The 72,089-nt window shown below is 44.6% G+C and overlaps 1 protein-coding gene and 1 long non-coding RNA gene across 2 annotated transcripts; one reads left to right on the top strand and one right to left on the bottom strand.

Moving 5' to 3' along the window:
* Positions 1 to 21,738: 21,738 nt before the first annotated feature.
* LOC121569729 (trichohyalin) lies at positions 21,739 to 35,173 on the bottom strand. Its single transcript, XM_041880884.2, has 7 exons — positions 34,262 to 35,173; positions 28,778 to 28,874; positions 27,892 to 27,969; positions 26,552 to 26,745; positions 25,237 to 26,272; positions 24,918 to 25,083; positions 21,739 to 24,653 (listed from the first exon to the last, which is right to left on the bottom strand). Exons 1-6 carry the CDS (start codon positions 34,328 to 34,330, stop codon positions 24,938 to 24,940), a joined length of 1,620 nt encoding a protein of 539 aa, XP_041736818.2. The 5' UTR covers positions 34,331 to 35,173; the 3' UTR covers positions 21,739 to 24,653; positions 24,918 to 24,937.
* Positions 35,174 to 41,437: 6,264 nt separating this feature from the next.
* Positions 41,438 to 47,542, top strand: LOC121570590. Its single transcript, XR_006001485.2, has 3 exons — positions 41,438 to 41,465; positions 44,868 to 44,895; positions 47,407 to 47,542. It is a non-coding gene; the product is annotated as an uncharacterized LOC121570590 (long non-coding RNA).
* The last annotated feature ends 24,547 nt before the right edge of the window (positions 47,543 to 72,089 follow it).

Raw genomic sequence — 72,089 nt, 5'->3', positions numbered from 1 at the left:
AAAATCATACAATGTGATTTTCTGGATTTTAGATTAGATTTCAGATTCCGTCTCTCATAGTTGAAGTGTACCTATGAAAAAAATTACAGACCTCAACATGCTTTGTAAGTAGGAAAACCTGCAAAATCGGCAGTGTATCAAATACTTGATCTCCCCACTGTAGGCCTACATATACGTTACAGAGCAGTGGAGGCTGCTGAGGGGAGGATGGCTCATAATATTTGCCGGAATGCAGTGAATGGAATGGTATCAAACACATGGCTATCATCTATCTGATGCCATTCCATTCACTCCATTCCAGCCATTTTTATGACCGTCCTCCCCTCAGTAGCCTCCACTGCTACAGACACATATTATAGAAAATATACATAACGTACAGTATATGCTTGGATAATTCAAGCCTCTTTCTTGCGCCCATACATGTTGTCTCTGTGGCCCCTATCTCTGACAGACATCTGGAGTGGGAGAGAAACAGCTGTTCATACACCCCATCTGAGATTTCGAATCCCTCTAGTCAGGGCACTCAGCACCCCTTGGACCCCTCAACCCCCAACTACCTCTTTCCTCTCTTCCCTCTTTTTCCTTTATTTTTCAACCATTACTTATATTTTATGATGTGCTTGACCCACCTTCACGCTGGAGTAAGAGTATATCGCTTTCGCTCCCTCTCTCAGATTAATGCAGTCTCTCTAGAACCTTGCTCTTTGGGAACTTTGTGACCTATGGATCTTGATCCTACCCATTAAACCTTATATCATGGCTGTATTCGAGCCTAACCAATACAGTTAGCACTTTACTTGACTTATTTCTTTTAGCTCCTATTGGAGCAGAGGGCCTCAACAGTGCTATACTCCATCGGACCCGTTTTTTGGTTTCTTGGCATTATTCCAGAAAACCTGAAAAAGTGGAGTAGAGATGAGGGCTATATCAGGTAGTTTCTAGAACATCAAAAAATTGAGCACTATGGGGAATAGGGTGCCATTTCCTCCGCACAAGTAAGCTAGGTTTCCGTCCAATTTTCGACAGATTTTCATGCAAATATTCTAAAATCTGGATAAAAAATGATCCATCAAACTGACTTATTGCAGATAAAAGTAGTGCACATAAAAATAACATTTGTGGTTACATTTCCATGTACCGAATGAAAAATACAAGTTAAATGGTTCCCATCACATTTTCAACTCTGTTGATGGTTTCGTCACAAAAATTGTTGAGCAATATAATTTGTATTTGTCAAAAGGCAGCCACATCAATCAGCACATCACCAGAATAAGACCCTTGATATTTATTGGAAAGGATCATCAAGCTCATCATGTGCACTTTCACCAATTTATTTAATCTGTAGCCTAATAAACTGCATGGTTTCCCGAGTCATGGTGGGAGGACCACACAACATATCATCCTATGACTCCAAGTTTAGCCTACTTCGATTTGGTTATTATATCAATATTTGCGCATAAAGGCGTTTCCACCACTACTTCCCACATAATACATTTTACCAACACAAAGATAACTCAATGTCCAAATAACAAATTGTCTGTCGTCATTTATAACAGTCACTTTTTTCATGCGTCAGGCAGTGGCTTGTATTCATGGATGTCAAGGGAAGCCAGGCTTCCCCAGAAATTGGACCAATAAAAAAAAAAGACAACAAATGTTTTTTTTTTGTCTTTCTGTGTTTCATAACATTCCTTCAATTCGCAGGAGAACGCATCCGAGCGAGCGAAACCGCGCCCCTCTGTCTCTCTACGCGTAGGCCATCTATCTGATGCTGTCTGGTCCAAACAAGTATGACATTGTTGCCATGGTAGCATTGAAGGCAAGGGAAGCCAGCGAGCATCTGGCCTCCCTTGACAAAAAAAGTATATAAAATGAGCCAATCAGCGTTGAGCTAAACGGAGCGAGCTCAACTGTGAATGATCCAGGCAAACCAAAAAAAAGCCAGCTTGGATTTGGTATCACTCCTATGAAATCCCATTGAGAGCATACATCATTGACAGAAAAATTTGAATTGTTGCATCTCGTTGTGTTGTTGTCCTCCAGTGGCTAGCTAGCCAGCTAGCTAAAATTGTCCCTTTCCTAAATTAACCATGGTTGGAGATAGGGATTTGAACTTGTGGTTTTACTTAATTCTCCAGTTATTTGAACGGTGTAATTTGTCTGGCTGTCTATTGGCAGCTAAAGCCTGGCTCGTGGGGAATATTCCTGTGTCTGCACTTATGAATTACTTATCATCATATTTATGACTGTGTGTACGTATCTGCTCATCCAACTAACCACTTTCTGACCTGGTGTCAGTGTGTGAGAATTACTGTAGCATGTATTCATGGTTAATATCTCAGTGGCCCTTAGTGTGGGTGTCATTCGTCATTTGTGTTGTATGTCTGTGTGTGTGTCACGCCCTGGCTCTGGGGACACTGTTATGTTGAGCCAGGGTGTGTAGATCATGTGTTTTGTTTCTATGGGTGCTATTTCTATGTTGGCCAGAGTGGCTCCCAATCAGAGGCAACGAGTGTTAGGTGTTGCTGGTTGTCTCTGATTGGGAGCCATATTTAAACAGTCTGTTTTTCATTCGTGTTTGTGGGATTATGTTTCTAGTCTGTTTATGGTAGACCGTGAACTGTCACGTATCGTTTGTTGTTTTGATCGTGTCTCTTAATAAAGAGTATGTTTGCCTGCAACGCTGCGCCTTGGTTCTCATCTGTTCCTGACGATCGTGACAGAAAATCCCACCACAACTGGACCAAGCAGCGAGTCGAGGAGCCATCGCCAGGGAAATCCCTAGCAGATCTCCGTGGCAGCCTCGACTGGGTCAAGCCGAGTGAAGAGCAGAGAGAGTGGACTTGGGAACAATGGAGGAGGAGCCTCGACTGGGTCAAGCCAATTGAAGAGCTGAATAGCGGGAGTTGGAGGCAGAAGAGCGAGAGTTGGGCGAGAACTATAGAGGCCTGGCCCACGGGGAGGAGAGACCCCCAGAAAATTTTTAGGGGGGGCTCACGACGTCGGGGCAGCAGGAGGCCGCGATAGAGCGGTCCAGCGGGTTGGCAGAGGAGGCCGCCAGGTTACGGGGGCCACTGGTCGAAGAGGGGATAGAAGGTGTAGAGGCACGGCGAGAGGTACTGGGGTGTGTTACCAGTCCGGTCCGGCCCGTTCCAGATCCCGGTGTAGGGCCAGTGGTGTGTGTCCCCAGTACGGTCCGGTCTGTTCCTGCTCCCGCACCAAGTCAGTGGTCCGCTCGTCAGCCCGGCTCGGCCCGTTCCTGCTCCCCCCACCAAGTCAGTGGTGCGCTTCGTCAGCCCGGCTCGGCCCGTTCCTGCTCCCCGCACCAAGTCAGTGGTGCGCTCGTCAGCCAGGCTCGGCCCGTTCATGCTCCCCGCACCAAGTCAGTGGTGCGCCGTCAGCCCGGCTCGGCCCGTTCCTGCTCCCCGCACCAAGTCAGTGGTGCGCCCGTCAGCCCAGCTCGGCCCGTTCCTGCTCCCCGCACCAAGTCAGTGGTGCGCTTCGTCAGCCCGGCTCGGCCCGTTCCTGCTCCCCGCACCAAGTCAGTGGTGCGCTTCGTCAGCCCGGCTCGGCCCGTTCCTGCTCCCCGCACCAAGTCAGTGGTGCGTTTCGTCAGCCCGGTTCGGCTCACTCCTGCTCCTCACACCAAGCCAGTGGTGTGCGTTGTCAGTCCAGCACGGCCCGTGCCTGTTCTCCACACCAGGCCAGTGGTGGGCGTCGTCAGTCCGGCACGGCCCGTGCCTGTTCCACTGGTGCCTGGTTCGGCACTGGTCAGATGTTTTACGCCGGAGCTAGAGCAATCCGCTCCATCAGTGTGCAGTCCAGCTCCGGCCAGCGGGGCCAGACCGGACCACGGGTACTTTGGGGGGTTGGAGAGGGAGCGGGGATCAGGCCCGGAGCCGGATCCGCCGCCTAGGCGGAGTGCCCACCCGGTCCCTCCCCTGTGGTATTTGGTTGACGCGGTCGGAGTCCGCGCCTTTAGGGGGGGGTACTGTCACGCCCTGGCTCTGGGGACACTGTTATGTTGAGCCAGGGTGTGTAGATCATGTGTTTTGTTTCTATGGGTGCTATTTCTATGTTGGCCAGAGTGGCTCCCAATCAGAGGCAACGAGTGTTAGGTGTTGCTGGTTGTCTCTGATTGGGAGCCATATTTAAACAGTCTGTTTTTCATTCGTGTTTGTGGGATTATGTTTCTAGTCTGTTTATGGTAGACCGTGAACTGTCACGTATCGTTTGTTGTTTTGATCGTGTCTCTTAATAAAGAGTATGTTTGCCTGCAACGCTGCGCCTTGGTTCTCCTCTGTTCCTGACGATCGTGACAGTGTGTGTACTTGTGCGTGTCTCTGTCTGCACAGAAAACACAATGCAAGAATTTCAGGCACGATGATATGAACTTCCTGTGTTTTCAACCCATCACAAGGTACTACTTCCTGTTCGCAAGGTACAGTTTCCTGTCTTCTGGGGTTCCGTTCAGAGATGTGTGTGTGTGTGTGTGCGTGTGCATGCGTGTCGGTCAAACTGCCCCCAAACGTGCTCATGTAGCTAAAAAATTTTTTACTATTGAGATCACGGCCTTGACCGTGGCGTGGAGGTAAAGAGGTTATTCATTTTTTCCATGCATTCCAGACTGGTTCAGATGCTGAAACTGCCCCAAAACACTCACATTCCTCTGTCCCACATTCCTCTGTCACCACCATAGTTCTATTGTTCACAGAGAGAGAGGAGGGGAGAGATAAAGGGAAATAGACAGAGACAGACAGAGAGAGAGAGAGAGAGAGAGAGAGAGAGGGCGGCTTGGGTTGAGGTAGAGTCGGTGATGTCTGGGGTGGGGGCTTGTGGGCTTTTCTGTGTACAGTCTGTCCCTTCCTTTGTCGTAAATAAGAACAGGGAAATAAAAAGTGAAGAAGGTGTAGAGGGTGCGTGGCGCCACACCGATGCTTATGCATGAGCTTGTTCAAAGTCTTTTGTTCTATTTTCGACAGGATCAATTCATCTAGGTCACCCTCACCCCTGACAGGCGGGAGCCAGCAGGTAGTGCCACAGAGGACGCCATTCTACCCCTCCCCCCCAATACTTTAAATTAAAAAAGGATCACGATCGAGGAGCATTAGGCCTGTATATTCCAAACAACACTTCCAAAGTTCCAAAGCCAACCGAAAACATAAAACGAGAAGAGCCAAGACCAGACATGTTTTCAACACATAATTTACCAACCAAGGCAACTACAGGAAAACCAAAGCACAGTATGTTACCTCTGTCTTTAGATCTGTTCTGAAGGGTAGGCCTATACATACCTACACTGCATTGGCGGTCAGTGCTGTTTAAGATTAGGGAGGATGTTTTTTGTTTGTTTTTATGAGCATGGCCTTATTTCTATTACAGCATATTGGATGATTGTTGTTCATATTCCATTCACCCAGCTCAAAGGAACATCGAGAGGTTTAGGCTACTACATGATACTCACATTTTCCCTATACCCATCATGAGGTTGCTACCAACAAGCCTACGAATGAACATTTACAACATAGGGGCACAGGTCGAGATAAAAATTAGAGTAGTCAAGGTGACATACCGTGACACATTAAATACTGCCTTGCATGCTCTTGCCTGCATCTAGCTGATCTAGGATGTAATCATTAGTCCAAACAGTTGCAAACAAGAGTTTCTATTGGACAAATTCAGGTATGTTTATCCCCATATCGTTCCAAGATGGCGTAGCAGTGCGGTCGTGTACTATTTTTGTGTCCGTGTAAATAGGGTGACCATACGTCCTCTTTTTCCCGGACATGTCCTCTTTTTGGACCTAAAAAAATGCGTCCGGACGGGATTTCTAAATCGCCCGAAATGTCCGAGATTTGGCTTTTGCTTTCTACAGTCGCCATCCATTGTGTGCGTTTTTGGGGTTTTGCATTGCTTTGACCTTTCTCTTTAGGTCCTGCCTTCTCACACGCCACCATTGGTCGGTCATGTAGGCCTACACAAACATTGGTCAAACTGCATCTCAATCATTACCCTCAACATGGCAACAGCCAAGAGACAGAGCAGCAGCTTGCTTGTCAACAGTGGCACATGGCTCCAGAACAGCGTAAAAATGCCCAAACACAAATGTAAATTCACAGACGATTTACAGAGAAAATTCCCGTGTTTTCGTCTTGGTCGGGATCCGTGTGAAGCAGAATGCATGACCTGCAAAGCTGGCACGTATGTGTCAGTGTCAAATAAAGGTGCTAGCGACCTAGAAGCCCACATAAACTCTGCAAAACACAAAATTGCAGCTAAAGGAGAGAGTTCGTCAGGTAAATTAACTGACTATTTTGTGAGAGCAGGTAAAACAGAAGATGCTGTTACTGCTGCGGAGGGAGTTTTTGCATTCCACACCACGAAGCATCACAATAGCTACAGATAAATGGACTGCATAAAAAAGGCTTTCCCTGATTCAGAGAATTTTCAAGCACTCGTACTAAGACCGAAGCAATTGTTAACGCTGTGATAGCACCACATTCTGTCGACATAGCTCTGAAAGCACTTGAAGACATACCTTACTGTGGTGTTTCTACTGATGGGAGCAATCACGGTGCTGTGAAAATATTCCCTCTGCTTATTCAGTATTTTGATTGGAAGAATGGTGGCGTGCAAAGTAAATTAGTCGAACTTAAAAACACTCCAAATGAGACAGCTGATACGATCGCGCAATACATCAAAGAAACACTGCAAAAGAATGGGATTTTTTCCAAATGTATTGCATTTACAGGTGACAACTGCAATACAATGTTCGGGGGAATCCGGCGTGATGAAGAAGGAAAGAATGTTTTCGCAAACTTAAAGAAGTAATTGCAGAACAAGTATTTAATCAGTGTGGGCTGCCCAGCACACGTCTTGAACAATTGTATTCATTATGGGGCAGACACACTAGATGTCGATATTGAGAACATAATCTTCAAAATATGTCAATACTTTCACATCTACACTGTGCGCACAGAGAATCTGAAGGAGTACTGTGAATTTGTTGATGTTGAATACAGAAGTCTCCTTTCTCACAGCAAGACGCGATGGCTGTCATTATTCCCAGGTATTGAGAGGCTGCTACAGATGTTTCCATTATTTTTGTCACAGGAAAAAACACCCTCCTTGATCAATACGTTTTTTAAAGATGAGTTCAGTGAAATTTACCTCTGGCACATGCACTCACTCATGTGTGTGTTTCATTCACACATTCAGGAGATGGAAAGGGAGAGCAATTTAATTGGGGATGTGAAGAACCTTTTGAACAAAGTCCACACCATGCTTCTTGAACGCAAAAACCAATAACTTAATGTCCCTTAAAGTTAAGGGACTATTGGCACAAAAGCACAAGGATGGACTTTTCAGTGCTCAAGTACAGGGTCTGTACAGTTCATTACATTTTACTCATTTAGCAGACATTCTTATCCAGAGCGACTTACAGTTAGTGAGTGCATACATAATTTTTTTATTTTTCATACTGGCCCCCCGTGGGAATCGAACCCACAACCCTGGCGTTGCAAACGCCATGCTCTACCAACTGAGGTACATCCCTGCCGGCCATTCCCTCCACTACCCTGGACCAATTGTGCACCACCGCATGGGTCTCCCGGTCAAGGCCGGCTACGACAGAGTCTGGATTCGAACCAGGATCTCTAGTGGCACAGCTAGCACTGCGATGCAGTGCCTTAGACCACTGCGCCACTCAGGAGGTGCCTGGAGTATCTGGAGAAATGGATGGCACCCATGGAGGAGTTCTCCTCTTTCATTTGGATGGATCTGAGTGAGACACCTGACTGGAATGACATAGAAGCCTGTATCAAACACCTGGGAGAAAAGGGGGTGCCAATTGATGATGCAAAGTGCTTTGATCAGGTCACCAACCTAAAAAAATTCACAGAAAGGTGTAACAGTGATGGAGAGTTCAGTAATCTGCAAGCACACAAGAAGTGGACCAAATATTTTGAAAGGTCCAAAAGCATAGATTTTCATTCAGAGCTACTGAAGATTGCACAGTTTTTCTTTGCTATTCCTTCTCACAATGCAAATGTAGAGAGTTTTTTCACTGATGCAAAGCCAGTGGACAAAGGAAAGGAATCACTTGTCTGTTGAGTCACTGAAGGTGCTTCTGTGTACACAATACAACTTTAAAAACATTTCTTGCAAAAACTTTCATGCCTACTTGATTGGTAATCAAGGACTGTTGGGAAAGATTCGATCTTTAGGAAAGTATACCAGAGAGCATCAGGAGGACTGACATTATTTTTGACTGAAACAGTGGATTTTTTTATGACAACTGTTTTTTTTGTTTGTTTTTTTAACCTATGTCCATGAAAAGAAACAGTGTCATGTAAAATGTGTTAAAAGCTAAACTATTTTTTTGTTTTTGTTTGCAATTATTCTATTGTTGAGGGCCAACAGTTGAATGGAAAGGATGTATTACTTTATGTATTAAAGTTCAATAAAAGAGTTGCATGGTTGTGAACGCATTTGTATTTACCACCCACTGCGGGTGTCCATCTGCCTCCTGCTCTCACTGTCCTCTTTTTTGAAAACTAAAATATGGTCACCCTACGTGTAAATAGCCTGTTTTTTGTATTTTGTTTGTATTTTTCGTACATATTTCCCTATCACACTTTTCATCCTTCTACTAAATATACTTTCCTGCAACCCGCCTCACTCAATGTGGAACGGATTCTATTATTGACTTACCTTTTATCTAGAATCTCCAGTTGAAACTAGCTAGCCAGCTAACTAGCTACTTGCTATTAGCCACCATTAGCGGTTTTCAACCAGAACATCGGATTTTCTGCCGGAATAACTGAATCATTGGACATTGACACTGGATTGCAACTAGTTAGCCGCAACCGAATGGATGTTGCTGTTGGCTAATCACCACTTCCCCCGAAGCAAGCACCAGTTAGCCTTGAGCTAGCCTCGAGCCAGGCCCATATCCCGGCTATCTACCTCTCTGTCAACCGGACGGGACCTCCTAGATTCGACATGGAGCCCCACCAATCTATCACGACTGGTCTGCCGACGTAATCGTCTGTGGTTTCAACAGGCTTCCCTACCTCTCTGTCTACCGGATGGGAGTAGCCAGCTAACTAGCTACTTGCTATTAGCCACTGTTAGCGATTTTTCACCATTGTCCGTGGCCTGCACTACCTACCAGCCAGCTCTAGCCTGGACTATTATCGGCCAGTCTGCACTGTCTGCACAGCTCATTATCGACCCAGGACATATCGGTTTTTCTGCCGGAATCACTGAATCACTGGATGTTTAACTCTGGATCATCACAACTAGCTAGCTGCAACCAAATGGATGTTGTTGTTGGCTAATCAGCCTTGCGCTAGCCTCGAGTCAGGCCCATCTCCCGGCTATCTACCTCTCTGTCAACCGGACGGAACCTCCTAGAGTCGACATGGAGCCCCGCCAATCTATCACGACTGGTCTGCCGACGTAATCGTCTGTGGTTTCAACAGGCTTCCCGTTGCGACGACCACGAAGATCCATCTGCTAGCCCCGGCCCGCTAGCACACGCAAACAACAGCCGTGCTTCCTGCTAGCCAGTGCTGTAGCACCAATTCGAACTGATCTCAGACTCACATATTGCTGTTTACTGGACCTTATGATCACTTATGATCACGCACAGCTGATGCCTGCTGGACTGTTCCTTTACACAGTACCCTGTCCTGTTTATCTGTTTAGCCTCAGCCCAAACTTTCATCGCCATTACCAGTTGTTGTCTTAGCTCTCTCTAATAACACCTGTGATTGCTTTATGCCTCTCTCCCATGTCAATATGCTTTGCCTATTGCTCTTCCAGTTAGTACTTATTATACAATTTCACTGTAAAGCCCCAAGTCCCTCTCAAACTGCCTCAAATAGCTCCTTTGTTCCACCCCCCATACACGCGAAGACCGGCTCAATCGGTGCCTCCAGTGATGCTATCTCTTTCATTGTTACCCAACGCTTAGGTTTACCTCCACTGTACTCATATCCTTCCACATCCTTGTCTGTACATAATGCCTACGCAGACAACACCATTTTGTATACATCTGGCCCTTCATTGGACACTGTGTTAACAAACCTCCAAACGAGCTTCAATGCCATACAACACTCCTTCCGTAGCCTCCAACTGCTCTTAAACACAAGTAAAACTAAATGCATGCTCTTCAATCGAACGCTGCTGGCACCCGCCCACCCAACTAGAATCACTACTCTCGACGGGTCTGACCTAGAGTATGTGGACAACTACAAATACCTAGGTGTCTGGTTAGACTGTAAACTCTCCTTCCAGACTCACATTAAGCATCTCCAATCCAAAGTTAAATCCAGAATCGGCTTACTATTTCGCAACAAAGCCTCCTTCACTCATGCTGCCAAACATGCCCTCGTAAAACTGACTATCCTACCAATCCTTGACTTTGGCGATGTCATTTACAAAATAGCCTCCAACACTCTACTCAGCAAATTGGATGTAGTCTATCACAGTGCCATCCGTTTTGTCACCAAAGCCCCATATACTACCCACCACTGTGACCTGTACGCTCTTGTTGGCTGGTCCTCACTACATATTCGTCACCAAACCCACTGGCTCCAGGCCAACTATAAATCACTGATAGGCAAATCCCCGCCTTATCTTAGCTCATTGGTCACCATAGCAACATCCACCCGTAGTATGTGCTCCAGCAGGTATATCTCACTGGTCATCCCCAAAGCCAACACCTCCTTTGGCCGCCATTCCTTCCAGTTCTCTGCTGCCAATGACTGGAACGAACTGCAAAAATCTCTGAAGCTGGAGACTCTTATCTCCCTCACTAACTTTAAGCATCAGTTGTCAGAGCACCTTACCGATCACTGCACCTGTACACACCCCATCTGAAATTAGCCCACCCAACTACCTCATCCCCAATTGTTATTTATTTTACTAATTTGCACCCCAATATCTCTATTTGCACACCATCTCTTGCACATCTATCATTCCAGTGTTAATACTAATTGTAATTATTTTGCACTATGGCCTATTTATTTCCTTACCTCCATAACTTGCTACATTTGCACACACTGTATATAGATTTTTTATTTTCTGTTGTATTTTTGACTTTATGTTTTGGTTTACCCCATATATAACTCTGTGTTGTTGTTTTTATCGCACTGCTTTGCTTTATCTTGGCCAGGTCGCAGTTGTAAATGAGAACTTGTTCTCAACAGGCTTACCTGGTTAAATAAAGGTTAAATAAAAATAAATAAAAAATGTGCTTCCGTTTAAGAAACGTTTTTCAACAGAATCAGCGGAATGAATACACCCCTGATCATCCCCACAGTTGACTTTCATAGCAGCCACATACAAACAGCACGATCGCGTTGCTCATTGTATAATTCCTTCTCACATCTACGGGCTATTCTGTGGCCAGGCGAAAAAAACAAAAGCCAAAAGTTCATACTAACCGCTACACACAGCCTACATCATAATCACCATATTAGCTAATGTCATCGTCAACATACAGTACATGACCAAAAGTATGTGGACACCTGCTCACCGAGCATCTCATTCCAAAATCATAGGCATTAATATGGAGTTGGTCCGCCCTTTGCTGCTATAACAGCCTACACTGTTCTGGGAAGGCTTTCCACTAGATGTTGGAACATTGCTGCGGGGACTTGCTTCCATTCAGCCACAAGAGCATTAGTCGGGCAATGATGTTGGGCGATTAGGCCTGGCTCGCAGTCAACATTACAATTCATCCCAAAGATGTTCGATTGGGTTGAGGTCAGGGCTCTGTGCAGGCCAGTCAAGTTCTTCCACACCGATCTCGACAAACCATTTCTGTATGGACCTTGTTTTGTGCACGGGGGCATTGTCATGCTGAAACCGGAAAGGGCCTTCCCCAAACTGTTGCCACAAAGTTGAAAGCACATAATCATCTAGAATATAATTGTATGCTGTAGCGTTAAGATTTCCCTTCACTGGAACTAAGGGGCCTAGCATGAACCATGAAAAACAGCCCGAGTCCTTTATTCCTCATCAACCAAACTTTACAGTTGGCACTATGCATTCGGGCAGGTAGCGTTCTCCTGGCATCCGCCAAACCCAGATTTGTCCGTCGGACTGCCAGATGGTGAAGCGTGATTCATCACTCCAGAGAGTTATTGTGCTGACCTTGCTTCCAGAGGCAGTTTGGAACTCGGTAGTGAGTGTTGCTGTGATGCGGTGGTGTTGAAGGAGTCAGGCGCAGGAGGGTAAATCACAGCAACAGGCTTTAATTCGCAAAATACAGGGTTACACGGAAATGCGTCAGACACACTCCAGGGCACAAAACAGGTGCACTGGAAATTACAAGGCACACGGGAAAATACTCCCGTCTAACAAAATACACGAGCTCCACCGAGCTTCACTAACCTTCACAATAAACAATCACCCACAAGGACAAGGGGGCAGAGGGAACACTTATACACTGACTAATTAGGGGATTAGAACCAGGTGTGTGTGATAACAAGACAAGACAATTGTGATGATGATTGGGGCGGCAATGGTTAGTACTCCGGTGACGACGAACGCCGAAGCCTGCCCGAACAAGGAGGGGAGGCAGCCTCGGCCGAAGTCATGACAGTTGCAACCGAGGCCAGACGATTTTTACGTGCTACGCGCTTCAGCCCTTGGCGGTCCCATTCTGTGAGCTAAATGACGTAAATGTAAATGTAATTTAGAATTCAAGGCACACTTAACCAGCATGGCTATCACAGCATTCTGCAGCTACAGCTGGCTAGCTACCTGACAGGAGTGCTAGCTAGCTACGTTAGCTTGCAAGGTACATGAATAGCTTTAGGTTGGTTGTTTTTAAGCTCAATTTCAAGATTTCCACCAAGGACGTTGCCTCTCCGATCATTACTCTCCCTCGCTTGGGCAAGGGATTTTGAAGGTACACTCGGATGTGACGATGTAAAACGTCATTCAAGGGGCTGAGGCTTTAGGTCCGAGGGCTGTCTACTTTGAATTTGGACTGCAGCCTCTTTCTCTCTCTCTCTTGCTTCTCCTTCATTTTTGAACAAATTAATTTGTTATTTCTGATCATGTGCAAGTCTTGGAAATTGAACAGAGGAGACATTTTAAATGGCTTTAAATTAGAGCGTGGGAAAGTGGAAAAGTTGTTTACTGATGTTTGCAGACAACATGTAGTAAAATTACATGTTCCATGCTCTCTATGTCAAAGAAATGGAGGTAGTGAGGGAGCCACAAAAGCTTTGTGAATGAGACATTGGGGACTCTCCCAATTAAGTAAGCAACAGTAGGCTACAGGTCATCTGTAGACTTCATTTAGTAGTTGGACACACGACTCACACAGTCGCACAGGGGCACACACACGCACACACAATGGATATGATCTTTATCTTTCCCTGCAGCACAAGGCTCTTCCTGTTATCTTATTCAGGCTTGATTTCTTCCTCTGTGTGTGTGTGTGTGTTTGTGTGCAGGGGCACAACTTTCACTGGGGACGGGGCAAACATTTTTGTCCCCCGCAGTTTTATCTGTGATATAAAAAGAGACATCGGTGTGTATTAGGACCATGCGGACGCTTCAGAGCTGTCGGGTAGGCTGTTTGGCGGTATCAACCGGCTGGATTTAGGACCGTGCAGACACCACAGAACGTGCGAACAGAGGCAACTGTTTGTGTGTGTTGTGCTTTTTCTCTGAGTTGTAAAAGCAAGCAGAGCAGAAACTGGCTACTCTTTATTTGATTGATGTAGCTGGCAAGGTAACTGCTGTTTGACTTAACAGAAAAATAAGTATTTATTCACAGTGCTGAGTTTTTAGTGTAACTGACATGAAACGTTAGCTAATGCATTAGCTACATGTTTCATCCCTTCATCGACTGAAGTTCTCTCTGAAGTGAATGAACTAGCTAGCTAGGTAGTACTGTAGCTACCACAGCCAGTTCAGCTCTAGCCTCTAGCTATCTGTCAGGAAGCAGTATCTAACAGCTGTTGTGTGTATGGAAATGTTTTGTAGCCTTTGATTTGTCCTGTTTCAACAGAAGTACATAAACTTGGCTAGTTTTTGCCAGTTGATATACCATTAGAGCTGGTCAAAAGTTTGCTAACGTTAGCTAGCTAGCTAGCTCACTAACTATAATTTTTTGCCTCAATCACACTAGTCTAGACCTGAATCAAACGATGAAACCAATGGCCAAATGATTGAAGACCGATATTCAGACGTTTTTTGACAGCGCAATGTGAGGTTTATTTAGAGTCAGTATAGCAATGTAACGTTATTGATCTGTCAGTTTCCCTAGCTAATTCCCTACTTTTCACACTGACATGGTATAAACAGCTCTACTGGCTTCACTGTCATGGTGCACAGTCGGTACACAACACTATGCTCATCATGTCTTAGCAGGATCAGATGGTGACAGGTGTCCCAGCAGGGTCAGACAGCCAGGGAAAACCAGTCTATGGAGCTCAGGTGAATTTTGCAGTATATTATAACAACCAGTGAATGGATACAAAGTTCCATCTTGAGTTGATGGGTGGGCTACAGTATGGGGTCTGGGATCTGGGAATAATGGTCATTTCTATTATTGAAGCATTGATTCTATTATTGGATAACATATTGTATAAATGTACACCACTGTAATTCTTTGTCATGCCTCATCTGAGCAGGATCAGATGGTGACAGGGATTTCAGCAGGGTCAGCCAACCAGTGAAGTCCAGTCTGTGATAGAGCTGAGGTGAACTTTTGCAGATGCAACACTCTTAATCTCTTTGTGCAGCAAACACTGGACATGCCAAAAGCTTCAAAGATTGAAACTATATTAAGGCAGTCTGACAAACCTCTAAAGTTGATTTCCAAACTGTATCAAGGGTTGATAGGGTAATTTTCCCAATGACACAAAATATGTAAAACAGAAATGTGAGGAAGACCTGTGAGACCCTATTGATGATGATAAATGGATACAGATATGTTTGAATGCCCAGCCATGTTCATATAATCTCAGACATAAATGACTTCAGTTTAAGACCATCCATAGAACGTACTATATGCCAGTGAAACTGAATATCATGCATTCTGAAATGTAATTCCTCTGCTGGAGGTGTAAAACACAAAAGGGGACATATTTGCATATGTTATGGTCTTGTGAAGGTTGGCTGAATTCTGGCAAAGAGTATGTTCTTGTATCTCAGCATGTCAATAGATTCTCCCTTCTCCCTGTTTTTGTTTGCTTGGTAATGTTGATACTGGAGACTGTTATCTGAAGAAACTGTGTAACCTAGCATTTATAGCAGCTAAGAAATGCATTGCCATTAATTGGAAGGTTGGTTAGCCTCCCACTATGTCACAATGGATGTCAGAAATGTCAAGTTATGTATAACTAGATTTGATATATTACAAGATTAAAGGTATACTGTGCAACTTTCATAAGGTCTGGATGCCTTATATGGAATACTGTATGACAAAAGGAGTCTGTATTGAAAACATGCCCACATCAGGGGAGATACCTATTTAGGCAATCCCTAGCTGCTGGGCTGCTCAGTCCTGGCTCTGGGGTTCTGCCATACTGTTGGTTGTAACTCTGGCCTTGGCCCAACACACCTGAAACCAATAATGTATGTTTCACTAAGATCCTAAAGCTGAGTGGGGTGTGTTGGGTTGAGGGGCTTCAGGGTGGTGGACCCCTAGGGGCAGGACAGGGCTATCCAGCTATATTGTGTGCAAGTAAAAAGAGCTCTAGAGTACTATTAGGCCTATGATATGAATTACAGTGCCCTCCATAATTATTGGGTCAGTGAAGCATTTTTTCTTATTTTGGCTCTATACTCCAAAGGTGTGGATTTGAAATCAAACAATGACTATGAAGTTAAAGTGCAGACTGTCAGCTTTAATGTTAGAGTACAATAACAGGGGAAGCTAGCATTTTGGGGGGGGTATGATATTTGTGCATCTATAACTTTCTCACTCATCATTATTCACAATTCATTCAGGATGATCCATAATCATGGTAGCATCCACATTCATGTAGAAGTGTTTAGAAACATATTATATTCTTATTTACAATAAAAATGACCCCAAAATGACCCCAAAAGGGTTTTAGCTTCAGATGCCCAGAAAAATTCTGAGGGAGGAACCCCAGACCCCCTGCAAGGTTATGTCCCTCACACTTCTAAAACCAAAGTTGCACCCCGTGTGTGTGTGTGTGTGTGTGTTTGTGTGTGTTTGCTTGCAGAGTATTGTAGATATAATGCCCAAATATAGAAAATAAGAAAACTGTGAAGACACCAGGAGATTTCTAAGGGTGCTATCACCACCAGATCCATGGGATCTATCACCTACCATGTCTATGCCACAATCACCTGCTCCACTCAAATCACCATTGAATAGCAGTGAAGAAAGTGCTGAAGAGAAACAAAGTTAGAAGGTTGAACAGTCCCCACAAACTGAGAAAGAGGATGAGATATCTCACATGGCACAGGATGTGAATGTCCAGAGTTGGGGATGGTGTTGTTCTGATCCGATGACCCAGATCCGATGACCCAGATCATGTCACCTTAGTCATGGTCCCTGGTCCCACACAGACACCCACTGCCATGGTGGATGAACCCAATCTACTGGGGGACGATGGGGACTATGGGGGCAGTCAACAGGCCCACCTCTGTGCTCTCCGCATTGTTGTTTGATGTTTGTGGGGGGTTGGACAACTTCACCATCCCTTCCTTGAATATATCATCCCACCTCTGTGCTGAATGTTGAGATGGTGTGCTGTTTAAAAGTAGTATGGGGATGTGAGGTTGATGGTAGGGCCCTGGGCCTTGTGTATAGGATTCTGGGACCTGCTGTATGATGTCTTGAGAGGAACATAAAGCTATGTTGTGTGTGCCCAAGCCCAATAAACAAGAGAGGGACAGCTGTTGTGTTCAAAGGCCATAATCAGTCACAAAGAAGTGGAAAATATTGAGATAATATGAGAATGTGTTTTGCATTATCATGGGGACCATTCTCTAATTTAATTGATAGCTTAGACTACTTGACAGCTGAGGAATTGTTATCCACATTCATGTGTTTGCAGGGGCAGCAATAGTTTCTGTGCTGTGTGCCAATGCAAGCTTGCACTGCTGCCTGTAGCAGAGGCTGAGATGCAGTTTTACAGCTGAGTTTGTGAGTTCCAGAAGTCGAGTAGAGGGTAAGTGTGCAAAGTAAACCACAGAATGAAAAGGTGTGCCAGAGTTCATGTGTGTCCCCACAGCAGTTGCTTGGAATGAGCAGGTCAGGGTTGTGGAGAAATACAGATCAGGGTTGGGTTATAAAAAAATATCCGAAACTTTGAACATCCCACGGAGCACCATTAAATCCATTATTTAAAAAATGGAAAGAATATAGCACCACAACAAACCTGCCAAGAGAGAGCCGCCCACCAAAACTCACGGACCAGGCAAGGAGGGCATTAATCAGAGAGGCAACAAAGAGACCAAAGATAACCCTGAAGGAGCTGCAAAGCTCCACAGCAGAGATTGGAGTATCTGTCCACAGGACCACTTTAAGCCGTACACTCCACAGAGCTGGGCTTTATGGAAGAGTGGCCAGAAAAAGCCATTGCTTAAAGAAAAAAATAAGCAAACATGTTTGGTGTTCGCCAAAAGGCATGTTGGAGACGCCCCAAACATATGGAAGAAGGTACTCTGGTCAGATGAGACTAAAATTGAGCTTTTTGGCCATCAAGGAAAACGCTATGTCTGGCGTAAACCCAACACCTCTCATCACCCCGAGAACACCATCCCCACAGTGAAGCATGGTGGTGGCAGCATCATGCTGTGGGGTTGTTTTTCATCGGCAGGGATTAGGAAACTGGTCAGAATTGAAGGAATGTGGATGGCACTAAATACAGGGAAATTCTTGAGGGAAACCTGTTTCAGTCTGCCAGAGATTTGAGACTGGGACGGAGGTTCACCTTCCAGCAGGACAATGACCCTAAGCATACTGCTAAAGCAACACTTGAGTGGTTTAAGGGGAAACATTTAAATGTCTTGGAATGGCCTAGACCTCAATCCAATTGAGAATCTGTGGTATGACTTAAAGATTGCTGTACACCAGCAGAACCCATCCAATTTGAAGGGGCTGGAGCAGTTTTACCTTGAAGAATGGGGAAAAAAATCCCAGTGGCTAGATGTGCCAAGCTTATAGAGACATACCCCAAGAGACTTGCAGCTGTAATTGCTGCAAAAGGTGGCTCTACAAAGTATTGACTTTCGGGGGGTGAATAGTTATGCACGCTCAAGTTTTCTGTTTTTTTGTCTTATTTCTTGTTGGTTTCACCCCCCAAAATATTTTGCATCTTCAAAGTGGTAGGCATGTTGTGTAAAGCAAATGATAGAACCCCCCCAAAAAATCCATTTTAATTCCAGGTTGTAAGGCAACAAAATAGGAAAATGCCAAGGGGGGTGAATACTTTCGCAAGCCACTGTATCTATGTGATGACGTTGAATCAACGTGGAAAACTACTTGGATTTGCAAAAAGTCATCAAACAAAGAGCTGATCGTGGACTACAGGAAATGGGGGGCGAGCATGTCCCCATCCACATCAACAGGGCTGCAGTGGAACGGGTCGAGAGCTTCAAGTTCCTACGTGTCCAAATCACTAAGGACTTAAAATTGTCGTGAAGGCGCAACAGCGCCTCTTCCCCCTCAGGAAGTTGAAAAGGTTTTTTCATTGGCCCTCAAATCCTCAAAAGGTTATACAGCTGCACCATTGAAAGCGTCTTGACTGGCTGTATCACTGCTTGGTATGACAACAGCACCACCCTCGATCGCATGGCGCTACAGAGGGTGGTGCAGACAGCCCAGCACATCACTGGGGCCGAGGTCCCTGCCATCCAGGACCTCTATATCAGGCAGTGTAAAAGGATGGCCCGGAAGGCCAACCAAGCCATAGACTGTTATCTCTGCTTCCGCACGGCAAGCGGTAGCGGTGCATCAAGTCTGACACCAACAGGCTCCTGAACAGCTTCTATCCCCAACAGTAGCGGTGAGTGGGTAAAATCACTGGGAAGCCAAACCAGAATAATTGTTGTTTGCTCAATAACCTGTTAATTAATTTGCCTTGTGACCGTGATACAGTATATGCCTAAGGCCGAGACAATAAGAAGACACAGAGGCAGAAACCGGAGAACAACCTCTGTCCACAAAGCATATTGCATGTAACAAACAGTTACATGACCTACAGCATGGTCAAGAAAAGTTAATGTTTCCGACATTTTTGGACTACTAAACAACTATTGATTTAGAACCACAGAGAGTTACTGCAAGTTGCAAAGAAAACAGGAGCTGCCTCCACTATTCCAGCACTATTTCATCTTCAACATTTCAACATCATCAAATTACCTACGCTTAGTCTAATACAGTGACAACTAAAAGATACCAAAAACAATTTAGTTCAATCAATGTAAGCTAAATATGATGTGGCTGTCCATGGTTCTGTCTGTGTGTGTTTGTGCGTTCGTGCAAGTAGAAAAAACATGTTGACTCACCCTACTTGTAGAGAAACGGCAATGCCATCCTCCTCTCATTCATGTTAACGAAACGGTCTATGACTCTGTCATGCAGTACACGCTTTTATTTTTTGTTGTCCTAGGCTACCTAGCTAAAATGCTTGCTTGCTAGCCTATCTTCCTTTCATGGGCAACGTTAGCTAGTTAACATTAGCCTTCTACATCTAGCTACATAATGAACGTCCATCCTCTCAGTCCAGGAGCACAATGTATTTTATGGTTGGATCAGAATCGCCGTTATAATCATTGGCCAGTACAGAGAAGTAAGTAGAACCACAAGTCCAAATCCCTATCTCCATCCATGGCTAATTTAGAAAATGGCCAATTTTAGCTAGCTAGCTAGCCACCGGAGGACAACAGCACAACGAGATGCATCAATTCAAGTTGTTTCTATCGATGACATATTTCTCTGTGATAGGATTGAAGCCAAATCCAAACTGTCTTCCATTGACACTTTTATTTGGTGCGCCAGGACCATTCACAGTTTAGTTCAACACTGATTGGCTATTATTTTATACTTTTTTATCAAGGGAGGCCAAATGCTCGCTTGCTCCCCTTGCATTCAAGGCTGGTTGGCAACAATGCCATACTCTTTATGACCAGACTGCATCAGATAGATGGCCTACACATACAGAGACAGAGGGGCGCTGTTTCGCTCGCTCGGATGCTTTCTCCGGTGAAGCCTCTTGCGAATTGAAGGACAATTCTGAAAACATATTTATTTTCTTTTTTTCTTTGTCAATTATTTGGGGAAAACTGGCTTCCCTTCACTGATCCCCAAGCCTTAAGACTGCTAAACAGCTAACAGAATGACTACACAGACTGTCTGTGTTGACCCTTGTATTTTATTAACATTTTTGGACTCTTTCTTTTAATTTTTGTCTCTATGCACACTCACAGCACTCTACACACTCATGCACACTCCAACACACACATAACATGCACACACTTTTATACTGACTCTACACACAGGCACACACACACTCACATACAATCACAATTTACGCTGCTGCTACTGTTTATCATATATCCTGATCCCTAGTCACCTTACCCCTATACATATTTACCTCTATCACTCCAGTATCCCTGCAAATTGTAAATATGGTATTGAAACTGACCCTGTATATAGCTTCTTACTTTCTTGTGTTCTTGTTTCTTTTTTTCTTTTTTTCTTCTGTGTTTTTGTTCTACCTTATGTTATTTTTAGTGCTACACTAACCACGTTTCCATCCACAGTTTTTATGCGAGTAAAGCGGTGGAGGTTGGTGGGAAGAGCTATAGGAGGATGAGCTCATTGTAATGTCTGGAATGGAATGTGGTTTCCATATGTTTGATGTGTTTGATATGCGTTCGATTTATTCCATTCCAGCCATATAATGAACCCATCCTCCTATAGCTCCTCCCACCAGCCTCCTCTGGAGTAAATTCATACCGTATAAAAAAATAAAGACAGCTGTGATGGAAACAGGTAGTTTTGGTACAATTTTATAAATGCCGACAGGTAATTTGTTCGTTCGACATGGTGGGATCTTTTTGTGTCTGTAAAATTAATTATGCGAGAAATGGTGGTGGAAACGCCTTTATGCGCTAATATTGATATAATAACCATCATATCGAAGTGAACTTGGAGTCACGCGATATGTTGTGTGGTCCTCCCACTATGACTTGGTAAACCATGCAGTTTATTAGGCTACAGATTAAATAAATGATGATGAACTTCACAGGGTGGTGAAAGTGCACAGTGATTTTGATGCTCGTTTCCAATAAATATCAAAGGTCTTATTCTGGTGACATGAGGTTTGATGCTTGACTGCTGTTAAAAAAAAGAAGTAATATCCTCGCTCTTATCCATAGTAATCTCATCATGTAGACCAGCCTACCCGCACAGCCTACCCACACTGTATCTGCATGCTGTTGGCTAGGGCGCACGTGCCAAGATCCAAGTAGGCACATTTGCTATTTAACGCAACAGTTTTTGTGACAAAACTATCGGGAGAGTTTAAATGTAATGGAAACACATTGAACTTTAGAATTTTATTCAGTACATTAAAACTGAATGAAAATCTGCCGCCAATTGGATGGAAACCTAGCTATGGATATTGATTACTGCATTGTTGGGTTTGAAGCTTGCAAGAAAGGCATTTCACTGTACTTGTGCACGTGACATTAAAACTTGAAACTGGAAATCACCTTAGTTGACAACTCAACCAAATGTAAATCAAAACTAGACGAACTGACGTCTGTGCCCAGTGGCTAGATTCTCTTACTTCACAACACAAAAAGCAGGACAACAGCTCACAGCACAAGTACACTTTCGCACATATGTTTTTTATAATCATATCAAAATATAATTAAGTGGCAATTATCACAACATTCATTTCTTGATAACTCATAACAAAACAGACAATAACTAATTACAGTAGCAAGAAGGCATTATGACATATACCACATTTTCAATATTTAAAATAAATTTGGCTGGTAGTTAGGCTATTTGAAGTGTGCACACTATACCTGAAAGGTGACCAGCAGTGGCCCACACACAAGCACTGAGCTTCTTTGCTTGACACATCTGACCCATGCTGCTTTTAATATCTGACACTTTTATCAGGGCACTTCTTCTCTTCAAATTGTAGTGTTAGATTATTCACCTAATAGTTTTGCTAAACGGCCTTGTAAAATCCATAGGATACTACTAAACAAAGCTTGAACCCTTTTTTTAGGACAACTTACTGTAAATCAAGATTAAATGTCAATATTTTGTAGCAAAGGCTTGAATACAGCAGGGCGTGTTACAACTAGGATTACTGGCCCACAGTCACACTGTATGATTTCTCCACAATCCTTGCTTTAGCTGGGTCACAATACTGCAGTCTCAGTCTGGGGTGTGTTTGTGTGTGCTGTCACAAACTGACAGAAAGAGAGAGAGAGAAGCCCCAATTTCTGTATTCAGTAGTGCATAATTCTCTGTGTTAAAAATGACAATGGCACCTCATTCCAGTACCCTTGCTGTGTCTGTCTGTCTGTCTGTATTAAATAAAGCAACACACAGCCTCAGGATACAGAAGGTCTGATGCTCTACTGTTCCCTATGCAGAGAAGGCCTGGTTAGCAATGAGCATTGTGAATAAGGGACTATCTGACTTATGGATTCATGAGTGTTAGTGATCAAACACATACATATGATTCTGTTCACATACTTACATATACTCTAACACTCACACGGGCACACACGCGCATATTGTACACACGCGCGAGTACAGACACGCACATACAAACGCACACCTACACTGACACACAAAGTTATACAACAATACAAAGTCATTACCATCACCTGTCTATCATACAGACAGTGAATGGCAGGCAACAGACAACACCTTTTCCCTTTTCAAAGCTTTTCTTTGTAGTTACATTGGGCTCAATTCAATCAGATCCGCGTCCGCTTTAGCCAACATCTGCAAATCCGTAAGTGGCTCCCGGCATTATACCTAAAGCGGACATTGCCATTGGCTGAGTCTCATTAACAGAAATCCTATGCAGCCTTGTTTACAAGTTCGAACACTGGAATGTGAGATGTAATCTACACCTCCATTAGGATGATAGAAATCCTCTATTTTGTTTAACTAGTTTTTAATTTGAGTGTAATTATTTCTGTATAGCCTACACTTTCTCGTTCTGAACTTCGAGCCAATTTGACAGCTCCAATGCAGTTCCTCCTCTGACACCGCCAAAACAACTGCTATGCGGGTGTCTGCTATCGCCGGATAACGCTTGATCTGATTGAATCTAGGCTATTGTATGTGTGCACAAAGGCTGACAGCTCAAATTATATTGAGACCGGAAGAGTGATCGATATTCAACCCCCAAAATGCTTCATATGCAGTAATCCTATTGAAAATGAACACATAAGGAATAAATAATGTTAAAGACAGACATAAAGGTGTAATGCAACCCCTGTATAGCACCTTGCATCTTGTTTTAATTACACTCTCCGAAAGAAGTGCAGAAGCCTCAGCTGAACATGAGAATGCAAACCTGTGCATTGTTGTTGGTGGAATTCCAGTGTTTTAGGTCAAATTAAATAAAATTAAATATGTTTATAGAAAACGAGATTCTACATTATGTAACTATAGAGACGTAATATCTTTGCTGTGTAGTTCTATTGCCCTCCCTTAGTGCGGGAATAGACTAGAACATATAGAGCAGCTTAAACACAATGTAGGGATACTGCTCGCATCAGTCAAGACTACCAGTCATTCCAACTGTCCTAGCTCATATAAATGTCATCATTGGTCACTCTTTCTTTCCCATTGTCCCTGTAATATCTGCTTGCCATGGTATTTTCCCGATCCTCTACCAGTGTATCTTTCTATTCCGAAAAAGAAAATGTCTTCTTCCATGTCAGAACCCAGTGAGCAACATTTTTAAAATATGTATTTTCTTATGTATTTTTTACCCAAAACACGTATTTTCAACATCTTGTGCTCATAGGGAAAGGGGAGATTTGAACTGACATAAAAATGCTCTCTCTCCTTGGTCTTCTTGACAAGCGTGATCAGTCCACTTCTTGGGAGTTATAGTAAACCATGCCTCTGAAGAGCATACGAAGTGTCTTTAACCGACTTGATCTCTACTGACTGGAGTGGTTCTCTATGCTGTTCAAAAGTCATGAGGAGGTCCAATAGCACTGAGTCCAACGACAGTCCAGCATCCTTGTGAATGTTCCAACATTCTCCCAAAGTTCTAATGTTGTTCCAATTATCTGTTCCAACATTCTAATGTTGTTTGAATGTTCTGTTCCAACGTTCCAGTGTTCTTGATCCGACTGGGGGAACATCTTGTTGTCAAAAGGAGATCATCTTTTGATGGATCGGAGATATGTTGATGGATCACCTCGACCTTGTATGTATTTACATCCCATTTTTCTTGTCCCATAATTATTTCCGTCCAAGGGTTGTTTTGGGTTCACCAGACAATCATTAGTACTATTAGGGAATACCTCACGGTCACAGGACGAGCAGGTTACTGACACATGAATATTAACTCATAAGAAAGGAATTAACTGCTCGGTGTCGTCACTGGATTGTTCACGACAAAGACAGAGAGCATCACTCCCTGGATGAGAAGGAGAAACAGAAAAATTGTTTAAATGGTTACATTCTAGACCTGGCTTGTCTAGAATGTAGATTTTGAATATGCATTCACACTTTCTGTGGAAAGTATTTGAAAGGGTTAGGAAAGTATATGAAAACTGTTTGCAAATACTTTCCCCAAAAATGTTTTTGAAAGTGTTGGTATTTGAAAGTACTTGAAAAGTATTTGAATGGGTTTGGAAAGTATTTGTGTTAGGAAATCGTTTCTATCCATTCTATCTCTTACCTGCAGAGAGATTGTAGAATCTACATTAGCATTGCTCTCATCGCAGCCTTGCTGATGCGTTTGCGGTTGTTCTTCCTCATTCTCTTCCTAGGTGGGCCGGGCCGAGCAGGTGGCCGGGTACTAGCTGGGACTGAGGGCGCTCGTCTCGAAGTGGGCGACACTGTGTCTGGGAGAATAGAAGAATATGAGACACAGATGATTTAACAGTTTGGAATAAAATGTAAACTGAGAAACATAAGTCAAAAACACACACACACAGAGACACACAGACACACCACACACCACACACACTTGCTAGCTCACAATGTTCTCTATCTACCTGTTCTTTGTGGGGTGGTTTGAGTTTGATGATGTTTACGATGGTACTGCTGCTCCTCTTCTTCTTGCTGTTGTTTCTGTTGCTCCCGTCTCAGGAGCTCCTTCTCATCGTCCAGCCTCCTGTGGAGTAACAACAGCTCCTTCCTCTCCTCCTCCAGCTTCTCCTGTTCCAGTTGGAGATCGTGCTGGAGCCTCCTCTCTGAATCAGGGGTCTCATTGTCTTTACATCTTTGATCGGCTTCCTCAAGGGGAGGAAATCTGCTCTTGGGCCTCTGATTGGTTTCCTCCGTAGGATGGAATCGCTGTTCCGTTCTTTGATTGGCTCCCTCTCTGCTTTTGGTTTCCTCTGAGGAGGAGTTGTTCCCATGTCGCTGTTGCTTTGATGTGTTGGTGCGTAGCGAGGGACTCTGTGTTTGTGTGGGTTGTCTCTGTGTCTCCTGGTCTCCCTCCTCCTCACTGAGGCTCAGACTACCCTGCTGCCTATCTCCCCTGCTGACATTTCCCTCAGTAATGTTAAATAGTGAGTCCCCTCGTGTCTTGACCCCATCTCTCTTCTCGTGATCAAGCTGTGCCATGTCGACGTCCACTGCAGTTGTAGTGCTGTTGACACTACTACTGTCTCTCCCCTCCTCCATGTCATGTCGACGTCCGGTCCACTCCTTGGCTTCCAGCTGTCTGGTAGCGTTAAGTACCCAATGAGGATCCATCTTGTCATGGTCTAGCCCATAGCCCCCTTTCCCTTCCCCTGGTTCTGAGGAGGTGTCCTTGGGGTTCCAGTGCTGGTCCAGCAGGTCTTCCAGCTGGATCCTCTGGTTGTGCTTCAGCTCGTCTCTACGGTGCAGCTCCTCCTTGGATCTGGCCTTGGCTGGATGCACCTCTCCTTTGTTCTCTTTCTGCTGTCTGCGGGGCGTGGACTTCTTCATGGGGATGGCCGGGGGGCGAGGAGCGGGCTGGCAGCGACACTCCACGTGGTCGTGGACCGAGACGACCGCCTTGGAGTAGTTGGGCCGCTTCTCCACGTACTGGATCTTCATCACCTAGTGAGGAGGAGGAGGAGGAGGAGGAGGAGGAGGAGGAGGAGGAGGAGGAGGAGGAGGAGGAGGAGGAGGAGGAGGAAGATTAGCTCTGCGGAAGTGCAGAATTCAAAATGACTAAACCGCTTTTTATTTTATATTTTTGTAATAACTAACCCTTTATTTGACCAGGTAGGCACTTTAAATTCAAAACGACTAAAACACTTTTTTATGTTTTATTCATGTAATGACTAACCCTTTATTTTACCAGGTAGGCCTAAGTCAGCTGGGGTGTATATGTACCTGTAGGTGCCTGGTGTGCGTCAGCACGGGAACACACTGCAGGCTCTTGGTGTTGCAGCAGCCGGAGCATCGCTGTACCTCCACACAGGGAGGCCACAACAGGAAGTTGGCGTTGCTGCGGTCCAACATGGCACGGGTCACCTCCATCACCTCTGTCCTCACCTTACATTGCGCCTGCTGAGCCGGCTGGGCGTCTGCGACAACGTAGACAGACAGACAGACAGACAGACAGACAGACAGACAGACAGACAGACAGACAGACAGACAGACAGACAGACAGACAGACAGACAGACAGACAGACAGACAGACAATTTTAAAACGTCTTTTTTTTAAAGTCACATATTACTTACAGGTTTCATAAGATGGGACAGTGTACATGAATCAACATATCAGACACTCAGTACTCAGTGCATACCAAACAGCCAGTACATACTGTAGGCCTAAAAATGTATAAAACATTTTGTTTACACTAATTCTACTGAAGGTATATTACTTATGCTGTTTAAAGAAATCACATGCTATTGAAACAGTGTATCCATGAGTCTCCATATATGCTGCAGCTGAACTATTTGGAGTGTAACTTGGAGTTGCAAGTCATAAGGTGGTTGTTCAGCAAATAACTAATGAATCGCAATATGGTGACATACTTTAGATGTTTCTTTACCACAACATGAATTACGCAACTAATTTTGGATTAGATACAGCTGTCCAAAACCACCCAAGTCAACATGAGTGACGGAAATATGTGGATTTATAGCCTAGTGTCGGAGACTATGAGGATGTGTGCTCTATCAGGATAAAAAGGAAGGGTCACTGGAGAATTTGAGCATATTTACATTTTTTACATTTCAGTCATTTAGCAGACCCTCTTATCTAGAGCGACTTACAGTAGTGAGTGCATACATTTTAGTTTATGGTATTAGTCCCCTGTGGAAATCGAACCTACAACCCTGGCGTTGCTAGTGCCATGCTCTACCAACTGAACCACACAGGACCACATATCACTAGAACCATGTAAAGTCCATTAATCAACACTTACAGTTGGTTTACAACTCTTACAACACAGCCGAAGAACCATTTTATGCTCTAGATAGCACCTTTTTTTCTGAGAGTAGAACCAGATTAAACCTAATCCAGGACTAAAAAGCATGGAGAATCTCCTTTGAAAGTGCTTAATGTGAGTTGGGGAAACCAGCTCAAATTGTTTTAGGTGTAAAAACTAATATATTTTTCAGCTGGCTGATTCATGGTTGGATTGGAGACAGTTTTGGACCAGAAATAGACAATGAGATACATAGACGTGAGGTATAGTTGGGTAGGACAACATAGGCAAACTCACCCAGACTCCTTGGCAGTCGGTTACTAGTGTTGTTGGAGTGTTGTCCACTGGGCAATAAATCATCCGAGACATCCTCATCTGAGAAAAAACAATCCACTCCAATATTTGTTTACAGATCTAATCAGCTCATTGCTTCAATTGTTTATTGTTATGACTTTTACTGTGTGTGTGTGTGTGTGTGTGTGTGCACGTGCGTGCATTCGTTTGTGTATTTATCTGTGTACGGTGCATGTGTGTGTTTATGAGAGAGTTTGAGGCATTGTTTATAAGTTTAGCTTCCCTTTAATATATGTCTGTTTGTGTGGGAATTTGTATCTGTCATGACCTCATGTTTGTATGTTTTTGTATCTTGAGACGTTGAATACTTCACTCTTTGTTTCTCTTATCTCGTTGAGTTTGTATATAGTGTTTACTGTGTGTGATGTTCGCTAGTCAATGATGGGAATACAATCTGGGCAATATGTGTATCTATTTGAAAAGTCTGTCTACCCACTGTGTCACTGTGGGTCTGACGGTTTGTCTGTGAGATTCTGTTTGTAGTATTTACTGTGTGTGATGTTTGCCTGTCCCTGTTGGGAATGAAATCTGGGCATCATGTGACAATGTTTTCCCTAAGTTTCCCTCAGTCTCTGTTGGTCGGGTTAGTTAGTCTGAGAGAGCCTCCATCTCTTGGCGTGACCAGTGCGTATGGCTGGCTTGTGGTACTGTATGGCTCAGTTGATAGAGCATTAGGCTTCGAAAGCCAGGTTGTGGGTTTGATTCCCGGGACCACCAATACGTAAAAATATATGCACCTATGATGGTAAGTCTCTTTGTGAACAGATTCTGCTAAATGGCATATGCATGTTGATGAGTATCAGTATAGTACAACGTTAGAGATCTTTACCTACGGAGTCACTGAGCAGCAGCAGCTGAAGGTCCTCTATGGAAGAGATAGGGTTGCTTCTAACCAGCTCCACCAAACCTGGAGGGAGAGGATCCCCCTGAGAGAAAGAGATAAGACAGGAATAAAAATAGATTCTCCAAATCAGATCTTTTCTCAGCTTCCCCGTTCACATTTATTCTGTGTAGATATGGAAGCAAAGAGACAACAGCAGTGGAACATGTAGGCAGTGGTGTAAAGTACTTAAGTAAAAGTACTACTTAAGTCGTTTTTTGGGGTATCTGTACTTTACTTTACCATTTCTATTTTAGAAAAATTGTACTTTTACTTCACTACATTCCTAAAGAAAATAATGTACTTTTTAGTCCATTCATTTTCCATGACACCCAAAAGTACTCGTTACATTTTGAATGGTTAGCAGGACAGGAAAATGGTCCAATTCACACACTTATCAAGAGAACATCCCTGGTCATCCCTACTGCCTCTGATCTGGGGGACTCACTAAACACAAATGCTTTGTTTGTAAATTATGTCTGAGTGTTGGAGTGTGCCCCTGGCTCTCTGTAAATTAAAAAACTAGAATATTGTGCTGTCTGGTTTGCTAAATATAAGGAATTTGAAATTATTTATACTTTTACTTTTACTTTTGATACTTAAGTACATTTAAAACCAAATACTTTTAGACTTTTACTCAAGTAGTATTTTACTGGGTAACTTTCACGTTTACTTGAGTCTTTTTCTATTAAGGCATCTTTACTTTTACTCAAGTATGACAATTTTGTACTTTTTCCATCACTGTATGTAAGTAGGTGTGGGTTAGGGTTAGGGGGTTACCTGACTTACCCCTCTAATCATGAATGAAACAAGAGGATGAAGGAAATGGCTACTTGGATTCACAATGGCCACTAAGAGGGGGTGAATGACTATTGGCCTTGTGTCACCTCATCTGCTAATACTTAGGGGTCACAGGAGTCAGGAAGGGTTCAGGAAGTAGTGGGGGATGGAGTGATTGAGAGGAGGAGGAGGAGGAGAGGTGGATCAGAACAGAGAGATGGACATCAGGGGGAATAATGGAGGGATGGCTGAATAAAGGAGAATAAGTTGCATCTATGGAGATATTAACTCTTGCTAGCTGGGTCTACCACTGTTTGACCTATTGGGTCCGAATCCCGGGTCTCCTGCATGCCACAAAAGGGGGTTAGCTTGCTGAGCTAATGCCTAGGCATTAATTCAGGGAGCTAACACAAGTGAAACCACCTCTGTCGGTTACATTCATACATTCCATTCAGTTTGTTGCGGGGGGAAAAAACGAAGCCCTTTGGGGAGCGCTTTGAGGAGGAAGAAGCCATCTGTGAACGGCATTCACACACTATTAATGTACATACCATTGACTTTTCCCCATTGTTGTTGGGCACTGCAGAAAGTCAAGTCATACAAAAGGAAAATGCCATGAGTTAAATTAACATCTCTATTTATGTAGCAATGCCCCTGAGGAGCCATCCCAGTGATTTCCTCTCCTTGGCCCCAGTCTAAGACTGAGGCTCCAATGGCACACTATTCCCTATATAGTGCACTACTTTTGACCAGAGCAATGCCATTTGGGATGCACCTTAATTCTGCTGGCTGCGCATTATGGTCTGGGCCTTTGTGCATAGGGTGGCCGCTGTCATGGCGGTTTGTGTCTGAGCAGGAAAAATGAAATAAACACTTCACCCCCTGCAACTGCTAAACAAACCTGACGTAAACAGAAAATCATAACCTTTACTCTATAATACTGTAGGAATCCAGGAGTTACTCTGGTCCTAATTGGTGAACTCTAAATCAGAACTCTAAATCACACACACGCACACGCACACACACACACACACACACAAATCAGCATCTGACTGAGTCACATCTGGAAGTTCTGGAACAGTCAGTGTCTTCTAGAATCTACGGTCATTCTGCTGATCACAAAAACTGAGACAGGCACTTATTTTAGAGCCATCATACAGTAGATCTCCATCTCTCTGAATAGAGATGGAAACAGAGACAGACCCAGGCTGCATCTCAACTGGCACCGTATTTCCTACATAGTGCACTAATTTTGACCAGACCCTTATCGGCCTTGGTCAAAAGTAGTGCACTAAATAGGGGATAAGGTGCCATCTGGGACAAAGCCCTAGTGATGTTTAATGGGAAGTGGGTTGAGCTGAGGAACGCCAGGTACAGGCTATAGGAGTAGAGAGGTGAGGAGTAATTAATCTAGTTTTGCTGCCTGCCGGCATGCGAGTACACACACACACACAAATGCACAAATGCACGCACGCACACACACATACACGTGAACATGTGCACACTGCACAGTCTCACATGCAATCCCTAAAACCCTGCCTATGAGCACATGGTTTATGCATACGTTAATAGGAACACACATAAACATATTCAGACACTACATTATACAGCTATACTGCATTCTGTGGGATATAGTTGATTGAGGGGATTCCCTAACGGTATACCTCAAAGACACCTCATATCATAACTATCTACAGGCATGTACATCAATACATCACTGGATGGGAGGATGTATAAACGACAGAGAACTAGTTCAACTATACTTAACAATGCTTTCTAATCAACCTTACTGCCACCTCCGACAACCTGTCCTCAGGGTAATACGTATGATTTGGGACGTTTATATACTTCCCTCCAAGGCTGCCTCCCTCCAAGGCTGCCTCCAAAAGCCCAGTCTTTGACATGACAAATGTGGTGGATAACACACTAGAGCTCTGTGGAAAAGACACACTAGAGGAAGTCATAGATCTGATAGCATGAAAGCAACTGAATAGTTTTCAAGGAAACCCAGCAAAGAAGGGGTGCACCGCATTTCGCCCTGTTTAAACATTCATTTCCCATAACTGAAGACTGTGTGTGTGTATATTGTCATGACCCACATAGTCAGAGCTTCGTTTCACTACAGTCTCTTCCCACAGCCGCTACTGCCTAATCCTGTGAATGTCCCAAAGATGGTCCCATGTAGCTCAGTTGGTAGAGTATAGTGCTTGCAACGCCAGGATAGTCGGTTAAACTCTTGGGACCACTAGTATGTCAAATGTGTGCACGCATGACTGTAAGTTGCTTTGGATAAAAGTGTCTGCTAAATGGCATATACATTGAGTGTACAAAACATTAAGAACACCTTCCTAATGTTTTGTACATTCAGTGTATATTATTATAATATTAAAGTTAGGGCCTCTTTGGCCTCTTCTCAAGTCTATCAAAATGAGACCCTCATACTTTCCTTATATCGCCTCTCTTAAAGATAGAAACCATAAGGGGACTGGACTCGTCTGCCATAAGGGGACTGGACTCGTCTCACATGCACGTCTGCCATGTGCTGTAACTGTTCTATGGTTACCTGCCAAGCAGGGCCCAATCCAATGTCCTCACCATGAGGCCCATATAGCCTGAAGTGAAACTTAGGACTGTTTAAAATATATGTTATATAGAAGCATTAAAGCCATGATATGAGCTGTTATAAGGTGTGGTTTAGATGATGAGCAGTTTAACTTACAAGACACAGCTTAATTACTATACACTACCGGTCAAAAGTTTTAGAACACCTACTCATTCAACGGTTTTTCTTTATTTTTTTACAATTTTCTACATTGTAGAACTATGAAATAACACATATGGAATCATGTAGTAACCAAAAAAGTGTTAAACAAATCAAAATATATTTTAAATTTGAGATTCTTCAAATAGCACCCTTTGCCTTGATGACAGCTTTGCACACTCTCGGCATTCTCTCAACCAGCTTCTCCTGGAATGCTTTTCCAACAGTCTTGAAGGAGTTCCCACATATGCTGAGCACTTGTTGGCTGCTTTTCCTTCCCTCTGCGGTCCGACTCATCCCAAACCATCTCAATTTGGCTGAGGTCGGGGGATTGTGGAGGCCAGGTCATCTGATGCAGCACTCCATCACTCTCCTTCTTGGTCAAATAGCCATTACACAGCCTGGAGGTGTGTTGGGTCATTGTCCTGTTGAAAAACAAATGATAGTCCCACTGAACCCAAACCAGATGGGATGGCGTATCGCTGCAGAATGCTGTGGTAGCCATGCTGGTTAAGTCTGTATAAATCACAGACAGTGTCAACAGCAAAGTACCCCCACACCATAACACTTCCTCCTCCATGCTTTACGGTGGGAAATACATATGTGGAGATCATCCGTTCACCCACACCGCATCTCACAGAGACACGACGGTTGGAACCAAAAATCTCCAATTTGGACTCCAGACCAAAGGACAAATTTCCACCAGTCTAATGTCTATTGCTCGTGTTTCTTCGCCCAAGCAAGTCTCTTCTTATTATTGGTGTCCTTTAGTAGTGGTTTCTTTGCAGCAATTCGACCATGAAGGCCTGATTCACACAGTCTCCTCTGAACAGTTGATGTTTAGATGTGTCTGTTACTTGAACTCTGTGAAGCATCTATTTGGGCTGAAATTTCTGAGGCTGCTAACTCTAATGAACTTATCCTCTGCAGCAGAGGTAACTCTGGTTCTTCCTTTCCTGTGGCAGTCCTCATGAGAGCCAGTTTCATCATAGTGCTTGATGGTTTTTGCGACTGCACTTAAAAAAACTATAAAAGTTATTGAAATGTTCCGTATTGACTTACCTTCATGTCTTAAAGTAATGATGCTGTCATTTCTCTTTGCTTATTTGAGCTGTGAACTTGGTTTTAACCCCCCACCTTGTCACAACACAACTGATTGGTTCAAACGCATTAAGATGGAAATAAATTCCACAAATCAACTTTTAAGAAGGCACACCTGTTCATTGAAATGCATTCCAGGTGACTACCTCATGAAGCTGGTTGAGAGAATACCAAGAGTGTGCAAAGCTGTCATCAAGGCAAAGGGTAGCTATTTGAAGAATCTCAAATATAAAATACATTTGGATTTGTTTTTTTAAAAATTGGTTACTACATGATTCCATATGTGTTATTTCATAGTTGTGATGTCTTCAATATTATTCTATAATGTAGAAAATAGTAAAAAATTAAGAAAAACCCTTGAATGAGTAGGTGTTCTAAAACTTTTGACCTGTAGTTTATACTTCATAATTACTCAATAATTACAAGTGCACATGTGGTTGTAGGCCACAGTCATACACTAAGTGGAGGGGTGAGGGGCCTGGTTCACATTTATTTTGTCCCAAAACAATATTGAATGTAACAAGTTGGTGCCATTTGTTTAGAGAGTGCACAAGGCCCAGTGCACACATTGTTAAAATACGATGACCCTGCAATTCAACAATGGTCTATAATTGGGGCCTGGTGTCAAATATGTTCAACAATGGTCCCTAATTTTACAATTCACAGTGAAATGAAACAAAGAAAATAAACTTAGCCTTTCAAATGAGCTAAACAGATAAACATATTTTTGGCAACGGACTTTTGAATAGGCAATTAGGCCTACATTTTAATTAATTGACTCGGTCACATACCTCTGCGCTGCCAACCCGCAGACATGCCGCAAGTAACGCGAGCAGCTGAACCCAAACCCACGAGCTCATCTTGCTGCCCAGGCTGGATTCTCCGCGATAGACCAAGCATTTATGGAAACAGCACGAGTCTCTCCCTCAGCACTAGGCGCGGGGACAGCTGCTCGCTCTGTGGAATTGGAACTCCTTGCCTTGCGAGCAGACGGACACCCACACTTGTCGTCTCAGCAAAGTATCCAGTGAATTACCAATTGTAGCCTACTCAATGATACGCTTCCCACTTAGAACGTCAACCCAGCTCGAAATTCCACTGTCAGGGGACTAGGGGAGTAAGGTGACTTTTTTGAAGATGATTTGATCCATCTTGAATTGATGTGTTAAATCCCCAAGGAACTGTTTGTAGTGTGTTCCAGACACAATCTCCTGCAGTCGGGATGATAGTCTCAGATAGTTGGGTATCACACAATTTAAAAAAATTAAAAAGGCATCAGTCGAGTCATTAAAAGTCCTGGTGCGAAATTAAAGCATCCAATGCTGTAGCCTATGGCTTTAAAATAAACCTCTTACATTATCTTAAAAAATAATCAATGTAATGAGAAAAAAATCTTCTGAACTATTTAAATTACATGTATACATAAGACAAAGCTTCCAAACAAACAATATTCTAGACTAGATTAGTAAAATGTTATTTATAGGCCACACATTCTAGGCTAATGCTAGGTTATCCCTCGAGACATCAAAACTCTTCAAGTTAATTAAAATCCCTTTTTATTTTCCTTTCTACGCGTTGTAGCCTACACGAGGTTCTTCTCTCCTTATAACGCACGGCGCGCCTCTATATGAGGCGCAACACAAGTGTGGTAGCCTACAATGGGAGTTTGTTGTCCGCTCCTTCGTCACAGGCTTATCAATATCAAAAGCTCTCTGTGGCGCGGTGCGCGTCAGCCCTGTTCCCTCCTGATTACGCCGCTACCGCAGGGGACGGGAGAGCAGATTTCCAAGAGTTTGTACAGTATCTCTCCCGCCCCCTGAAGGCAGGGCGATCATCTACTTAAAAATGACTGACTGGGCTACTGCGTCTTGAGGGAAAGGTCTCGTGTGAGTTAACGAGTCTGTTCTATGTGCCCTATTTCTAAGCTTTCAGTTCTTAAGTTTAGTTTTTGCATCTTTTACTTTTGGTTTTGTACACCAGCTTCAAACAGCTGAAAATACAATATTTTTGGTTATGGAAAATTATTTCACAGCGGTTTAGATGGTACAAAGATTCTCTACACTTCTCTACACTTGCTTGTTTTGTCACATACACTGAAATTAGGTGAACTATTATAATTTTACCAACCAGGAAATGGCAGAGCGATTTCTGCATACTTTTAATAGCCTATTATCACAGATGTTTGTAAGTACAGCACACTGTAAAACAAATGATGTTATTGTCACAGAGAATTACTGTATAATCAGCAGTAACATACTTATAAACGGAATACAGTAGATTACTGTAAATCACATTGCATTGTGGGAACAATGTATAAGTCAGGGTGTATTTGTCAGGGTGTATAAGTCAGGGTGTATTTGGTGTATTTTGGAATATTACTGTAAAAAATGCTGCGTAAAATACAGTAGCAGTTCACTGTATTTTGGAATATTCAAATAAGAATGGCACACTTAAAGCATACAGGCAACAAAATCTAAGCAAATCCTCTGAAGCAAGAGAGAAAACGTTTTTGCTAATTCTTATTATAAATGCAATATTTATTCTTAGTTAATTGGTAAAAGTCCGGCAGACTAAATATTCTGAAGCTTCTGCACATGTGCAGATCACGTTCTGCGCATGTGTATATTCTCTACTTTATGTGGAGAGAACAGGCTACTCAGACGAATGGTGCGTGTTTAATAAAGTTAGATCAAAGCTGAATCAATGTCTGCAAGATCACATAATGATAGTATTCTACATAACAGAACCGAATATACTAGCATAGTATATAACGTTACTGTAAGACAAAAACACCAACTCATTCAATCATGAAAGATAATTAGTTATACAGTGTTTTTTCGAAGTAGATTACAATGTTGTTTTGAATAATGTACAGTGAGCGAATTTTAGAGCAGGTGGTGTTAACACACTGTAGCATAGCCTACTTTTGGCGACATGAAAGAAAATTGCGGTGGTGTTTTTGTCTTACAGTAACGTTATACTTTTATATTCAGTTATGTTATGTAGAATACTATCATTATGTGACCTTACATACAGTTGAAGTCGGAAGTTTACATACACTTAGGTTGGAGTCAGTAAAACTCGTTTTTCAACCACTCCACATATTTCTTGTTAACAAATTATAGTTTTGGCAAGTCGGTTAGGACATCTACTTTGTGCATGACACAAGTAATTTTTCAAACAATTGTTTACAGACAGATTATTTCACTTATAATTCACTGTATCACAATTCCAGTGTGTCAGAAGTTTACATACACTAAGTTGACTGTGCCTTTAAACTGCTTGGAAAATTCCAGAAAATTATGTCATGGCTTTAGAAGCTTCTGATAGGCTAATTGACATTATTTGAGTCAATTGGAGGTGTACCTGTGGATGTATTTCAAGGCCTACCTTCAAACTCAGTGCCTCTTTGCTTGACATCATGGGAAAATCCAAAGAAATCAGCCAAGACCTCAGAAAAAAATAGTAGACCTCCACAAGTCTGGTTCATCCTTGGGAGCAATTTCCAAACAGCTGAAGGTACCACATTCATCTGTACAAACAATAGTACGCAAGTATAAACACCATGGGACCACGCAGCCGTCATACCGCTCAGGAAGAAGACGCATTCTGTCTCCTAGAGATGAATGCACTTTGGTGCGAAAAGTGCAAATCAATCCCAGAACAACAGCAAAGGACCGTGTGAAGATGCTGGAGGAAACAGGTACCAAAGTATCTATTTCCACAGTAAAACGAGTCCTATATCAACATAACCTGAAAGGCCACTCAGCAAGGAAGAAGCCACTGCTCCAAAACCGCCATAAAAAAGCCAGACTACGGTTTGCAACTGCAAATGGGGATAAAGATCGTACTTTTTGGAGAAATGTCCTCTGGTCTGATGAAACAAAAATATAACTGTTTGGCCATAATGACCATCGTTATGTTTGGAGGAAAAAGGGGCGACTTGCAAGCCGAAGAACACCATCCCAACCGTAAAGCACGGGGGTGGTAGCATCATGCTGTGGGGGTGCTTTGCTGCAGGAGGGACTGGTGCACTTCACAAAATAGATGGCATCATGAAGAAGGAAAATTATGTGGATATATTGAAGCAACATCTCAAGACATCAGTCAGGAAGTTAAAGCTTGGTCGCAAATGGGTCTTCCAAATGGACAATGACCCCAAGCATACTTCCAAAGTTGTGGCAAAATGGCTTAAGGACAACACAGTCAAGGTATTGGAGTGGCCATCACAAAGCCCTGACATCAATCCTATAGAACATTTGTGGGCAGAACTGAAAAAGCGTGTGCGAGCAAGGAGGCCTACAAACCTGACTCAGTTACACCAGCTCTGTCAGGAGGAATGGGCCAAAATTCACCCAACTTATTGTGGGAAGCTTGTGGAAGGCTACCCAAAATGTTTGACCCAAGTTAAACAATTTAAAGGCAATCTACCAAATACTAATGGAGTGTATGTAAACTTCTGACCCACTGGGAATGTGATGAAATAAATAAAAGCTTAAATAAATAATTCTCTCTACTATTGTTCTGACATTTCAAATTCTTAAAATAAAGTGGTGATTCTAACTGACCTAAGACAGGGAATTTTTACTAGGATTAAATGTCAGGAATTGTGAAAAACTGAGTTTAAATGTATTTGGCTAAGGTGTATGTAAACTTCCGACTTCAACTGTACATTGATTCAGCTTTGGTCTAACTTTATTAAATTAGCACCATTCGCCTGAGTAGCCTGTTCTCTACAGGTAAAGGTTTTCCTCTAGGATTTTGCCTGTGCTTAGCTCTATTCTGGCCATTTTTATCCTAAAAACCTCCCTTGCCGATGACAAGCATACTCATAACATGATGCTTGAAAATATGAAGTGGTGATGTGTTGGAATTGCCCTAAACATAACGCTTTGTATTCAGGACAAAAAGGTTATTTTATTTGCCAAATTTTTTGCAGTTCTACTTTAGTGCTTTATTGGAAACAGGATGCATGTTTTGGAATATTTTTATTCTGTACAGGCTTCCTTCTTTTCACTCTGTCATTTAGGTTAATATTGTGGAGTAACTACAGTGTTGTTGATCCATCTTCAGTTTTCTCCTATCACAGAGTTTAATCTCTGTAACTGTTGTAAAGTCACCATTGGCCTCATGGTGAAATCCCTGAGCGGTTTCCTTCCTCTCCAGCAACTGAGTTAGTGACTGGGTGTATTGATACACCATCCAAAGTGTAATTAATAACTTCACCATGCTTAAAGGGATATTCAATGTCTGCTTTTTTTTTTTACCCATCTACCAATATGTGCCATTCTTTGCAAGGCATTAGAAACCTCCCTGGTCTTTGTGGTTGAATCTGTGTTTAAAATTCACTGCTCGACTAAGGGACCTTACAGATAGTTGTATGTGTGGGGTGCAGAGATGAGGCAGTCATCAAAAAATCATGTTAAACACTATTATTGCACACAGAGTCCATGCAATTTGTTGTGACTTGTTAAGCACATTTTTACTCCTGAACTTATTTAGGCATGCTATAACCAGGGGGTTGAATACTTATTAACTGAAGACATTTCACCTTTTCATTTTTTATTAATTTGTAAAAATGTCTAAAAACACAACACTTTACATTATGGGGTATATTATGGGGTGTGTAGGCCAGTGACACAAAATCTAAATGTAATCAATTTTTAATTCAGGCTGTAACACAACAAAATGTGGAAAAGTCAAGGGGTGTGAATACTTTCTGAAGGGACTGCATGTAATGTGTTGTCAAGTGTTTAATTTTAATGATAACATTTGCCTAGGAACTCACTTGGTGAAGGCCACAGGACTGAAAATGAAGGAATTCAAAAAACTGCCTCTGTCACTAACAATTACGGTCAAGGAAGCTTAGTGGGTAAGAGCGTTGTGCCAGTAACCGAAAGGTCGCTGGTTCTAATCCCCGAGCCGACTAGGTGAAAAATCTGTCGATGTGCCCTTAAGCAAGGCACTTAACCCTAATTGCTCCTGTAAGTCGCTCTGGATAGGAGCGTCTGCTAAATGACTAAAATGTAAATGTAAGGATGGTAACTCTACAATTCACTTGAAAGGCAAGGCACTCTGGGAAATAAGCAAATAAGGCCTTACAATATGAGTATTTGTTACCGTAAAATGACGACAGTAGCATTATTGGCACATTAAATCAATTACAGTAACAGTATTGGTATTCCGTAACATAGTATACTGTAAAAATAGTAACAGTATACCATAAAATACGGTATGGTAACATACTGTTCCTTTTTTTACAGTAACTTACAAGTAACTGGCTGCCAGTGAGTTACTGTAAAATCAAAAGAACATTTTTGACAGTGTAACATTCATTACATAAAATATGTATAGTAGAGATACTTTTCTGGAATCTCAAAAGCTGCCCAGTAGCAACAGGCATATCGAAAATAATTGTAAACAAAGTTGGGGTTTGTAAAGACAACTGCCTTAAATCTCAATTCATTCATGAATTCATGAATCCATCCATTTATTCATTCATTACATTTTCACAAAATAGATGCTGAATTTACAATGACCATGTCATGAATAACCCACACTGACTTTAGAAAAGAACAGAACAGAGATGAATAGGCTACTGCATAAAGCAGTGCCCTTTCTTCCTCCATCACACATGATAAGAGGTTGTGATCGTGGTCCCTGTGTCCTTTACCCACATCGCCCCTAGCGAGAAAGTAGGCCTAAGAGGTGGATCTAAATACCACCAGAGCTATTCTCAGATATTATGACCTTTCCTATCTGCTCATGTTTAGGGAACATTTCTGGACAATACTGCCTGTGACTCAGCTAACTTAAACTCACTTAGACTTGAAACCAAAAATAGCGAGCCAGCATTATGGACTGGACATAATGCTTATAAGTTGATTAGATTTTGTTGATACGTCTCTATTCTTACAAATTAAAACATGTGGAAAAGAAAAAGGAGAAAAGAGAGAAGAGGAAGAAGTCACAGCCAAAAGAACTCGCTCACCGAGTGAGCTTCAGCAACGGTGTTGAGAAACACCACATCACTTGTTACCAGATAAGTATGTCATTCATGTAATAGGAAAATAATACAGTGCTTTGCTGTAAATTGCCAGGGACAAAACCACATTGAGGTCAGGGAGGAAATGTTCATTGCTCAAAGACAGAGAAGTGACTGTGTATGGCATTTTGCGCTGAGGCTCATAGAAGCTGTGTGGGTGTCAGAGGAATCGGTCTGATTGAAAACCGTTCAGTGAAACATTGTGGTTTTAAAGAGAGGACCAGAGGTCAAGTTTGGATGAGCCACTAAAATGTGTCAAGGCTGAACCCTATTCCCCGTCCAGCCTCTGTGACGAGGTGTGAAAGAAGGAGTCAGGCGCAGGAGGTAAAATACTGAAGTCCAGAGTTTAATCTGTTTGTATAAATCAAATGCCCCAAGCGCACTGTAAACCCGAATGTTCAAAATAATTAATTGTAATAAGTAGTGTAAACTTCAAATGTTCTTAAAAATTGTACTTACTTAAAAATGTTGAGTGCCAGTAGCAATTTTCTTCTTTTTGAGTTTATTGAACTTGTAATTTTTGAATAATATGAAAATTTTTCATTTTTATGTAACTGCTACTTAAACATTTTTTTTAACTTAAAACTATATGGATTAAACATTAATTTATGTCTTATTTTGAAAGAACAAATAAATCAAATCAAGAACGAATTGAGAATAAATCAATTGCATCAGATAGATTTGTATATATAAAATATCACACACACACACACACACACACACACACACACACACACACACACACACACGTGTATATACGTTTATAAAGAATTAATTGTTAATAGTTTGCTTGTTACAAGGTTGGCTAGTTAATAAATTACATATATGTGCTCACATATTTTATTTTGTAGTATTTGCGTGCACTTCCTCTTCAGGCAGCAGACCGGAGCCGAGGAGAAGAGCGGGAGACCGAAGGGTAATACTCAGCTCTGCACAAATGAGTTGTGAATGTAAGTAGTCAACATAATCTTGAATAAACATGCCCCATTCAAAAAATACAGAACTAAGAACAGATATAGCCCCTGGTTCTCCTCAGACTTGACTGCCCTTGACCAGCACAAAAACATCCTGTGGCGTCCTGCATTAGCATCAAATAGCCCCCGCGATATGCAACTTTTCAGGGAAGTTAGGAACCAATATACACAAGCAGTCAGGAAAGCAAAGGCTAACTTTTTCAAACAGAAATTTGCATCCTGTAGCACTAACTCCAAAAAGTTTTGGGACACTGTAAAGTCCATGGAGAATAAGAGCACTTCCTCCCAACTGCCCACTGCACTGAGGCTAGGAAACACGATCACCACCGATAAATCTACAATAATCGAGAATTTCAACAAGCATTTTGCTACGGCTGGCCATGCTTTCCACCTGGCTACCACTAACCCGGCCACCAACTCTGCACCATCTGCTGCAACTTGCCCATGCCCCCCGCTTCTCCTTCACACAAATTCAGACAGCTGATGTTCTGAAAGAGCTGCAAAATCTGGACCCCTACAAATCAGCTGGGCTAGACAATCTGGACCCTTTCTTTCTAAAACTAGCCGCCGAAATTGTCGCAACCCCTATTACTAGCCTGTTCAACCTCTCTTTCGTAACGTCTGAGATCCCCAGAGATTGGAAAGCTGCCGTGGTCATCCCCCTCTTCAAAGGGGGTGAGACTCTAGATCCAAACTGTTACAGATCTATATCCATCCTGCCCTGCCTTTCGAAAGTATTTGAAAGCCAAGTTAACAAACAGATCACCGACCATTTCGAATCCCACCGTACCTTCTCCGCTATGCAATCCGGTTTCCGAGCTGGTCATGGGTGCACTTCAGCCACGCTCAAGGTCCTAAACGATATTATAACCGCGATCGATAATAGACAGTACTGTGCAGCAGTCTTCATCGACCTGGCCAAGGCTTTCGACTCTGTCAACCACCGCATTCTTATTGGCAGACTAAATAGCCTTGGTTTCTCAAATGACTGCCTCGCCTGTTCACCAACTACTTCTCAGATAGAGTTCAATGTGTCAAATCGGAGGGCCTGTTGTCTGGACCTATGGCAGTCTCTATGGGGGTGCCACAGGGTTCAATTCTTGGGCCGACTCTTTTCTCTGTGTATATCAATGATGTCGCTCTTGCTGCTGGTGACTCTCAGATCCACCTCTACTCAGACGACACCATTTTGTATACATCTGGCCCTTCATTGGACACTGTGTTAACTAACCTCCAAACGAGCTTCAATGCCATACAACACTCCTTCAGTAGCCTCCAACTGCTCTTAAACACTAGTAAAACTAAATGCGTGCTCTTCAATCGAACGCTGCTGGCACCCGCCGACCCGACTAGAATCACCACTCTCGACGGGTCTGACCTAGAGTATGTGGACAACTACAAATACCTAGGTGTCTGGTTAGACTGTAAACTCTCCTTCCAGACTCACATTAAGAATCTCCAATCCAAAGTTAAATCTAGAATCGGCTTCCTATTTCGCAACAAAGCCTCCTTCACTCATGCTGCCAAACATGCCCTCGTAAAACTGACTATCCTACCGATCCTTGACTTCGGCGATGTCATTTACAAAATAGCCTCCAACACTCTACTCAGCAAATTGGATGTAATCTATCACAGTGCCATCCGTTTTGTCTCCAAAGCCCCATACACTACCCACCACTGTGACCTGTACGCTTTTGTTGGCTGGTCCTCACTACATGTTCGTCGTCAAACCCACTGGCTCCAGGCCATCTATAAATCACTGCTAGGCAAATCCCTGCCTTATCTTAGCTCATTGGTCACCATAGCAGCACCCACCCGTAGTCTGCGCTCCAGCAGGTATATCTCACTGGTCATTCCCAAAGCCAACACCTCCTTTGGCCGCCATTCCTTCCAGTTCTCTGCTGCCAATGACTGGAACGAATTGCAAAAATCTCTGAAGCTGGAGACTCTTATCTCCCTCACTAACTTTAAGCATCAGTTGTCAGAGCACCTTACCGATCACTGCACCTGTACACAGCCCATCTGAAATTAGCCCACCCAACTACCTCATCCCTATATTGTTATTTATTTTGCTCTTTTGCACCCCAGTATCTCTATTTGCACATAATCTCTTGCACATCTAGCATTCCAGTGTTAATACTAATTGTAATTATTTTGCACTATAGCCTATTTATTGCCTTACCTCCATAACTTGCTACATTTGCACACACTGTATATATATTTTCTGTTGTATTTTTTGACTTTATGTTTTTTTACCCCATATGTAACTCTGTGTTGTTGTTTTTATCGCACTGCTTTGCTTTATCTTGGCCAGGTCGCAGTTGTAAATGAGAACTTGTTCTCAACTGGCTTACCTGGTTAAATAAAGGTTAAATAAAAAATAAATACAATAAAAATAAAACTTGCTTGAATGTTTGTTTCTGGAGTGTCACGATCGTCGTAATGAGTGGACCAAGGCGCAGCGTGAAATGCGTACATCTTTTATTGAGTACTATAACAATAACAAAACAACAAAACGAAACGTGAAGTCCTCGGTCATAAACACAAACCTACACGGAACAAGATCCCACAAAAGACAAGTGCACAACAGGCTGCCTAAGTATGGTTCCCAATCAGAGACAACGAGCCACAGCTGTCTCTAATTGGGAACCACCCCGGCCAACATAGAAACACATAAACTAGAACAAGAACATAGAAAACGAAACATAGACACTACACATAGAAACTAACACCCTGGCTCAACATATAAGAGTCCCCAGAGCCAGAGCGTGACATGGAGGTTCAACGTGTTTTTAAAATGGACAAAGTGAGTCACGTTAGCAATGTAAAACGGTTAACCGTTAGGTTAGCAAGCTAACATGCAAAGTCATCCCGCCAGTTAGCTAGCTGTATAGGCTACATGGCTAGGCTAATGTAGTTGTAAAAAACTGGTTGAGCCCAACGTGCAGCGGTGGATAGTAAGGTATCATGTACTGCTCAATAAAAACTCGAAATCTGTGCTGGAGCTGTGTCAGTGTTGTGAGTGAAAGCAGAAGCTAACTCCACGTGTTGTGCCTTAGGCTAACTGAAAGCTATTCTCTGCAAGTTGAATTAGCTGGTTAATTGTTCTGTATAAATGTTTTTGTTATTGCTATGATAAGAATTTATGGATGCTACCAGCCCAACGTTACCTAACTTTGACTTATTTGTGTAATAAAATGTTTTGAATAGTCTAACAGGCATCTTACACATCTACTTTGTTTTAATCAATGTTGGTGTAGCTATATTGTTGTACACTTTTAGTGTGAGGAATATGACTGCAGTTTTTGATAGTTCTGATGGAGGTTTAAACTTCATGACAGGTGTCCTGTAAAATAATATTTTTTTGTGTGTTTTCAGGTTGCTGCAACAAATATGACTTGGCACTGTAAGTTGTGTTCAGCTTCTTTTACCACTAGAACATATTTATTTAAACACTGCAGACTGCAGCACAGCCACTTTTCAAAAATTAGCCCACTCCCATGCCTCCATGATGATTGCATGTGCACATTTCAGACACTTAGTGCACTGAGTACTCATCTGTCAAGATATCATACTCAAGAACATAACAGCAATGCAAAGGAGATTCAGGAACTTGTGACTTTCAAGTGTCCTTTATGCACATTTCAGCAACCTTTTTCTGAGTCTGTACTCCTCAGTCACATAAGAACACACTTAAAAAAGCATGAGACAGTGGTATGCCCATACAAAGGTTGTAACTATAGCACAAATGTATACGCTTCTTTTTATTCCCATAAAAGTAGAATGCATCAAGCGAGTCTTGCGTCAGACTTTGGTAGTGACATTGTCTATGAACATACTCAGAATCTCCAAGCCACCAACTCTAATGTCACTATTGATGTGGTTGAAGAGTGTCCAGTTCAGAGCACAGAAATGCAGGATGATGAGCAGTGTGATACCTAAAAACTAAAAAATCAGCTCAAACTTAATGCAGCATCTTTATTTCTAAAGATGCAGGCTATCCTTCATGTGTCAAACACAGCTTCACAAGAAATAGTTGATCACTTGAATCAGATCTTCTCTTTATCTCAGCCATTGATCAAGGATGCAATTAATGATATATTGCAGAGGCATGGTCACAATATCACAGATTCCACACTCAATGAAGTTGTCAGTGCTGTCATGGACTCTAATGTTGTATTTAGTGCAACCTCCAAAGGTGCAGAGTTGTCCTCTTATAAGCGAAGGAAGACATTTATAGAGCACAACTATCCATTGGTAATGCCAGTAGAGTACAATTTAGAAGCACCTGGTCATACCATCATGTATGATCCAATCCTTCAAATTATTCAGGAGCTGTTTAAAAACACAGATATCCTGAGCAAGATCAGAGAACCAAACACTGAGCCTGGTTATTATGTGTCATATCGTGATGGCTCTCATTTCCAGGAAAATGAGTTACTCTCAACAGAAGATCTACACCTAGCAATACAGCTATATATTGACGATCTTGAAATCGCTAACCCTCTCGGCACATCACGTAAAGTTCACAAACTTTGTGCTGTATACTGGGTCCTAGCAAATGTGCCGCCCAAGTATAGATCAGCAATGCACACTATACAACTGGCCATGCTAGCTAAAGTGAAAGTCCAGAAATATGGATATGCAGCTGTACTTGCTCCACTGGTTCGTGATGTTCACACACTTGAACAGGATGATGTTTTCATTGAATCTGTTGGTCAGAATGTGAAAGGCACCATCTTATGTATTTCTGCTGACAATCTGGCTGCATATGGGTTAGGTGGCTTTTTGGAGTCATTCAGAGCAGATTATGTTTGCAGATTCTGTATGGCCACAAGTGAACAGTTTCAAACAACTGAGGTAAAAAAGGAGGAATTTGTCCAGAGAACCAAAGCGAGTCATGACATTCATGTATAAAATGTCCTCCAAGATGAGAGTTCAAGCAGCCAATTTGGGGTTAAAGGTGATTGTGTCTTCCGTGAGTCACTTGAGCACTTCCACCCTATCACAGGTTTTCCTCCAGATCTACTACACGATCTTTTGGAAGGAATCGTTCCAGTTGAACTTGCACTTTGCATTAGAGAAATGATTCGGCTTAAGCACTTCACTTTAGAGTATTTGAACCAAAGGATCACATCATTCCCATATCAGCACACTGATAAAGTAAATAAACCTCATCCAGTTCCCAAAACATTCATGACCCGGAAAACAATTGGAGGCAACGGGCATGAAAATGCCACGCTGCTCAGACTACTTCCGTTACTTGTAGGCAGTAAAGTACCAGAGGGTAATGTTGCATGGGAGGTTTTGATGGACTTGAAAGAGTTGGTGGAATTAGCATTGTGCCCATAATTTTCTGATGAAACAATTGACTATTTTGTTTGCAAAATCAGTGACCACAGACAGATCCTACAAGAGGCTTTCCCTGAGTTTAGGCTTCGTCCTAAACATCACTATGTGGAGCATTACCCCACCTTAGTTAAGTGCTTTGGGCCCCTGGTGCATGTTTGGACCATGCGATTTGAAGCTAAACATCGCTTCTTCAAGAGAGTGGTGCATGACGCTCAAAACTTCAAAAATGTCTTGAAGACACTGCCAATCAGACACCAACACATGATGGCATATCACCTTGGTTCACCATCGTTTTTCAAACCAAAAACGCAAACATCCAGGGTTGACTCTGTTTTGGTTTCAGCTCTACCAGAAGTAGCTCAGGCTCACATTAGAGGACAAACAACTAGTGACACTGTCTATCGTACATCAAAGGTGACCATTGATGGCACAGACTATACCAGTGGCATGTTTGTGTCAGTTGGAATCAGTGGGGGACTGTCAACATTTTGCAGACTAACACAGATATACCTTGCGAATCACAATGTTTATTTTCTCTGTTGTGATTATGACTCCTGGTATGTAGAGCATCTTCGATCCTATGAGCTGTCAGCCATACAGGGAAGCCTGTCTATCCACCTGCAATCTGACTTCAATGATACAATCCCACTCTCTGCATACAAGATTGATGGCTTGCTGCTGTTGACTCCCAAGAGGTTCATACAAGTGAGACACAATTAAGACCACTCTATGGTAAGTAATTCTTCATAAAATCATTAATTGTTAATTTATTGGAAAATGTGCTCAGTATAATCAATCATTATATAAATCAACATTAGGGCTGACCCAAAAAAATCAAAGCTTCGTTCGTTGCCATGGTAATCGATCATGAAGTCTGTGATCGATTGTTTTATATTTTTTCCTTTTTGACACCGGTTCTCATCGGCAATTGTTACATTGAAATGAGTAGGCTACTTGGCATCCTGGAAACCTTCCTGATAAGTTTTGGAGACATGCAGTGTTTGTTTTGCCATACATTCATTATGTCCGCCAGGCCCCCCCCACCCGTCGAAGCTTAGATTAAGATAAATGTTATGTCCACGAATAATCGATTGTCTAAATATGGTAATCGGGACAGCCCTAATCAACATACATGACCTGCATTTTGGAATTGCACTCTTTGGTAACACATTCTAAAGAACATGTCTATAATGTATTAAAAGCATAAATATAACTGGCTAATGTTATGGTAGTTATAATGTACTGTGGAACCCAGGTCTCAGATTTTTCTTTCAAACACTGTCACTTTGGCATGGAGGTATAAAGCATTATGAATGCTGAACACGTTGGAGGTTGTCATTAATGATTATAAACATTTAGAAAGCCTTATAAATGCACTATAATGTCTGTGTGCTGATGTGTTTTTAACCTCCAAATCTCTTCATTTATTAAAGTGATGGTAGCTGAAGCCCCACAAAACATGATCCTTCATGTCATCGAGGCAGACCGTGTTAGAAAATTAAAACTCAGCTCCCATCCAGCCTCTGTTGATGCAGTGATTGAGATTTTAAAAGAACAACTGGAATTGGACTGTGACTTCAGTTTGCAATACGAAGATCCAGACTTTGATGGAAAACTCACTTGCCTTGTTGACATCGAGGAGTTACCACAAAAAGCCTGTGTTTATATTTCAGTTAGACAGGATTCCAGTTCTCTTGCATCAACTGATATGCTTTCAGATGTGTCATCCCCAGAACATCTGAGCAGATGGCCTCCAGGTCCTTTTCAAATTCCCACATTTGCATTTGACGTTGAGCTGACACTTAGAGATGGGAATGAAAGATCTCTTCAGTTGTCAAGGGACCAAAAGCACAATATTTTAGACAAACTGCCATCTACCATATATGGTTTTAAGGCTTACCCCAGTGATAAAGAGATAGCAATGGTGGCTGAAGCTCTTGTGAGGAAACACCCCTGTTTAAAAGAAGCAGGATCTGACAATGGATGGAATGGCTGGAAGAACAGCATCAAGTTTAAAATGGGCAATTACAGGACCAAGATGAGAAGGGCTGGATGTCAGGAGGTCGCTGTAAATTATGGGAAAAGATGCCGAAAAAACCCTGAGAATGAACCTTCACACTCCAACATCAAAAGGCCTAAGCGTGCAGAGGTCAACTTTCTGCCTAACTTTCCTCAAGGAGAGGATCCCTCAAGTCTTGAACTTTTGAGGCAGGCTATTGTTGAGGAAGTAAAGAAGACTGAGAGAAACCTACCCCTTATTAGTAAGATGATGCAGAACACGTTTGCCTTGCGACAACAGACTATTGTAATGTCCTGCCCACCGGTGAAAGAGCTAATGGACCTCTGGCCTGCTCTTCATATGCAGTCTGAGGTAAAATCATCATCAATTTAATAAATAAATTCATTTTGTAGGTTATTTTTTCTGTTTTTATCTTTGCTACTGTATGTCACATTGTGTGTAATGTTGCCTAATTTCATTCATCATAAAATAAATAATTGCTGTTACTGTCCTTTCCTCAATGGAGGTATATGCAGAGTTCCAACGGATAACTAACCAGAACCTACCTAACACTTTCTATGCCGAGCTTGATCGCCACACTCCTCGTTTGATGGCCTTATTTAGACAGAAAGCTTCCAAAACTGGAAAGACTGCAGATGCTTTGGCAAACATTTTCAAAGCCATGATACACAGGTGATTATACATTTCACAGGTAGAGTCTTAGTGTAATGTTGGGAGTTTAATGCTTTGAATAAGCTTTTGAATTCCACAATTGCACCAGTCAGCAGGTTATTAGTGGATTTATGTGCAGATATTGGTAATTTATTAATTAATTTATTAATAATTAGTTGGGACTGTTTGTCATTGGGTTTGATTAGTAAACTTGTCACAACACTATTTTCATCTTCTTAGGAATTACATGATGTCCACACAAGGCGTACCACTGTTCTCCATGCCCTTCCTGTTTATCTACTAGAGGAAGTCTCTGGATTTTTCAGAACATGTGTGGTAAGTCCCAGTAAAGAGATATCAGGCCTATTGTACTGTAAATTAACAAATTCATATCTTCATTTCATTTCCAACACACTAGAATTTCTGTATTTGTACCAGTGTTTCAACTACAAACCTCTGGCAAGATGTTTATAAGTGTGAAGTGTCATTTTGAGCCCATTACGGCATCAAAAAAATCAACTGCAAAGAAAATCAAGTAGCCGTCATTAGCATCACAGTGGAACACATAAAAGTAATCTCACTTTCTCAGCAACGAGAGCACAACGCAGCAGAATGAACAGGAGTCTTTCAGACTGTGTATTTATTGTTATTTATATGACATCCAACTAGGGGTGGAACGGTACACAGAAGTCACGGTTCGGTTCATACCTCGGTTCAGACATCACAGTTCGGTTTGGTACAATGGAGGGGAAAGCACAACAAAAATGCAGAAGGCACATTTTCTTATTGTGCATGTCTCAGGCTGTCCACTGAGCTAGCTGTAACAGCTTGAAGTGTATAAAGTAAGATGTAAACAGTAAACAATAAGTACCCTGCATCATCTCTAGACTCCATCTGTAACTTGTAAACAAAATAAGACAATCAGCTAGTAGTGTGATATGGGAGACAAGTGCTGCTCTCATATGTGAATGCACAGAGCAGGGATGTTAAAAGAGCAGCTTCGGTTACACAGAGCAGTTGACAAGTTTTGGTGTTAGCTTCACACGCTAACGGCGAAGCTAACAGCTAACGGCGGAGCTAACAGCTAATACCGGAGCAAACAGCGAATCAAACGGGCCTGGAGGCCATTTGTGGTCGAGGCGAGAAGGGATACAGCTACGTCCGTGTTTGGTTGTTTTTGGAAGGGACTAGTTCGCTTCATGTGGACTGACTGACTCGACATGTAGGCGGGGCTCGGGAGCTTCAGCGCTAAGGGCAGGGCTACAGATTAGATGTCCCTAAAGAACCGCGTGTCTAACAGTAGTTCCGCATTACATGAATTAATTTGCACTCAAGTTTTATTTATTTTTATACTGTGTATTCTCCATGTAAATTCATGTACCGTACCGAGACGCCCGTACCGTTTTGGTTCAATACAAATACATGTACTGTTCCACCCCTACATCCAACTGTAATCAAAATTGCCACAGCCATAGTTTCAGTAAATGTGATTAGTATTTTATCTCCCTTTCATTTTTTTAAGGATGATATGGATGAGCCAGACCTGGGGGATGCATCAGTGGTCCTCCTTACAACAGTCAGTGATGATGCCACAAGCCCAGTTCACTACCACCCAGTGAGAGTCTCTGTCGTCCTAGAAGGTGATGTGGTTGTCAATCTCCCCAGGCTTGCTGATGCCTTCCTGGTAATGTTCGGCCTGATTTATGCACTACATCTCAGCTATCCCAAGGGACTGACAAACACTTTTGAGTTCACACAGAAAATCTTACTTGGTCTTGATGACTCTAAACTGTCACCAGAGCTGCAGACTCTTAAAAATGAACTGATTGTCAAGGATGCTGTAGGTGGGTGTGGTGCAGGAATCAAGCGCAGGACGCAGAAACTAAGTCCAAAATACTTTTAGTGAACAATCACTTAGTACACGAGCCCAACAAGCCGGGAGGCGAATAAATACGCACACAGGCGTCAACCAAAAGGCGCACTAACATGTGCAAAAACCCTCTCCAAAACAAAGGAGGGAAACACGAAGCACAGACAACCAACAGAAGCGCAATCACACACAACACCTGACAAACACAACGAGAACTAAATAGGACACTAATGAACACTAACTGGAAACAGGTGTACAACATCAAGACAAAACCAAACGAACATGAAACATACAACGGTGGCAGCTAGTACTCCGGGGACGACGACCGCCGAAGCCTGCCCGAGCAAGGAGGAGGAGCAGCCTCGGACGAAACCGTGACAGTACCCCCCCCCTTGATGCGCGGCTCCAGCCGTGCGCCGATCCCGGCCTCGGGGACGACCAGGAGGACGCGGAGCAGGGCGCGCGGGATGCCCCCGGTGGAACTCCGACAGGAGAGACGGGTCTAGGATGTCCCTTCGCGGCACCCAGCACCGTTCCTCCGGGCCGTACCCCTCCCACTCCACGAGATACTGGAGACCACCCATCCGACGTCTCGAGTCCAAGATGGACCGAACGGTGTACGCCGGAGCCCCCTCGATGTCCAGTGGGGGCGGAGGAGTCTCTCCTATCTCACCTTCCTGGAGTGGACCAGCTACCACCGGCCTGAGAAGAGACACATGGAACGAGGGGTTAATATTCTTATATTCAATAGGCAGATGTAACCTATAACACACCTCGTTCAGTCTTCTCAGGACTTTAAAAGGCCCCACAAACCTCCGACCCAGCTTCCGGCAGGGCAGGCGGAGGGGCAGGTTTCTGGTCGAGAGCCAGACTCGATCTCCAGGTGCGTACACCGGCCCCTCACTGCGGTGGAGATCGGCGATCGCCTTGTGTCGACGGATGGCCCGCTGCAGATGGACGTGTGCAGCGTTCCACGTCTCCTCCGAGCGCCTCACCCAATCATCCACCGCAGGGGCCTCGATCTGGCTCTGCTGCCAAGGTGCCAGAACCGGCTGGTAACCTAACACACATTGGAAGGGGGTTAGGTTGGTGGAGGAGTGGCGGAGAGAGTTTTGGGCCATCTCCGCCCAGGGAATATACCGAGCCCACTCCTCCGGCCGGTCCTGGCAATACGACCTCAGAAACCTACCCACATCCTGGTTCACTCGTTCTACCTGCCCATTGCTCTCCGGGTGGTACCCCGAGGTAAGGCTCACCGAGACCCCCAAACGCTCCATGAACGCTCTCCAGACTCGGGAGGTAAACTGGGGGCCTCGATCAGACACTATATCCTCGGGTACCCCGTAATGCCGGAAGACGTGGGTAAATAGTGCCTCTGCGGCCTGTAGGGCAGTAGGAAGACCCGACATAGGGAGAAGACGACAGGCCTTAGAGAACCGGTCCACAACGACCAGGATGGTGGTATTCCCCTGAGAGGGGGGAAGGTTTGTCACAAAATCCACTGAGAGGTGGGACCAGGGTCGTTGTGGAACGGGCAGGGGTTGTAACTTACCCCTGGGCAAGTGTCTGGGCGCCTTACACTGGGCGCACACCGAGCAGGAGGAGACATAAACCCTCTCATCCCTGGCTAATGTGGGCCACCAGTACTTAGTGCTAAGACAATGCACTGTCCGGCCAATACCCGGATGTCCAGAGGAGGGTGACGTGTGAGCCCAGTAAATGAGTCGATCCCGAACCTCGAGCGGAACGTACTTCCGACCCACAGGACACTGTGGAGGGCTAGGGTCGGCACGCAACGCCCGCTCGATTTCATCATCGACCTCCCACACAACCGGTGCCACTAGACAAGACGCCGGTAGTATGGGAGTAGGCTCAACGGACCTCTCCTCCGTGTCATACCGCCGGGACAGAGCATCTGCCTTACCGTTCTGGGACCCAGGGATGTACGTGATTTTAAATACGAACCTGGCTAGAAACATACTCCATCGAGCCTGGCGAGGGTTCAGTCTCCTAGCTGCCCGGATGTACTCCAGGTTCCGATGGTCAGTCAAAATGAGGAAAGGGTGTTGAGCCCCCTCAAGCCAATGCCTCCACACCTTAAGGGCCTGAACTACAGCTAACAGCTCCCTGTCCCCGACGTCATAATTTCGCTCCGCCGGGCTGAGCTTTTTAGAGTAAAAAGCACAGGGGCGGAGTTTAGGTGGCGTGCCGGACCGTTGAGAGAGAACGGCCCCTATACCGGCCTCAGACGCGTCCACCTCAACCTGAAAGGGTAAGGCGGGATCCGGATGCGCCAGCACCGGAGCCGACGTAAACAGGTCCTTCAGTTTCCCAAAAGCCCTGTCCGCCTCAGCTGACCACTGCAGGCGCACTGGACCCCCTTTCAGAAGAGACGTTATGGGAGCTGCCACCTGTCCAAAACCCCGGATAAACCTCCGGTAGTAATTCGCAAAGCCCAAGAACTGCTGCACCTCTTTGACAGTGGTTGGGGTTTGCCAATTACGCACGGCTGACACACGGTCCACCTCCATCTTCACCCCTGACGCGGACAACCAATAACCCAAAAAGGAGACCGACTCCTGGAAAAACAGACATTTCTCTGCCTTGACATACAGGTCGTGCTCCAACAGCCTCCTCAATACACGACGCACCAGGGCTACATGCTCGGCTCGGGTAGACGAGTACACTAGAATGTCATCAATGTACACGACCACCCTTTGCCCCTGCATATCCCGGAAAATCTCATCCACGAAGGATTGGAAGACTGACGGAGCATTCATCAACCCGTATGGCATGACGAGATACTCGTAATGACCCGAAGTGGTTCTAAATGCTGTTTTCCATTCGTCGCCCTCCCTAATGCGCACCAAGTTATACGCGCTCCTGAGATCCAGTTTTGTGAAAAACCGCGCTCCGTGCAATGACTCCGTCATGGTCGCAATCAGAGGGAGTGGATAACTGTATTTCACAGTAATCTGATTGATACCACGGTAATCAATGCACGGGCGCAACCCTCCATCTTTTTTCTTCACAAAAAAGAAGCTTGAGGACGCAGGGGAAGTGGAGGGCCGTATGTATCCCTGTCTCAAAGATTCGGCTATGTAAGTCTCCATAGCTTTTCTCTCCTCTTGAGACAAAGGATACACGTGGCTCCGTGGGAGCGCTGCTCCTGCCTGGAGGTCTATCGCACAATCCCCCTGTATGTGAGGAGGCAACTGCGTCGCCCTAGCTTTACTAAACACAATTGCCAAATCCCCATATTCAGGCGGAATGTGCAATGCGGGCACTTGGTTTGGACTTTCCACCGAAGTCGCCCCCACGGAAACACCCAGACATCGCCCCTCACACTGAGCAGACCACCCATTGAGAGCTCTCTGTTGCCACGAAGTGGCAGGGCTATGGGTACTTAACCAGGGAATTCCCAGCACCACCGGGTACGCAGGAGAGTCGATCAGATATAGCTGTATAGTCTCCTCATGACCCCCCTGCGTACACATCCTAAGTGGCGCTGTGATTTCCCTAATCAACCCCGACCCCAACGGGCGGCTATCTAAAGCATGAACGGGAAAAGGCTCGTCAACAGGCAGGAGGGGAATCCCTAAATCTAAACAAAACTTCCGATCAACAAAATTCCCAGCTGCGCCTGAATCTACTAGCGCCTTATGCTGGGAATGAGGTGCAACCTGTGGAAAACGAACAGGTATACAAAAGTGCACAACAGAGAGCTCTGGGTAAGTGGGGCGTCTACTCACCTGGGAATGCTCCCCAGTGCGTGGCCTGTTGTCTCCTCCTCCTGGAGACCCTCCCCAGCACCTGGCCGCAGTGTGCCCTCCACGACCGCAATTGGTGCAGGGGACAGCCCCCCTTGGGCTCCTTCTCCTCCTTTCTCTAGCGCCAGCACCCCCGAGCTCCATAGGGCTCGGCTCGGAGGTGCTGGAGGGTGGAATGGACGGACCCCACTCGGGACGTCCACGGGTGGCCAGCAGGGTGTCCAGACGGATGGACATGTCGACCAACTGGTCGAAGGTGAAATTGGTGTCCCTGCAGGCCAACTCACATTGAACGTCCTCCCGTAGGCTACATCGAAAATGATCGATGAGGGCCCGTTCATTCCACCCTGCATCTGCCGCTAGAGTCCGGAACTCCAGTGCGAACGCCTGTGCGCTCCTCCTCCCCTGTCTAAGGTAGAATAGACGCTCCCCCGCCGCTTTGCCCTCAGGTGGATGGTCGAACACGGCCTTGAAGCGACGGGAGAACTCCGCGTAGGAGATGGTGGTGGCGTCTATCCTCCTCCACTCGAACATGAAACATACAACGGTGGCAGCTAGTACTCCGGGGACGACGACCACCGAAGCCTGCCCGAGCAAGGAGGAGGAGCAGCCTCGGCCGAAACCGTGACACTGATGTTGTATGTGTAACTGAAGATCCAAAAAGGAGTGGTGGATTCTGATGGCTCACTCTGTTAGAGCATAGTCCACAATGAGAATATGTCATGTCAGGTCCATGTTGAATACTGTTCAACTGTTGATGTTAAAGTTGCTGCTCTAATCAACTGGTTTTCAGCCAAATGGCCAAAGTACACACTGTCTTTGTACATTTTATTGTTGTTAAACTGAAATGCAGGGTTGAATTAAGTGTTTATATATGTGTCACGGTCGTCTATGTCGTCCAAGTATGACCAAGGCGCAACGTGTCCAAGAAACATGACTTTATTAATCAAAGTAACCAAATACAAAACAAAAGACGACTCAAATGAAGTCCACGGTACAACAGACCGAAAACGGAACAAAAACCCACAAACACACAGTGAACCCACAACAGTTTAAATATGGCTCCCAATCAGAGATAACGAGCCGACAGCTGTCACTCGTTACCTCCGATTGGGAGTCACATGAATAATCAAGAACCACCACAACATAAAAATGAACACCTAGAAACCAACATAGAAATACACCCAAAAGAAAATGAACAACCCTGGCTCAATAATCAAAGTCCATGGAGCCAGAGTGTCACAGTACCCCCCTAAAGGTGCGAACTCCGGGCACCCAGCATACAGTCTAGGGAGGGTCTGGGTGGGCGTCTGTCCATGGTGGCGGCTCTGGCACTGGTCGTGGTCCCCACCCCCACCATAGTCACTACCCGCTTACGTAGCCTCCTCCAAATGACCACCCCCCAACTAAACCCCACAGGATTAAGGGGCAGCACTGGACTAAGAGGCATCACCGGACTCAGGGGCAGCACCGGACTAAGGGGCAGCACCGGGCTAAGGGGCAGCACCGGGCTAAGGGGCAGCACCAGACTAAGGGGCAGCACCGGGCTAAGGGGCAGCACCGGACTAAGGGGCAGCACCGGACTAAGGGGCAGCTCCGGACTGAATGGCGGATCCTGGCTGGTTGGCTCTGGCTGATCCTGGCTGGCTGGCGGATCCGGGCTGGACGGCTCTGGCGGATCCTGGCTGGACGGCTCTGGCGGATCCTGGCTGGACGGCTCTGGCGGATCCTGGCTGGACGGCTCTGGCGGATCCTGGCTGGACGGCTCTGGCGGATCCTGGCTGGACAGCTCTGGCGGATCCTGGCTGGACGGCTCATGGCTGGCTGACGGATCTGGCTGCTCATGGCTGGCTGACGGATCTGGCTGCTCATGGCTGGCTGACGGATCTGGCTGCTCATGGCTGGCGGAAGGCTCTGGCTGCTCATGGCTGGCTGACGGATCTGGCTGCTCATAGCTGGCGGAAGGCTCTGGCTGATCCTGTCTGGCGGAAGGCTCTGGCTGATCCTGTCTGGCGGAAGGCTCTGGCTGATCCTGTCTGGCAGACGGCTCTGGCTGATCCTGTCTGGCGGAAGGCTCTAGCGGCTCCTGTCTGGCGGAAGGCTCTAGCGGCTCCCGATCTGGCGGACGGCTCTGAAGGCTCATGGCAGACGGGCGGCTTTGCAGGCTCAGTACAGACGGGCGGCTTTAGCGCCGTAGGGCAGACGGGTAGTTCAAGCGCCGTTGGGCAGACGGGCAGTTCAGGCACCGTTGGGCAGACGGGCAGTTCAGGCGCCGTTGGGCAGACGGGCAGTTCAGGCCCCGTTGGGCAGACGGCAGATTCTGGCCGTCTGAGGCGCACCGTAGGCCTGGTGCGTGGTGCCGGAACTGGAGGTACCGGGCTGAGGACACGCATCTCAGGGCTAGTGCGGGGAGAAGGAACAGGGCATGCTGGGCCCTGGGGACGCACCGTAGGCCTGATGCGTGGTGCCGGAACTGGTGGTCCCAGGCTGAGGACACGCATCTCAGGGCTTTTTATGGTGCGTGGAGCAGGAACAGGCCGGGCTGGGCTGGCGACGCGCACCGTATCCCTGGTGCGAGTGGCCGGAACAGGCCGGGCCGGGCTGGCGAGCGCACCGTATCCCTGGTGCGTGGAGCAGGAACAGGCCGGGCTGGGCTGGCGACGCGCACCGTATCCCTGGTGCGAGTGGCCGGAACAGGCCGGGCCGGGCTGGCGAGCGCACCATATCCCTGGTGCGTGGAGCAGGAACAGGCCGGGCTGGGCTGGCGACGCGCACCGTATCCCTGGTGCGAGTGGCCGGAACAGGCCGGGCCGGGCTGGCGAAGCGCACCATATCCCTGGTGCGTGGAGCAGGAACCGGCCGGGCTGGGCTGGCGACGCACACCGTAGGTTCTGTGCGTGGAGCAGGAACAGGCCGGGCTGGGCTGGCGACGCACACCGTAGGTTCTGTGCGTGGAGCAGGAACAGGCCGGGCTGGGCTGGCGACGCACACCTTAGGTTCTGTGCGTGGAGCAGGAACAGGCCGGGCTGGGCTGGCGACGCACACCGTAGGTTCTGTGCGTGGAGCAGGAACAGGCCTGGCTGGGCTGGCGACGCACACCGTAGGTTCTGTGCGTGGAGCAGGAACAGGCCGGGCTGGACTGGCGACGCACACCGTGGGCTTGATGCGTGGAGTAGGAACAGGCCGGTCCGTACTGGGAACACACACCACTGGCTTTAACTGGGGATCAGGAACGGGCCGGACCGGACTGGTAACACACATCAGTCTCTCACGCCGTGCCGCAACAACTTCCCTCCCTCTACTCGCCAATGGCTCCCGTAATCCGATAGCCTTCTCTCCATATCTCCCTGTGGCAGCCTCCTGCTGCCCAGCCACCCAAGCCATGTGCCCCCCCCAAAAAATTTTTTGGGGTTGCCTCTCGTCCTTCCAACGATGGACCTGCTGACGCCGTTGCTCCTCTCTCGCCAGGGCCTTGATCCTCCCCCAAGGTCCCTTGCCCCCGAGCATGTCCTCCCAGGACCACGATTTGCCCACCTGGGCCATCGCCAGCCTCTCGATCTCCTTACCAGGCGCCTCCTCCCATGTCCAGTCTCTTTGCTCCTGGACACGCTGCTTGGTCCTTTTATGGTGGGTTTTTCTGTCACGGTCGTCTATGTCGTCCAAGTATGACCAAGGCGCAACGTGTCCAAGAAACATGACTTTATTAATCAAAGTAACCAAATACAAAACAAAAGACGACTCAAATGAAGTCCACGGTACAACAGACCGAAAACGGAACAAAAACCCACAAACACACAGTGAACCCACAACAGTTTAAATATGGCTCCCAATCAGAGATAACGAGCCGACAGCTGTCACTCGTTACCTCCGATTGGGAGTCACATGAATAATCAAGAACCACCACAACATAGAAATGAACACCTAGAAAACAACATAGAAATACACCCAAAAGAAAATGAACAACCCTGGCTCAATAATCAAAGTCCATGGAGCCAGAGTGTCACAATATGGAGGATATTTTTATTCATAATTCAAATTGAAAGTCCAAAAGAGAAGACGAAGCGAGATCAAATTCAAAATATTATTATTTTACTACACTACTAGGAAAAATCATGCCATAATTAACATTTAAAAAGTCAAATTTAAAATGCAAAGCTTCAACTGTCAGCTGGAAGTCGTTTCAGACCCTCCCACAAGCCGTTGGGCCACGCCTCCTCATTTAAATTGACACCTGTCACTTCTAAATGAAAAGCTTAATGTTAAATCAAAATGTAAAAGGTGAATCTTAAAATGTCAATGTCAAATGTAAAACGTAAAATTCAAAAGATAAAATGTCAAATTGAAAATTATAAAGGGGAAAGGCTAAAATAAAAAATTATATTTGAGATTTTAATTGAAGTATTTCCATTTAAGCTTTTACATCATACATTTAATTATGGCATGATTTTTCCTAGTAGCATAGTAAAATAATACTATTAATTTGATCTTGCTTCGTTTTCTCTTTGGACTTTCAATTTGAATGCCTCACTTTTTTAAGTTCTGCTTACTTATTCAGGTTTACAGCGCTTCAAACGAAATTGTACAAGGGAAACATCCACCTTGGCAAATAACACAGTGAAATGTAGCTCAACCGAGCTACACACTCTCACAACAAAACAATCACTCACAAAGACACGGGGAACAGAGGGAACACTTACACACATACTAATTAGGGGAATGAGCACCAGGTGTGTATGGGATCGGCAGTAGCTAGTACTCCGGTGACGACAAACACCAAAACCTGCCTGAACCAGGAGGGGGGCAGCCTCGGCGTAAGTCGTGACAGTACCCCCCAGGCTCAGCTTCCGGCAGGGCAGGCGGAGGGGCAGATTCCAGGTCGAGAGCCAGACCCGATCCCCCGGTACGAACACCGGGGCCTCCCTGCGGGGGCGGTCAGCGTTGGCCTTCTGACGACGCACAGCACGCTGGAGGCGAATGTGGGCAGCGTCCTAAGTCTCCTCCGCACGCCGAAATCAGTCATCCACCGCAGGAGCCTCGGTCTGGCTCTGGTGCCACGGTGCCAGGACCGGTTGGTACCCCAAAACACATTGGAAGGGTGTTAGGTTAGTGGAGGAGTGGCGGAGAGAGTTCTGAGCATATTCTGCCCATGGCAGGAACACCGACCACTCCCCAGGCCAGTCCTGACAGTAGGTCCGCAGGAACCTATCCACATCTTGATTCACCCTTTCCACCTGCCCATTACTCTCGTGGTGAAAACCAGAGGTCAGGCTGACCGAGAACCCAAGACGTTCCATGAACGCCTTCCAGACTCAAGACGTGAACTGGGGACCTCGGTCGGACATTATATCCTCTGGTACCCCGTAGTGCCGGAAGACGTGAGTAAACAGAGCCTCCGCAGTTTGTAGGGCCGTGGGGAGACCGGGCAGAGGAAGGAGGCGGTAGGACTTTGAAAAGCGGTCCACAACGACCAGGATCGTGGTGTTACCTTGGGAGGGGGAAAGATCAGTGAGAAAATCAATACTCAGGTGAGACCATGGTCGTTGTGGAACTGGTAAAGGTTGTAGCTTACCCGCTGGGAGGTGCCTAGGTGCCTTACTCTGGGCGCACACTGAGCATGAGGAAACATACAGCCTCACGTCCTTAGCCAAGGTAGGCCACTAGTACTAGTCGGTCAGGCATCGCATTGTACGACCGATACCTGGATGACCAGAGGAGGGTGACGTGTGTGCCCAGTAGATCAGACGATCATGGATAAGCGCAGGCACGTACTGCAGCCCAGCTGGACACTGCGGTGGAGATGGATCTGTGCGTAATGCCTGCGCTATATCTGCGTACATCGCCCATACTACCGGCGCCACAATGCATGAGGCCGGGAGTATGGGGGTGTTGTCTCTGGGCCCCTCCTCTGTGTCAAACAGCCGAGACAGTGTGTCTGCCTTCACGTTCTTCGTACCCGGAATGTATGAGAGTGTGAAATCAAACCGGGTGAAGAAGAGGGCCCACCTGGCCTGGTGAGGATTCAGCCTCCTCGCTGCCTGAATGTACTCCAGGTTACGGTGGTCTGTCCAGACGAGGAAAGGGTGTTTTGCCCCTTCGAGCCAATGTCCCCACACCGTCAAAGCTCGGACAACAGCCAACAGCTCCCGATCACCAACGCCGTAGTTCTGCTCCGCCGAGCTGAGCTTCTTAGAAAAGAAGGCACAGGGGTGGAGCTTGGGTGGCATGCCCAAGCGTTGGGATAAGACAGCTCCTATCCCTACCTCGGACGCATCCACCTCCACTACGAACGGTAGTGATGGATCTTGGTGAGCCTGTACCGGGGCTGAGGTGAACAGACCCTGCATTCTACTGAATGCCAAATCAGCCTCAGCAGACCAGCGGAGCCGGGACGGCCCACCCTTCAACAAGGAGGTAATGGGAGCTGCGACCTTGCCAAAACCCCGAATAAACCTTCGATAGTAGTTGGCAAAGCCAAGGAAGCGCTGCACCTCCTTTACCGTGGTTGGAGTCGGCCAATTACGCATGGCTGTAATGCGGTCTCCCTCCATCTCCACACATGTGGTGGTAATGCGATATCCGAGGAAGGAGATTGACTGCTGGAAAAACTCACACTTCTCTGCCTTGGCATAAAGATCATTTTCCAGCAGTCGGACCAATACTTTGCAAACCAGGGACACATGCTCGGCACGTGTAGCGGAATACACCAGGATGTCATTGATGTAGACCACCACACCACGACCAAGCATGTCCCGAAACACCTCGTTCACAAAGGACTGGAAAACGCATGGAGCATTCATCAAACTGTAGGGCATCACCAGGTATTCATAATGCCCCGGGGTTGTGCTGAATGCTGTTTTCCACTCATCCCCTTCCCGAATACGCACCAGGTTGTAGGCACTCCTGAGGTGTAATTTGGTGAAAAAACGGGCCCCATGCATTGACTCAATCACTGAAGGAATGAGGGGAAGAGGATAACTAAATCGTACCGTCACATTATTCAGTGGTCGATAATCAATGCACGGGCGTAAACCGACATCTTTCTTCTTCACAAAGAAGAAACTCGAGGAGGCAGGTGAAGTGGAGGGACGTATATACCCCTGGCGCAGGGACTCGGTGACGTATATTTCCATAGCCTCCGTTTCTGCCTGCGACAGGGGATACACATGACTCCTGGGAGGTACAAGGTTTATCGCGCAATCCCCCTCCTGATGAGGTGGTAATTTCGTCTTGGAAAATGCGAGCGCCAGATCATGGTATTCGGGGGGAATGCGCACAGTGGGGGTACCGTCTGGACCTTCCACCGTGATCGCACCAACAGAAACACGTAGACACCTACCCGGACACTCACGCGACCACCCCATAATAACCCTCTGCAGCCATGAGAAATTGGGGTTGTGAAGGGCTAACAACGGGATACCCAAGACTACAGGGTAAGCAGGAGACTCAATAATCATAAAGGTGATCTGCTCAACATGTGTCTCCTGCGTAATAATGGTGACTGGTACAGTAACTTCCTTAACCAATCCGGACCCTAATGGTTGACTATCTAGTGCTCTGATGGGGAGTGGAATGGTTAGGGGAACCAATTAAATGCCTTGACGGTGTGCAAATGCCCTGTCCATAAAATTCCCAGCTGCGCCTGAATCGACTAGCGCCTTACACTGGGAAGCTACCAAGTGATCTGGAAAGGAGATAGATAAAGTACAGTGCGCCGCAAAGGGCTCTGAACATGTTTGGGTGTTCGTTACCTGGGGTGATGCGTGAGTACCCTGCCTACCGCCTCCAGACCCAAAAGAACGTTGACTGCGATGTGAGGTGGATTGCCCTTCGTGCCACCAGAGTGGCACTGTCGCTGTCCTCCTGAGCTCTCTTGACCGGCGGCTCCTCCCAGCTCTATCTGCTCGGGGTCAGAGTCATCCAGAGTGGGAACAGGCAGACCCCTACCAGGACGTCCTCTGGCTGCTAGCAGATTGTCCAGCCGGATGGCCATGTCCACCAGTTGGGAGAACGATAGCATGGCATCCCGGCAGGCTAGCTCCCATCGGATGTCCTCCCTTAGGTGGCACCGGAAATGGTCTATCAGGGCCCGCTCGTTCCACCCGGACCCCGCTGCCAGCGTCCGGAACTCCAGCGCGTAGTCCTGAGCGGTCCTCGTCCCCTGCCTTAGATGAACCAGTCGTTCGCCCGCCTCTTGACCCTCAGGCGGTTAATAAAAAACGGCCCGAAAGAGACGATCAAACACCCTGTAGTTCTCCAACGTGGTACCTCCCTCGTTCCATACCGCGTTGGCCCACTCCAGGGCTCTCCCACAAAGGCAGGAAACGAGGACGGATACCTTCTCCCGCTCCCGGGGCTCCGGCCTGATGCTGGAGAAATACAACTCCAGTTAGAGTAGGAATCCCTTACATCGCGCTGCAGTCCCGTCAAACGCCTGTGGCCGGGATATCTGGATCCCTCCAGGGGCTGGGGTGTAGGTGGCTGAATTCGGTTGACCAGCTGGTCTCGATATATCGGATCCTCTCCTCTCCAGGCGTTCTACCGCCTGAAGAACCCGATCCATCGCTTCCCCCAAGCTGGCCAACATCGAGGAATGCTCCTGGACCCTTGCCACAACTCCAGGTATGCGGTCTTCTCCTGCTGACTCCATATCAGATCAGGTGAGTCATTCTGTGATGAGGTGTGAAAGAAGGAGTCAGGCGCAGGAGGTAAAATACAGAAGTCCAGAGTTTAATCCGTTTGTATAAATCAAACGCCCCAAGCGTCAAACGAAACTGTACAAACGAAAACATCCACCGAGCTCAACCGAGCTACATGCTCTCACAACAAAACAATCACTCACAAAGACAAGGGGAACAGAGGGAACACTTATACACATACTAATTAGGGGAATGAGCACCAGGTGTGTGTGATTGACAAGACATGACAAGTGGAGTGATGAGAATGGGATCGGCAGTAGCTAGTACTCCGGTGACGACGAACGCCGAAGCCTGCCCGAACCAGGAGGGGTGGCAGCCTCGGCGGAAGTCGTGACAGCCTCTTTCAGTCTCTCTGCCTTTATGGACATTTGCTCTCTTATCACATCATGATCATTGTCCTTAAACATGTGCTCAGGCCAAATTTATATGAACTTTAGTATATAATTATGTTATATTTAAATTCAGTTTCATACAGTATGTAGGGAGTCACCTTACACTTCCTCAGAAAAAAAGCATGCCAAACTCCAGACAGCACCACACTCCATAATTACAATGGAAACACACTCCATAATACAGTGGGGGAAAAAAGTATTTAGTCAGCCACCAATTGTGCAAGTTCTCCCACTTAAAAAGATGAGAGAGGCCTGTAATTTTCATCATAGGTACACGTCAACTATGACAGACAAATTGAGGAAAAAAATCCAGAAAATCACATTGTAGGATTTTTAATGAATTTATTTGCAAATTATGGTGGAAAATAAGTATTTGGTCACCTACAAACAAGCAAGATTTCTGGCTCTCACAGACCTGTAACTTCTTCTTTAAGAGGCTCCTCTGTCCTCCACTGGTTACCTGTATTAATGGCACCTGTTTGAACTTGTTATCAGTATAAAAGACACCTGTCCACAACCTCAAACAGTCACACTCCAAACTCCACTATGGCCAAGACCAAAGAGCTGTCAAAGGGAGCAATTATTAGGAAATGGAAGACATACAAGACCACTGATAATATCCCTCGATCTGGGGCTCCACGCAAGATCTCACCCCGTGGGGTCAAAATGATCACAAGAACGGTGAGCATAAATCCCAGAACCACACAGGGGGACCTAGTGAATGACCTGCAGAGAGCTGGGACCAAAGTAACTTTGCCTACCATCAGTAACACACTACGCCGCCAGGGACTCAAATCCTGCAGTGCCAGACGTGTCCCCCTGCTTAAGCCAGTACATGTCCAGGCCCGTCTGAAGTTTGCTAGAGTGCATTTGGATGATCCAGAAGAGGATTGGGAGAATGTCATATGGTCAGATGAATCCAAAATATAACTTTTTGGTAAAAACTCAACTCGTCGTGTTTGGAGGACAAAGAATGCTGAGTTGCATCCAAAGAACACCATACCTACTGTGAAGCATGGGGGTGGAAACATCATGCTTTGGGGCAGTTTTTCTGCAAAGGGACCAGGACGACTGATCCGTGTAAAGGAAAGAATGAATGGGGCCATGTATCGTGAGATTTTGAGTGAAAACCTCCTTCCATCAGCAAGGGCATTGAAGATTAAACGTTGCTGGGTCTTTCAGCATGACAATGATCCCAAACACACCGCCCGGGGAACGAAGGAGTGGCTTCGTAAGAAGCATTTCAAGGTCCTGGAGTGGCCTAGCCAGTCTCCAGATCTCAACCCCATAGAAAATCTTTGGAGGGAGTTGAAAGTCTGTGTTGCCCAGCGACAGCCCCAAAAAATCACTGCTCTAGAGGAGATCTGCATGGAGGAATGGGCCAAAATACCAGCAACAGTGTGTGAAAACCTTGTGAAGACTTACAGAAAACGTTTGACCAGTGTCATTGCCAGCAAAGGGTATATAACAAAGTATTGAGAAACTTTTGTTATTGACCAAATACTTATTTTCCACCATAATTTGCAAAAAAATTCATTAAAAATCCTACAATGTGATTTTCTGGAAAATAAATGCTCGTTTTGTCTGTCATAGATGACGTGTACATGTGATGAAAATTACAGGCCTCTCTCATCTTTTTAAGTGGGAGAACTTGCACAATTGGTGGCTGACTAAATACTTTTTTCCCCCACTGTATGTGTTGCATGCAGTTATGGCTAATATCTTCATTTGCTTTGGAGGTGGCGTTAAAAGAATATAGACTAGTTCCATAGTCTCTGCTGACCACACATGAGCACGAGTAGGGCTGCCTAATTAGAGCCTGATGAATAATAGGATGCCATTGTTTCTTTTCTGACAGCAGTCGATGGAGGAAACTGAGTTGTTGAGCTATATATATATATATGTAGTCCTACGTACATAACGTTCACACATTTATCCAAGGCCACAAGCTGTATGGCATACCCATTATGAGTCAAGTCACTGGTGGAAGTATTAGTCAAGATAACGACGGAATGAACGAGAGAGAGAGAGAGAGTGAGAGAGAAGAGAGAGAGGGAGAGGGAGAGAGAGAGAAAGAGGAGAGAGAGTCAAGATAACCATGATAGTAATTGAATTACTGAACCATACCATACAGTAATGGCTGTAACGTGTTAACATCTGTTTGTATAGACCATCTCGTCTGAGAGGGAAGACATGATCCTTTGACTCTCAAAAGTCTCCGTCAGGTTTCAGTAGGGGGTCAGAGTAGCGGTTTAAAGAGGGACATGGGGGGACTGAAGTGGGGTAAGGTTCGAGGATGTTAGGGCTGGAGGTAAGCGCAACACCAAAGGTTAATGGACCATCATTAGGCAGTAGGACTGACCTTAACTCAACTCTGAACTGGCCCGAGGCTCCACTGCCAACACCAATCTACACCAACCTCCCCACTCTGATGGAAAAAATAAAACAAACCTAAAACAGAATAGCTTGTAATGCTTAGCAACATAATTTATATATAAACAGCTTCATATTTGTGTTTATATTAATTACATTTATATTGAAGCGTTTTAATACAGTGGGCCAGCTATGTAACCGCTCTAGGCCACGATGGGAAAAACTGAATAAAAGTAAATACCAAGAGCAATGGAAAATTAGCTCTGGAACCCTTGACCCCCTTTGGATCTCTGAAAAAGCCCTCAAATATTTTAGCGAGTGCTGTCATTTCTCAATGGCCGATAAAGCGCTCTCTGTTTGGAGGCAATGGGGGTTAAACAAGGCCAGTGTGTGTGAGTGTGCGAATGTGCGAGGGTGTACAACATTGAGCATTTCATGTAGCTGAATGCTGTTCATTTATCTGCCTGTGTATAAAACTATCTATCTTATAAAACGATCCATCGTTGTGTGTATGCGTGCATGAAACGTTCACCTTTGTGTTTTATATCTTATACGAGTTAGTTATGTATCTGTATGTGGCAAGAGGTATAAGACTGTACTGTACGTGTATGTTGGTATGAACGTACACTACCGGTCAAAGGTTTTAGAACACCTACTCATTCAAGGTTTTTTCTTTATTTTTACTATTTTCTACATTGTAGAATAATAGTGAAGACATCAAAGCTATGAAATAACACATATGGAATCATGTAGTAACCAAAAAAGTGTTAAACAAATCAAAATATATTTTATATTTGAGATTCTTCAAATAGCCACCCTTTGCCTTGATGACAGTTCTGCACACTCGTGGCATTCTCTCAACCAGATTCACCTGGAATTATTTTCCAACAGTCTTGAAGGAATTCCCACATATGCTGAGCACTTGTTGGCTGCTTTTCCTTCACTCTGCGGTCCGACTCATCCCAAACCATCTCAATTTGGTTGAGGTCGGGGGATGGTGGAGGCCAGGTCATCTGATGCAGCACTCAATCACTCTCCTTCTTGGTCAAATAGCCCTTACACAGCCTGGAGGTGTGTTGGGTCATTGTCCTATTGAAAAACAAATGATAGTCCCACTAAGCCCAAACCAGATGGGATGGCGTATCTCTGCAGAATGCTGTGGTAGCCATGCTGGTTAAGTGTGCCTTGAATTCTAAATAAATCACAGACAGTGTCACCAGCAAAGCACCCCCACACAATAACACCTCCTCCTCCATGCTTTACAGTGGGAAATACACATGTGAAGATCATCCGTTCACCCACACCGCGTCTCACAAAGCCACGGCGGCTGGAACCAAAAATCTCCAATTGGGACTCCAGACCAAAGGACACATTTCCACCGGTTTAATGTCCATTGCTTGTGTTTCTTGGCCCAAGCAAGTCTCTTCTTATTATTGGTGTCCTTTAGCAGTGGTTTCTTTGCAGCAATTCGACCATGAAGGCCTGATGACACAGTCTCCTCTGAACAGTTGATGTTGAGATGTGTCTGTTACTTGAACTCTGTGAAGCATTTATTTTGGCTGCAATTTCTGAGGCTGGTAACTCTAACGAACTTATCCTCTGCAGCTGAAGTAACTCTGGGTCATCCATTCCTGTGGCGGTCCTCATGAGAGCCAATTTCATCATAGCGCTTGATGGTTTTTGCAACTGCACTTGAAGAAACTTTAAACGTTCTTAAAATGTTCCGTATTGACTGACCTTTTTACGAAGGTACATCTGTTAATTGAAATGCATTCCAGGTTACTACCTCATGAAGCTGGTTGAGAGAATGCCAAGAGTGTGCAAAGCTGTCATCAAGGCAAAGGGTGGCTACTTTGAAGAATCTCAAATATAAAAATATATTTAGATTTGTTTAACACTTTTTTGGTTACTACATGATTCCATATGTGTTATTTCATAGTTTTGATGTCTTTATTTTTCTACAATGTAGATAATAGTAAAAATAAAGAAAAACCCTTGAATGAGTAGGTGTTCTAAAACTTTTGACCGGTAGTGTATGTGTGTGTTTTGTAGGAATATGTGTGTCCACACTCCATACGGTATGAATGTGATGTGTTTATTAAGTTGTCACTTCTGTAGAGGGTGATTTATGCCTCTCTCTCCCCTTTATGGTTTTGATGTGAGTTGTTATGGTCGCAGGTGTCTCTGTGACTTGGGCAGATGTAGGATCCTGTGTTTGATCTGACTGCTGGTCTTGTCTCTGGGGAACTCCCTCTCTCATCAGAGGCATACTGTACCTGCTCCTCCCTCTCCCTGGAAACCAAATACAGGTACACACTCCACTCAAGCTGCAAGACGAGAGGCTATAGCTTAAGATTTTTTCGAAGTGGTTACTTTATATAGCAAGTGAAGGAGGATTGACATCACAGGAGGTTGGTGGCACCTTAATTGGGGAGGACAGGCTCGTGGTAATGGCTGGAGAAGAATGAGTTGAATGGTATCAAATACATCAAACACATGGTTTCCATGTGTTTGATACCATTCCATTCGCTCCATTCCGGCCATTATTATGAGCCGTCCTCCCCTCAGCAGCCTCCTGTGATTGACACAAAACTTAGAATAAAGCTTTTTAAATTTTTCGAGTGCAGTTTTGAGCTGGCTCATCAGGATTGTACAGTATGCTTCTTCTCTGTATTGTCAGCATTGCAGTCGTCTACTAAGTCTTCTCCTAAACTAAACCCTGGCCATTATATACTCCCCCTCATCTACAATGTCCCCCTCTTGAGAGATTAAAGCTACACCTGCCCACAGAGCAAATTATCCAGTGTTAAATCAACACTGAGTGTTAGAACTAACACTGTCTGTACGGGTCCATGCTTTTTTGTGTTAAATTAACATACTGCTTAGTGTAAAGCCTCATTTGCATATTTCCCAGTGTGCATGGCCTTTCGAGTGAATTGTAGATTTAACACCCATGACTGTATTTGTTAGTGACAAAGACATGGTTGTTGCATTCATCCATTTTCAGTTCTGTATCCTTCACCAAGTGAGATCCTAAGTGAATATGTTATCATAAAAATTGTATTATTTAATACAATAAAACACATATTTAATTAGGCCTTATTTTGAGGGCCTAGTTTTACCCTAATACAATTGCCTGAAACTCATATAGGCAACATCAGGCCTGCGAGTAACAGTATGCTGGCTTGCAAAGTGATATTTAATTCTTTTTGGAATCTAGCAAGAGTGGAGATATCCAACATTTGGAATTTGTATTCACCCGCAACCTGCATTCAGAATGACTGAATATATGAGACTACCTAAAGCATTTAAACTGGAACAGCCATTTCAGTAACGGGTGCAATAAGTCCAAGTAACAAATTAGATTAGTTTAGAAAAATGTATGTTATTTATATTTGAGTAGCATAAAATTCATTAATCAATCAATGTACATGCAAAAACATAGATATTGAAACAAACAATTTAAAAAATCTACCTCCAATAGAGCATGCTGGGAAATATGATAAAGGTTTATATTGGTTTAACACTTGTTATTAGCTCCAACACTGTTTTTTTTGTTACACCAATGAGTGTTAATTTAACACTTACAGAGTTAATTTAACACCTGAATCAACACTAGAAATGTTGCACTGAAATATTCCACCTGGGCTCAGAATATAAAGTACAGGGTGTGAAGGCTGTGGCCCTGTTCACAAATTTGATCCTTTTTAATTAATTTTGGATGTTGGCGAAAAAACGAAGCAAGATCACTCACACAAGTATCAGCAGCACTTGACCCACTCAAGATATTCAGAACTGTGGACTACAATCCCACTTTGGGATCCTGCCTCGTTGTGTGTTACCTATATCCACATGGAAAACTTGTTCATATCTTGTCTATTCCATGCCTATTCCAGGCCACATTATTCCATTCTAGGTGATATCTGGCCTATTCCATGCTTATGCTGTTCCATCTTGCCCGTGATCCATGACCAGTCCAACTCCAACTGACAGAATGTCTCAGTAGGGAACCTTGTGGATCTCCACAGACTGACCCTCCATTAGAAATGGGGCTGGGTTTTCCACAGCTCGTGCCTAGCCTACTGATAACAGAGTATCAAATACACCAAATGGACGGCGGGGAATCATTAGCTCCCCCTTTATGCTACCACCACCATTACCGTTCACATGGCTCAGGTTCCCTCACTGAAGGAAGGAATGTGTCTATCTTGATAAAAATGAAAAATTGAAAATGATTTGGCAAGAGGCCCCGACTGAGACAAAACCAATACTTATGTGGAGACGATGCAAAGCAAACCAAGGACCCATCTTGGTTCATTGACACACTGAATTTTGAGGGTGTAAGTTTCCAAATAATAAAAGACCACAATACATTATTATTTATCAAGATAAATCGATAGCAAGATGTTATATGAAAAAAAAAAAAAAAACCTGTCAAACATGTTTTCTGTATAAGTTGAGAGAAGATGGGCAGGTTGTCAATTGAACTGAAGCCGAAGACTTATTTGCATCCAAGCAGAAATATTCCATAACAGTCTGTAGCTCTTTAGGATAGTGCACAGATTAATTTGGCAGGTAATAGTTTGTCTCGCCCCAGGTGACCATAAATTAACTAATGCTATAGACGAATGTGGTCTATATGCATGATTCTTATGAAATAGACAAAATGCTCATAAGATTAAGTATTGCTGCACAGCAGCAGTAAGCAGCCAACAGAATAACTACAGTTCCTTCAGAAAGTATTCATACCCCTTGACTTATTCCACATTTTGTTGTATTACAGCCTGAATTCAAAAATGATTAAATATTTTTTTTTTCTTACCCATCTAAACACAATACCCCATAATGACAAAGTGAAAACATGTTTTTAGACATTTTTGCAAATGTATTGAAAATGAAATAAATAAATATCTAATTTACATAAGTATTCACACCCCTGAGCCAGTACATGTTAGAATCACCTTTGGCAGCCTTCACAGCTTTGAGTCATTCTGGGTAAGTCTCTAAGAGCTTTGCACACCTGGATTGTACAATATTTGCACATTATTCTTTAAAACATTCTTCAAGCTCTGTCAAGTTGGTTGTTGATCATTGCTAGACAGCCATTTTCAGGTCTTGCCATAGATTTTCAAGCGGATTTTAAGTCAAAACTGTAACTACGCCACTCAGGAACATTCAATGTCGTCTTGGTAAGCACCTCCAGTGTATATATGGCCTTGTGTTTTAGGTTATTGTCCTACTGAAAGGTGAATTTGCCTCCCAGTGTCTGTTGGAAAGCAGACTGAACCAGGTTTTCCTCTAGGATTTTGCCAATGCACTAGCTCTATTCCGTTCCTTTTAATCTTAAAAAACTCCCAAATCCTTGCCGATGACAAGCATTCCCATAACATGATGTAGCCACCAATATGCTTGAAAATATGAAGAGTGGTACTCAGTAATGTGTTGTGTTGGATTTGCCCTGAACATAACGCTTTGT

The sequence above is a fragment of the Coregonus clupeaformis genome, chromosome 7, assembly GCF_020615455.1.
Source record: "Coregonus clupeaformis isolate EN_2021a chromosome 7, ASM2061545v1, whole genome shotgun sequence".
Lineage (NCBI taxonomy): Eukaryota > Metazoa > Chordata > Actinopteri > Salmoniformes > Salmonidae > Coregonus > Coregonus clupeaformis.
The sequence above is the reverse complement of the archived record's forward strand: the minus strand, read 5'-3'. Positions and strand labels throughout refer to the sequence as shown.

Coding starts and splice junctions, on each gene's coding strand:
- LOC121569729 (XM_041880884.2), bottom strand. CDS start 34,330: ATGAGCTCGTGGGTTTGGGTTCAGCTGCTCGCGTTACTTGCGGCATGT. Junction 28,875..34,261: donor TGCGGGTTGGCAGCGCAGAG/GTATGTGACCGA, acceptor TCTTTCTCTCAG/GGGGATCCTCTCCCTCCAGG. Junction 26,273..26,551: donor CGCACACCAGGCACCTACAG/GTACATATACAC, acceptor CCTCCTCACTAG/GTGATGAAGATCCAGTACGT.